The sequence below is a fragment of the Cynocephalus volans genome, chromosome 2, assembly GCF_027409185.1.
Source record: "Cynocephalus volans isolate mCynVol1 chromosome 2, mCynVol1.pri, whole genome shotgun sequence".
Lineage (NCBI taxonomy): Eukaryota > Metazoa > Chordata > Mammalia > Dermoptera > Cynocephalidae > Cynocephalus > Cynocephalus volans.
The window spans coordinates 93,227,893-93,299,981 of NC_084461.1; positions in this window are offsets into that span (position 1 = coordinate 93,227,893).

Sequence of the window (72,089 nt, forward strand, 5' to 3'; positions counted from 1 at the left end):
TCAAAATAATCAGTGACCCCATCTGCCTCCAGGACTAAATCTAAATTCCTTACAATGGCCTAAATTTACATATCTCCTATCATTTTCCTCATCAAGCAGCTTATTCAAGGAAAACTGTTTAATGCATTATTCCTGAAATATTCTTGCATGTGTAGTGACATTAGTCTTTACTCATGCTGTAGGTCTTTTCCAGAATTGCCCTTCATTCTTCTCCATGTTCAATATGCTTAATATGCTCTTTCTTCATAGTGCAGGTCTTTAAAGCCTTTCCTATAATCTCATCCCACGGGATTCTTTCCTCTTTTGATTTTCTCCAGCATTTATTAAGGTCATTAGCCTAGAACTAGCTCTAGGATAAGGAACTTGGAGAGATTATCTTTGGAGTGTGACATTTAGCACAGTGCGCTTTATAGGGTAGACATGCAATAACCATTTTATAAGTGTATTAGTCAGGGTTCTTCAGAGAAACAGAATCAATAGGAGATTTGTTATATATGGATAGATAGACAGATAGTTAGATAGATATCAAAATTTGTTCATGTAATTGTGGAGACCAGGAAGTCCTACCGTCTGCTGTCTACAAGCTGGAGAGCTAGGAAAGCCAGTGGTGTATTCCAGTCTGAATCTCAAGGCCTGAGAACCAGGCAGCTGATGGTGTAAATTTCAGTTTGAGTCTGAAGGCATGAGAATCAGGTTGAGCGGAGGGGTAAGTGCTGGTGTAACTCCTAGATCTGAAAGCCCCAGAACCGAGAGAAGAGCAGTGGAAGATGGATGTCCCAGCACAAGAAGAGAGAGAGAAATTGCCCTTCCTCAGCCTTTTTGTTCTATTCAGTTTCTTAATGGAATGGATGATGCCTGCCCATATTGGTGAGAGCAATCTTCTTTTACTCAGTCTACTGATTCAATGCTTATCTCTTCCAGAAACATCCTCACAGACACCCCCAGAAGTAATGTTTTACCAGCTATCTGCACAGTAAGTTTACACATAAAATTAACCATCACAGTAAGGATGTTGCTGTTGATGAATGAAATGTGATAAAATTTTATATCCAGATATAATACTTGCAGGACATTCTGCATGGAACTGTTATTTGATAAGCTTACAGAATCCTAAAGACAGACATATAAGAGTAATCTTTTCATAACTGTAAATTCTACTATAAGGATTGGGCTATGTTTCTTTAGAAGACTGAAAGATAATTTTAGTAATTAAATTGAACTTAATGTATCTATTTATAGAGCATCTAATGAGAGAGTGTCATGTTCTCAGCACTGAGGGAAAAAGCCAACAACTACAGAATATTCAACTATCCATCTATTTTTCTTCAAAATTTCTGTATCCTCATTTACTTTTGACCTATCCCATGTTAAAAACACTACAAATAGAGAATGAACAGATTGGAAGAATGCATTGTCAGATTAGAATTTCTGACAATACTTCAGGATATTTTCTCTAGTGGATGCAGCTGCCTTTACCTCTACATTTTTAAAATATATATTTTAAAAGGTTGCTAATTCTTACACATAAAATAAAAAGAAAAGAGGTGGAATAATCAGTATATTTTGTACTATATGTGAAATGCATACTTTCTCACAAAATCATTTATTTAATTAGGTTACCTGCAAAATAGTAGGCATGAAGTCATTAAATAAGAAGTGAGCTGGCTGCAGTGGGAGTAGAGGTAAATAAATGACGCAAAAGAAAATATTTAACAATGAAAAGTTCCTGGCATATATTTGTTTTTTAGCCAGCAGAAGGTGTCATTTTCAGATGCCAAGAAGAAAGTGACTCATTTAGAAAGACGAAGTTGTAAACCCTCCTCCTATCACTGAAGAAGGGGTGGTATTGATGTCAGCAGCGTAAAACAGCACACAAGTCAAGCAAAGCACCATGGACCAAGCAATAAATCTATGTGAACCCAAAAAGGGCTCCCCTACTTGGCCATACTGCAGTCATTCATATGGCTTCGAAAGCCAAATATTCAAAGTAAAAAACATAATCTGATTTACACAAAGTACATTCCACTCCCACAGAATGTCTTAAAAATACAGTAAGTAATTATGTTTTTGCAGTTAGGGTTATTACAAAAGGATGTGGCATCGAGACAATCCAAAGATTCCAGCTCAAATTTTTTTCAATGTTTAAATGGACACGTTTTAGGGCCGGCCCGTGGCTCACTCGGGAGAGTGTGGTGCTGATAAATGGACACATTTTAAATTAATTAAACTTCTGATGAACCAAATTATAAGTATGCTAATAAAATACTGTAAAGAAAAAGCATTTGTCATTACTATAAACTAGTAAAGTCACTGTAGTTAGCTTTAAGCAAAAGGGGTATTTTTACAATAATAGTAAGCAACTCATGAATCTTTGGAAAGGCAAGAAAATCAGGTTTAGAGGCTATGAAATGAGCAGGAAAACCCATATTATACCTACTTCCCCCACATAGCACACCTATGATGTAGGGCAATGTTTGCTGCATTTAGAGTCTGCCACCAACCCCTTTCTTCAGAGTACATACGTGAGTGCACATGCATGTATGTGTATAAAGAGATTTTTTTAGATCTGTGATTATAATAAGTTATCAAATTCATATAAGTCCTTAACCATGATGAGTTTTGGGCATATTCAATATACAGACTTTGATGTTTTCATGAAGTCCTGATTAAGAGAAAATTCTAGGCATTGTTTTACACATATATGATCAGAGTGGGTAAAAACAGAGAATAAGCAAGTTTATATGTGATTCATTACCTGTTACAATAACCTTTTTTTATATACTCACATTTCATCACACCCTGGCCTATAAATACAGTCATCCCTGTCCACGGGGTTTGGCAAAATCCCCGCAGACGCCAAAATCCACTGATGCTCAACTCACTGATATAAAATGGCATAGAATTTGCATATAACCTATGCACATCCTACCTATACTTTAAATCATCTCCAGATTCCTTATAATACTTAATACAATGCCTACTCAGCACATGGCAAATTCAAATTCTGCTTATTCGGACTTTAAAAGAAAATTATTTTCCTGAATGTTTTCCATCCATGGTTGGTTGAATCCATGGTTGCATAGCCCACAGATATGAGGGCCAACTGTGTTTAGATTGCAGTTGGAAGGAGCAGAGCTGGGCAGATTTAGGTATGCAGAGTTAGTGCAGGTGCGTGGGGTCTAAGGAGTCCTTTTTTCCCTCTTCATTCTTTCAACGTAGACGATAATCATTTTTCCACATGGAGAGGAATGTTGTTAATTGTTAAAAGGGTAAAAAACTGAATTAAGGATATAATGTGCAGGCAACCACAAAAATTTACCTAAGAGAAGTAAGAAACCCAGGAGAACTATCTTTAACATTCATGAAAAGTGCTCCAGAGATTAAACTCCGAATTCCGAGGAACAAAGCATTAACTAAATTCTAACTCAACAAAATATTTTCCTCTGATTTGAATTTAATTAATTACAGAAGAGCATTCTTGCTTTACACCCCAAAAAAGGTTTATTTATAGCCATTCTCTTTTGCAATAATGCAGTTGGGAGTGCTAGCAATTGTAAGTGATACTGTGACTTTCCCCATTCATATTCTTTTCTAGTACTGCTTTGTCTCCAGTAATTCTTCTTTCTTATGCTATAACTATTTCTTTAAAAAAAAAAAAAAAACAGACTTCAGAAAATTTTCTATGGTAGCAGATTGCTTTTTGTTGTTGTTTTTTTCTTATATTACCAAAGTTTATTTAAATTCACTATGTATTTTTAAGAAGAGAGATGATTGTAATATTTTTCAGATTCAAGTAGTTATCTCAGTATTGCACAGTATATTTGTTTAAAAATGTTTTTCAAAGAGTATAGTTTTAGAAGATGGAGATGAATATTTGGATCATTAAAAATATCTTACAAAAGAAATTATAATTAAAGATGTATATATGTAAATAACTTTTTGGCCTCAGTGTAATTTTCACTCTGATATAAAAAACTTCAAGCCATTTGACTTACTGATACTGATGAGGAAACAAAGAAACCCCTCAAAACACATATTGTTCATATGGATACTGATATACTTGAGAACAAAAGATCTGGTGACTTCCTCCTGATCTGGTCTGTCATAGCCAACACCACCACCTAGTAAGTACAAAGATAGAAATTGTCCCCCAGATAGGCTGACTCAGGTGATCTTTCCAGAATGAAATGTTAAGGTTATTTTTCTGTGATCTAGGCAGGAGAGGACTTGTTTATGTTCTAATGCTTGATTTTGACATTTTGTCTGAAAGCCTCAAGAGGGCTCTCTGAGTTACGAAGTAGTCTTGCAGACCTCTGAGTTGTGAGGGTGTTCTTCTGGGACTCTATTTTCCCTTCATTTGAACTCTGATGACAGGGCAACAGAGGTCAGCCATAACTGTGTAGAAAACTAGTCAATCAGTCCCCAACCAAAAGCAGGTTAAGGAAGTACTATAGAGAAGAATGTAATATTTTTAAAACAGCACAACACTTTTCTCTATAATTTTCAGTGTCAAAAATGTATTGGGAATCTTATTTTCAAAGAAATGATAAAATTGGTATCTGAGTGACAACCAGATACAAGTCAATAAACAATGATCAAGTTGCATATTAAACATAAATAATAGCCAATATAAATAATAGCAGAATGAATTACCTGAGACTCTCACAGTAAACAAGAACCAAAATTCTAAATGACCTGACGTAAAGGGGGCAAGTAGATTTCCAGCAAGATGACAAATCTCATATTTTACACTATATATATATATATATATATATGAGTAATATAGGAATATATAGAAACGTACATTAGAAAAACTTCCTATGATTGAGTTAGAGGATGTGACAGAGGGTAAGGTACATTTAAGATAAAAATCTTGAGCCAAAGAAATAGGATTAATTCCCCAAAGTTCCCTCAAGTACCAGGCTCCAAAACAATTCTGATGAAAGAATTACAATAGTAACATTTCCTAAATATTGAATGTAAGAAATGAAATATTTTTAGCAGATCATATGAACCTGGAAATTTTTAGTTACCCCCCCCCAAAAAAAGAAAAAGGAGCAACAAAAGAGGGTAGATAATACCCAGATGACCATCAAGGGTCTGAACCCATATATCTTAGGTATCTTTAAATGAATATTTGTCATTTCTTTGAAATATCACCAGTAAAAAATTCAGATCCACATACTTTCAAAAACATAATGTGTTATCAATTGTCTTTTCAAATGAAAGAGCTATTTCTCAGTGGTGTGTAATCTTAAGCTACATGCAGGTAGACATGTATATGCAGAAAATGCCCAGGGAAAAAGAAAAGACACTGCTCAGTGGTTGCAGCCAGAAGAAGAAAATATTAGACAGCAGCCAGAAAGTAAATGGCTTCTCCATAAGAGAATGATGTTGTGATTTGAATTATTGCGTCCCTCAGAAAGAAATGTTGAAGTCCTAACCCTTGGTGCCTGTTTATTTCTAAATAAGATATCATCGAGTTAAGATGGGGTCATACTCAGGGTGGCCACTAATCCAATATGACTGGTGTTCTTATAATGAAAGAGACGTTGACAAACGCACAGGGAGAAGGCCATGTGACAATGGAGGCAGAGAATGAAGTGATACATCTACAAGCCAAAGAACACCCAAGGTGGCTGGCAACTCCAGCAGCTGAGAGAAAGGCATGGAACAGATTCTCCCCTAGAGCCCTCAGAAAGGGCACAGCCTTGCTGACCCCTTCATTTCTGACATCTATTCTCCAGAACTGTGAGAGAATACATTTTTGTGCTTAAAGCCATCAGGTTTTTATCACCATTTTGTTACGGCAGCCCTACCAAACTAATACAGGGGGAAATCCCTACACTAATTCTCTCTGGAAATTACCCTTTGTTGAGAAAGGTCAGCAAGTTTCTGAAACTCTCCAACTGATGTAGAGGAAAATAAAATGTAGCACCTGTTAGTGGCACATACTAACATTGGAGAAAAGCCAACACCTAGCATGTCAACTTTACATATCAGAACAGAAATAGCTAGTGCAAAAGAAACAAGTGATAACCATAAAAATATTTTTAATTAACATATTTGATACAAACAAAAGAATATATGTATGTATAATAAAGCATAAAACTGTAACAAATGTGCACTAACCACCACTGAGCCCAAGAACCAGTGAACTCACCAATCACTTGCATTGCCATGTGGTCCTATCCTCTACCCTCCTCTAAACACCCCCACCCCGACACACCCATTTACAGGAAACCACTTGCCTGAATTTTGTATTTGTCACTTTCTTGGTTTTTTTTAAAATAGTTTTATCATTTTGCTAATAGTTTTATCATTTATGTATGTATACCTACAAGAACTTAATAACTGCCCTAAACAACAACAATGTGGATAAAAGCCAAGTATGTGAATAAAAGTCGGACTCAGAGGTGCCTCAGAGAAAGTCATACAAAGGAGATAACACCAAAAATCTGAACAAGAACCAACATGCTCTATGGAAAATTTGAAACCAAAATTATGCTGTAGAGAAGCCTGCTTTTAATTTTTGATCTGTATATTTATACTAATTGTACGCAGTGTATTTCACATTTTAGGGCCAGTTGTTCCTAAGTGATCACTTGCTTGTTATTATATGGTTCCAAGTTCAATGACTTTTTTCATGTATTATTATGGTAATGTACTAGACTCAGATAGAACCAATTATTATTTAGAATCACCAGCCTAGTACTCAGGCTGGGAAGACCAGGTAGGTAGAGCCACTTAGAAAGTCTGTAGCTATTTCTGTGTGGAATACCCGACATTACATCGTGCCTCTCTAGAGTTCAGCCAACTTGTTTTCATGGCAGCCCTGGTCTCGCCCCTCAATATAAACTCCATGAAGGCATAGATTTAGTCTGTTTTCTCCATTACTGAATTCTCAACACCTAGAAAAATACCTGACACATAGTAGGGGCTCAGGAAATATATATTGACCAAATAACTCAAGAGAAACAAATTTCTCCCCAAACCTAGTCTTATAGCATCTCTGGAGCCTCTTGTCTGACAAGATCTCTGACTGGGCCTGGTCATAGACTGTTTTGTTCCTGTATCTGTGCGTTTTCTGAACCTGCTCTGTGCGATTTCTGAACCTTTTGCCTATCCAAAAATCCTGACCATCCTCCAACTTCCACCTATACCATGTAGATATATGTGATTATTCCAGAAAGACTGAATTACTAAAGATTCATATTCAAAAATACATCTTGTGACTTACTGAGCTTTATTATTTTTATTGAAACATAATTGATCATATGTATTTGTGAGGTACAGAGTTGACTATCAATACCTTGTACAATATGCAACTGAGATTTATGTTTCTCAAATACACTGACATTGTCTCTGTTCTTCCACTCAAATATTTATTGACTGATAACCATTTGCTGGGCACTATTTTCAGGAATTTGGGGTATATCAGTGGAAAACAAAGAATCCTGATGTTTGACAGAGTAGAGAGACAATAAATAAGTAAATTATGTAGCATGTTACATGCAGTAAGTGTTTTGGGAGAAAAGAAAATTAGAATAGGGTAGAGAATAGAGTTGCTGGAGTGAGAGTCCAGGAAGTCACACTGTTAAATCAGCTTAATTTAGAAAGTGAGACCTGGGAAAGAAATAGAATATGTGCAGGATCTAGCCATGCAGATGGCTGGGATACGGCATTCCCCAAAGTGTAGTTGAAGTCTAAGAACATCCCTGGAGTATTCTAGGAAAACAACATGTCAAAGTGGCTAAAGCAGAGTGAGCAAAGGGAAGAGCAGTAGATGAGGACAGGGAGGGAACAGGAAGGCAGATTACACAGGACCTTGAAGCCCATGTTGGGGACAAGTCTTCCATTGAGTAAAAAGAGAAGCCATGCTAGCATTTGATCTACACTAGATTTTAAAATTGAACCATATGCAAGGACCATGACACAAACACCTATTGTATAAAAGCTCTGGTGCATTATTGTGCTTGCATGTTTATTGGCCAATGATATATGAGCACTTTCATGCATCACTGTTGACTCTACAGAAATCTCCAGAGAGAGAGCTGTAATATCTCTTAAGTATAATGTTGTATATAAAGGAAGGCATCATTATATACTGGCTAAGACCACAGGCTCTGGAATCAAGCTGCATAGGTTTGAAACCCTGCTTACCATTTACTAGTTCCAAAGCATCAGTTTCCTCATAGTTAAAATTGCAGTAATAATGAGCCCTACTCCCTAGGAGGGGGCAATTTGAAAATTAAATGTGAAATTATATGATAATCCCATAGTATCATGCTGGAACAGAATAAGAAGTCACTTGTATCCATGTGTATGACTCACAGTTCTCCAGAGAGATAGAGCCAATGTGATATGCATACAGATGTGTGAGAAGGGACTTATTAGGGAAATTGGCTCAAGTGATCACAAAGGCTGAGAATTCCCACCATAGACCATCTGCAAATTGGATGCCAGTAGCATGGCTCAGAGCGAGGAAAGCCTATGGTGTGATTCTCAGAACCAAGGAAGCTGAAGATGTGATTCTCAGTCAGGATTGAAAGGCCTGAGAGCTGGGGGTGCAGTTCGATAAGTCCAGGAACCCAAAGGCTGAAGAGTCTCAAGTTTGGATGTCCACAGACTGGAAAGAAGAGTGTATCTCAGCTTCAGCTGGTAGAGCAAGGGACTCACCTTGCAAGGGACTCACCTTTTCCTCCATTTTTGTTTTCTCTGGATCTCCAGTGAATTGGATGGTGCTGACCATATTGAGGGCAGATCTTTCCCACCCCATCCACTCAGGCTCACATTTCTAGCTAATCTCTTCTGGAAACATCCTCATAGACACATCCCAAAAATAATGCTTTACCAAGTTCCTATGTATTCCTACCCTAGTCAAGTTAACACCTACAATTAACCATCACACCATGTGATTTGCTATCATACAGTAGTTGGGAGGATTTAATGAGATGATACCAGTAAGCACTCTGTAACATACATACTTGCATATCACTATTATTGCTGTTAGCAGAACCAACTTTCAAAATACATTAAACATTATGCATTTTCAGGCAATAATTTAATAGACTCCACTATATTTAGTATGCAGAATGAAAATGACAATTACAACAATTACAATTACCATTTTAATCCAATGCGTTTTAACAAAAGATTAGATACTTGTATGAAGACTAATAATGTTTGCAGAAAATTCACAGGCATCTAGATACAATAGGGTCAGAGAAAGAACATAAAACAGAACCTTTCACAGTATTCATATTATTTCCTCTATAATGCATTTTAAAATCTTTCTTGTGGTTTAATGAACATTTTTCCTGCAACAAACTTTTTACATCATACATATATGAAGATACTTTACTAAGAGCATATAAAATGAAACAAAATTATCCTTTTGCCCCCTCATCCCTTCAATTCCACCCCAACATTACCCCATGCTCATCAGTCAAGGACATTCCAATGGGATATTATTAGCTATAGTCATTTTTAAGTCAATTAACAAATATTAAATAAGTTTCTTGAAAAAAAATATTCTAGGCATTATTGGAGTTTTTTTATTACATTATTGAAATTTCTCAGATAGATTGGTATCTTAGTAAATTGCAATTTCAATATGGATAATATTATCTTTCTCTCCTATCATCAGTTTGCAATGAGCCAACTGTTTTATGTTTACCTAGAAATTCTAGAAATTTTGACTCAACTTAATGTCTAGGTTTATTCCATTTTCTTTCCATAACTAATGACTATATTTGGTTCATTTTCAGTAAAACTTAATTACTGAATTAAAAGGGTTAATCATGTTTAAATAAAAATGAGGGTGATATTTCTTCCATATTTGTCTGTCTCCCAACATGCTTTCTGCTAACTTTGAATTACGCCTTCTGTGAAAATCATGCCCTCCTAAAACGAGTGTTGTTAAAAGGTCCATATGGGGCAAAATTGAGTTTTGGCACCCAAAATGTAAGAATATTTTTAAAGAAAACCTTTAGAACAAGTACTGTAGCCATTTAATTAACATTTTAGGTAGGGGTCATTGCTTTTTATTTGGATGAAGAGAAACTAAAAAGAAAACCCCAGGAGAAAATATAAATCATAACACTCCACTAAACTAAAAAATGGGCATGAGACGGTAACACGAGGTCTACACTGAATCCCACTGAATGCTGTAATTAGCCCGTGCTTCAGTATTTTGTACAATACAATGAAGCACTATTTTACCCAATATATCTTAATTAAAAGCAAAACACAATACAACACAAAGCTACCATCAAAGAGGCGTTATTGGCACTCACATAATACAGAAGATGGGAAAGGATTTTGTTTTCTTTGTTTGGCAAGAAAATTAGAACTAGGCATTCTATTTTCCACTCAGCTCTCAATATAGAAGCATTTGTGTACCAAAAATTGCATTTACACTGTAAATTATATGGATGAAAGCCACAGAGAAGAGATAGTTTGTTATTTTATAATTCAATAGTAGCAATGCTTTGATTTTTCTTCTATCTCTTTCACAAAGAAAATAATTTATTGAAGGCATGGTTTTTACCACAATGGGAGAGTTTGTTGAATATTCTAATGCTCATGTTTTATATTCCTGTTTCATTGGGATTCGTTGATTATGCAGTAAAATTAAAATATATACACAAAATAACTTTCTTGTCACCTTAATTTTGAATTTTGAATATCAAAGAAACCACAACAGTTCATTATGGTTTATTCTTTGTAATTTCCTAATATAAGGGAAGAAAAAGAGTGAAGAAAGTTCTAACCCATAGAAATTATAAACAAATTCTCTCTACAAAATCCAGTTATCTCTATAATAAATACAAGCAAGAGAAATGAAGGTAATTCAAATGGCATCAAAAATTCTCAATGTGACCATTCACAAAGACATTTTAGTCAACTTGAATGAGACAGCTGAAGAGTAAAAATGAAATCAGTGCTCTAAATCATTCGTATGGAAAAAGACTGCCTATTACTTAACACCAGAGTCAAGCACTAGACAAACCATAAGAAATGCCAGAGTTCTGACATCTTTTATTTTGCATCTGATATCTAAGATGTTATTTCTAGCAAATTTCTCAAGGAATTGTATAACAGTTCTCTATGCATTATCAACTGAGGAGCAAAATGGACAATGGTATAGCAGCCAACTCCTTCCACACAGCATGCTAAATTGACATAACCTTAAACTGCATGATGAGGATTGGCTTATTCTAATGGCTCTTGAAAAATGAGAAGAAGGAAAGGAGTCAGGAAAGTACAGGTTATCATTAATCTAGTCCAGATGCATTGATTATAGATGAAAAAGCATAGTGACAACTGAGTTTTTCCAAGTCATATAGGTAGTATCAACAAGAAGACAAGAGCCCAGAACATCTATTTCCCAAGGCCTTTTCTTTGGTACCAACTTTGCAAAGATGAGATGTTTTCTAGCATCAATATCTACAAAATATATGCCCAGTGATCAAAACAATTAGAGGGTTTGAAAGTATGTAGGACTCAGTTCTTTAGATCACCCCTCCATAGAAATATAGCCTTGTGAACCAGGACTCAGGGCCTATCCTGCTTCTGTGTATCACCCTTCCAAAAATTTATCCATGTATTGTTCCATCACAGAATGGAAGAAAAGATCCCAAAAATGTGCCAAGGAAGGAGAAAATAATGTTCTTCTGTGAGTAGATCATAACTGATTTTATCTCTGTCTATCAGAAGAATTATGGGAACAATGCTAAAACTAAGGAATGGGGGGCTATAACAAGATTGATAAGAAGTACCGATGAGTAATGAAAAACTCTGAAACTCTGCTCCAATGGGTCTGCCTGATATACAGTCAGATATATAGTCATGGTTTTGGCAATAATAGATTAAATTAACAAAGTATTGGAGCTGATAAATGTGGCCAAAATAAGAGGATAGATATTCACATAAAAATCAATTAGTACAACATATAGATATATCACAAATACCTAATCAGTGAGTATTAGATATGGTTGATGTTTGTATCACAATGTAGCTAATGCTTTTGTTAAAATATGCTCTTCATTAGATTAAGACATTGATGGATTAAAAACTATTCCAACCAAGGCAGTACCTATTAAAGGTCAGTATGAGAAATGGGTTGGGTACAGAAGTGAAAGGAGAAGCAACGATGAGGAGAGAAGTTAAAGACCAAAGTCTAAATAAGTAGATGGTACATAAACCATGACATAGTCCCCAGGACTACTGTCATTTTTTATTGAAACATAATTGATTGTACATATCTGTGGGGTACAGAGCTGAATATCAACACCCGTGTGCAATATGTGATGCTCAAATCAGGACAGTTAGTATATTCAACATTACACAACATAATCATTTTTTGTGGCCTTTCACCAATTTCTTGCTAACCCCTCCTTTCCCAAAATCTTCCCCAATCTACAAGAGGAAGAAAAAAAAGAAGGGACGTAGTGGTGAAAAGAGTAAGAGCCATGCTTCTCCACTCCTTCTAGGTTTACTCTGTGTTTTACACCTATTATTGAATCTGTCAGAACAAGATCATCTCTAGAAGCCGAAAAACCTAGTCACTTTGGAAAAGTCCCGCTCTAGTGACTTATACAGTTTCTTTACTGGTTTCTTAAGAGAAAAAAAATCTTCATGACATAATCTGTTTGTTTGAGTATGTAGTCAATAGTAATTGTAGTCTACTTCACATTAGTTTGTCAGTTAGGTGAAGTATCTTCTTTTCGATTTCATAACAGACAGTATGTTTAAAAAACTCAGTTGTGCAAACTACACATGAATGCATTTCATAGCAATATTATGGCTCTCTTAAATCCAATGTCCTATTTACCGAATCTCAGAGCTATTGGCCATTTTTTTAAATATAGAAAGGCGGGGAGGCCATATTTGTATTCTTTTTATGTCCAAAGCCTAACAAGAATACTGCTACATAGTAGGCACTTAAAATATATGATGACTACATAAGAAAACATGGAAAATAAATAAGCATGGGAAGTAAATCTGTGATGAAATTTAAAAGGGTTTTGATTTTACTATCAAGTGATTTTATTTTTATTATGTTATGATTTAAAAGCATGTAGTTCTTTTTGTATCATATAGTTTTTGTACTTTTTATTTACTATGGTATCTAGGATTGCTTAAAATAGTGATAATTGGCTTTATTATAAATTTTTTGATAGCTACAGAATTTACTCTGGAGGTTAAAAATCTGGACTTAATTATACCTGTCCTGAGTAATTTGCTTGCTTTTATATATATTTGGATGGATTTGGTAAGTAATAACTTCCTTCTCCAAAATTCTAGTTCAAAAAAACCACAGTCATTTTTCCTGGAAATGTATGCATGCATTTGGGTCTCCTTCAGATCTCAGCCACAGTAAAACAGACATTCTAGGAGATGACTTATAATTTAAATAACTAGAGGATTTAAATTCTGTAGAATAAAATTCAAAAGATTTCTTGTGAAATCTTCTGGACATTGTGCCTAATATTCCCTTTAATAACTTGATTTGATTCTAATTTAGGTTGCTGAGATCTCAAATAGGGCTTTTTTGTTTGCTTGCTTTTTTTCAACCATGGCATCTTTCTGTGTTCTAAGAACTTTGACAAATGAGTGCAGGATAGGGATTAAATACAGACTGAATACTGTCTTCAGAAAACCTCTGTGTGGATCTGGCACCACCAAGACTGCTAAAACATTCAAGTATTGAAGAAACGGTGAAGCACGTAAATGGGATAGTAAATAATTGTTCTGTCACCTAAGAATAGGTATATGTTTGAAATGGGTATGCTTTCTTAGTCTGCTTCAGCTTTCATAACAAAATACCATAGACTGAATGGGTTAAACAACAGAAATTTATTTTCTTACAATTCTGGAAGTTGGAAAGTCCAAGATCAGGATGCAAGTATGGTCAGTTTCCTGTGAGGGCTCTCTTCCTGCCTGGCAGAGTGCTGCTTTCTTCTTGTGTCCTCACATGGATAAAAGAGAGTGACCTCTGTCTCTTCGTCTTCTTGTAAAGCCACCAGTCCTCTCACCAGCCCCCCCCACCCTTATAATCTCATTTAATATTAATACTCTCTAAAAACCTTACCTCAAAATACAGTCGCATTGGGAGTTAGGGCTCCAATATGTGAATTTTGCGGGGGGGGGGGGCAACATAATCCATAGCACTTTCCCTTTGACTCACATCACTTGCAAAGATCATGTGGGAAAATGAATGAATACAGGCTATGCAAAAGACAAAGTCACAATCCATTTTGTAAGGTCTCTTAAATTGACATTTTGTTGCAGTTTGAGCTATTGTTTTTACAATAATATGGATCTGACAATGACAGACCAGACTCCGGGAAAATGTGACCTAGTAGATACATTTTGTTCCATACAAAATTGCTCAAATAAATCAAAAGGTATTTACCCTGATTTTAAGTTACTTTTATTTTAGTCTTCAAATTATCCCTTCTGGGAGATTCAGAGCATCTGAAAATAGCCATCATATTTTCTTCATTTTAATTTCCTCCTCCTACATCTGAGTGAACTCAAATCCCTTCCTTCAACCTGCTGATTGCTGCCACTAATGCTGCTGCACTATAACACTAATATGATGCTCACTTCAGTGAGAAGCTTTCTGCATGTCTTGCTTTCATTTCCTGTTCTATTTGCTATAAACATAGTTATTTCCATTCTGTTGCTTTTAGTCACATATGGCATTTTGAAACTGTTAAATAAAGAGATTATCAATATTAGATCTATCTCAGCTGTAAAACCTACATTTATGAAGAAGTATGATCTATTCAATTTCATTTCTGAAAGCCCAGCATCCTAGTGATGATCATAAATTCACATGATTACCCTAAGCATTAGATTTTGCATTTGGAACACTATTTAACCAGAAAAAGAAATCAAACATTCATGCAAGCAAGGAAACAGCTCCCTATTAATGACATGTGCAAAGAAACTGCAAACTGTAAATGATTCTGACGAAGATCATCAATAAAACTTGGCACTCAAACAAAATGACTCCAAAGAATCTCCTTTTGGGATAGAGAACATGAGAAGAATATTAATATTTTTCCAAATTCAACATTTTGCAGGAAATTTCTTTCTCCTCTAAGAATTTGTCAGGAAAACTGTGAAAATTAATAGTAAAAATATAATGTATGCTGTTATCTCTGAAAATACAAAATCACATTGACTAACACTTACTTGAAAGACTTCCTTAGAGAACTTCAAGAACACCAGTTATTTTAAATGTAACATTATTATAATCAAGTCTGATTTAGATCCTAAGGAATTATGTTCCTAAAACAGTCATCTAAATAAATAAAACTTTTTTTAAAAAACATAACTTTAATGACTATAGAAAAAAAGCTCATTTAAAATCTTCCTTCAGTGAAAAGACTGATGTTTGCATATCTGAAAAATACTAAAAGATATTAATACAAAATTTACTTTTTATTGTTATCTGGGGAAATTTTTTCAAAGATTATTTTTAAATGAAAAATTTATCTGCTTCATTTTTGTTCCTCCAGCTCTTCTCCTAACAATACTCCAACTTACCATGAAGGAAAAAAGGAAGTCATCAAAGGGGTCACTTTCCTGTAACTCAGACTAACTTCTCCATGATTATTTTGATATTATATCCCTTAGGAATGCTTGGGAACTAAAACATATAGATGTTATAATTGAAAGCCAAAAAGGGGCCAATGTCCACCACAGGGGATATAATCAGAAAAATAGTGTATTGGGCTACTGTGGTGAATGATAATCAAGTAGATCCCTATCATTTGATTACAAGCCTCATTCAGTACAGCCCATGTGTTGTTAGGCATGAAGTGATTAAACAGTATCACACTGAGCTGCTGCTGGGGGATGCCAGAGACAGGAGGGGTAGTAGGAGTTGTTTATTAGTATAGCAAGAAGAGTGTCATGGTGCTGAACAGGAGAAAAAAAAGAAAACTAAATAGGAGAACACGATTCAGAGAAACTCGGAGAGGACACCATAATGTCACATAGTCATTCCTGATATTAAGTAATAAAATAGGCAGCCAGCATTTTATAGATCATTTTCTTGTCATTGGAAGTGATTAATAGAATTGATAAAGACTAAACTTTAAGATAAGTCTGTCATTATCCTAACTACTAACTGTGCACGTTTTCAAAAGCATGCCCACTCCACTAATAATGAGAATCTCCTTGATTGGAGTCTTCCCATTGTTAAAATGCTTCCTAGTCAATTCTGATCCACCAGGTTTGAGAGCCCCAGTACAAGTAAACATCAACATCTTTGAGTAACCAGCACTGTCTTCTCTGAAGCAAAAATAGATATTTGAGCAAAACATCCTGGAATACAAGCAACCTGGGACACATAAAACAAGGTCCAGAGCAGATCAGACAAAAATAAACCATTTTGTTGGCTCACTCTTAAATTAGTCAGAAATTGATATTAAAACCCACTATATATTCTTTATAGTACATTTAAATGTTGGAAAACCTTCTGGCTCATAGATGTGAATGGAAGGAACCTCTTGAGGATTCTATTTCTGTTTTTGTCTAATGGGGAATTTCTTATAATTTATTTAAGGACTCTCACAGGGTTATATTGTCCAAAGGATTCTTCTGGTATGAGTTTGAGAACAAAATAAAAGACTTGAAAGTCTTTGGCAAAATTTCACCTGATATAAGACAAGAATCCTTTTGAAAGTTGTTCCAGCATATTCTAAATCTTTGGCTAATACTCTGAATCTTTTTTCTAATCACCGGTAGGGTAATTTAAGCTTATTTCCTTGTTTGCTCCAAGGAAATTTCATCTCTAGACAGGATGCCAATTTTGTGTGGGTGAACCTTAATCCATAGTATGCCTCCTGTGTGATAAGCACATTTGGTTCTGAAGGTTTGACACCATACTGTAGAGTAAGAAACCTACATGTAATAAGCTTTCACACATGCAAATGTTCATTTTTAAAAACCTCAGATCATTTTAAGATACATAATTAAATGCCTTAACCAGTCAATCGTTTGTAAATTAGGGAAATACATGTACTCTTTATGGTCACCAAGAATTTTATGAATAAATAGTATGAAAATGCAAGGCAACTTAACACTTAGGAAAATGATTTGGCCATCAATAGTTACAAAACTTAGCACATATTCAAGAAAATGAAACTTCCCAAAGCAGTGTATCCTATGGATACACATAAGAAAGAATTCTTTCTTTTAAGGAGCAAGCCTATGGGGTATTGTTTGACAGCACAGATCCTTTAGAAAATATGTTTCTCCTAGCATATGTTATGAATAAATGTGTTTCTATCAAATTAACTGTGCATTACATATCTCACATTGGACACTGAAAGTGATAATTCTCTAACTTATAATCATCCAAACTAATGTTTTCAAAAATAGCTGTCTATAGTTACATTTATTTAGCATGTCGTAGCTTATAATCATAACATGAATGGAAAATCACACAAAAAAATAAGAAAAATATTTACTGCAATTATATTTTAAAGGATGAAAGTCTGGATACCTTTCCTACTATTTTTGGACTTTTCTGAATCTAGATTTAAGTTTAAGGTTTTCAGTCTGCTCTATTTACCCTGATCAGAACGCCTAAGAAATATTTTCAAATAGTCACGTAGAAATATCTGATATCACTATGTATCTCTAGTATTGAATACCATTATTTTTAATTTATATCTCTTTGACACATTTTTGGTTACAAATGCATATTGTAATTGAAGCCCTTACAAAGTAACGGGTATGGTCAAGGGTAGAAAAGTGTTTTAGAATGTTCCTATCTGCACTCAAAGAGGAAACAAGCGCTATCTTCAGGCTGTGACCTACAGACCCAGTCACTGAAGCCTAACAGACATAGTCTTCCAAAATGATGACACCTTAAGCCCTCTGCTTTTAATACACTTTCCAACCACTGCAATAAGAGTAGAAATAAAATACAGAATTACACTACAAATTAAATTACTGTTGCCAAAAATGTTGTATGGAATTATATGTGTGACAATAAATATGTCTTTGAAAACCTTAAACTTACATGAATATAAATGCTGATGAATACAAAGGGCTATTAAACTAAGTCTCTCTACAAAATTTTCCCAGTATTTGTATCAAATTAGTTATTGAATTTTTGTTATAAATATGGCTACTTATATTAGTCAGGGGTTTCCAGAGAAACAGAACAAATAAGATGTACATACATACATAGAAAGAGAGAGAGATTTATTTTTTTTAATTGAAATATAATTGATTGTACATATCTGTGTGGTATGACCTTGAATATCAACATGTTTGTGCAATACATGATGCCCAAATCAGGATAATTAATATATTCAACATTATACAATGTAATCATATTTTGTGGCCCTTTACCAATTTCTCATTAACCCACCTTCCTCTCCCCTTTTCCTACCTCTGGTGGCCTCAGTTCCATTCTCTCCTTTTGAAAGTAAAATAAACTATTGTGATTTTTGTATCTTTCTTTCTTTTTTATTTATTTGTTTTTCTTTTTAGTTGCCACTTAGGAGTGAGGAAATGCAGTATTTCTCTTTCTGTGCCTGGCTTATTTCATTTAACATAATTTTCTCTAAAAGTTCATCCATGTCGCTGCAAATGGCAGAATTTCTTTCTGTTTCATGGCAGAGTAGTATTCTGTTGTGTATATACACCACATTTTCCTTATCCATTCATCCAACATTGGACATTTAGGTTGGTTCCAACTCTTGGCTATTATAAATAAAGCTGTGATAAACATGGGAGTGCAGGAAGGGAAGTTCCCCTTTCTCTGCATCTTCACCAGCACTTGTTATTCTGTGTTTTTTGAAAATGGCCAGTCTAACTGGCGTGAGATGATATCTCAGTGTGATTTGACTGCATTTTCATGATGCTTAGTGAGGTTGAGCATTTTTTCATGTGTCTGTTGGCCATTCATATATCTTCCTTTGAGAAATGCCTATTCAGCTCCTTTGCCCATTTCTTAATTGGTTTCTTTTTTTTTTTCACTGTTAAGTTGTTGAGTTCCTTATATATTCTGGATATTAATCAGATGCATAGTTTGAAAATATTTTCTCCCATTCTATAGGTTGTCTTTTTGCTCTGTTAATAGTTTCCTTTGCTGTGTAGAAGCTTTTTAGTTTGATATAATCCCATTTGTTTATTTTTCCTTTTGTTTCCTGTGCTTTTGTGGTCTCATTCATAAAGTATTTGACCAGTCCTACTCCCTGAAGTGTTTCCCCTATATTTTCTTTTATGATTTTTGTAGTTTTAATTTTTTTATGATTTTTGTAGACTTACATTTAAGTCTTTAACCCATTTTAATTTGATTTTGCTATATGGTGAGAGGTATGGGTGTAGTTTCATTCTTCTACATATTGATGTCTTGTTTTCCCAGCACCACTTATTGAAGAGTCAGTCTATTCCCCAATGTACGTTAGTTGTCCTTTTGTCAAAGATCAATTGGCTATAAGTATGTGGCTTGATTTCTTTGTTCTCTATTCTGTTCCACTGGTCTGAGTGTCTGTTTTTAAGCCAGTACCATCTTGTTTTGGTTACTACAGCTTTTTAGTATAATTTGAAGTCAGATAGTGTTATGCCTCTGGCTTTATTTATTTATTTATTTATTTATTAACGTTTAGGATTGCTTTGGTTATTCGGGATGTTTTGTTGCTACATATGAATGTTAGGATTGTTTTTTTCTATTTCTGTGAAGAACGTTGTTGGTATTTTGATGGCGATTTCATGAATGTATAGGTCATTTTCGGTAGTCTGAACATTTTCACAATGTTATTTGTTCTAACCCAAGAGCAAGGAATGTCTTTCCATCTTTTGTGTCCTCTTTAATTTCTTTCAGAAGTGATTTCTATTTCTTACTGTAGAGCTCTTTTACCTCCTTGGTTAAATCGATTCCTAGATATTTGAATTTTTTTGGTGACTATGGTAAATGGGCTTTCTTTCTTGATTTCTTTTTTGCTAGTTCATTATTAGAGTATAAATATGCTTCAGATTTTTGCAGAGAGAGATTTATTATTTTAAAGAATGGGCTCACATAAAGCCATATATGCCAAACCCACTGCCAATATCATCCTGAATGGGCAAAAGAAGAAAGCTTTTCCTTTAAGAACAGGAACTAGACAAGGATGCCCACTCTCACCACTCCTATTCAACATAGTGTTGGAAGTACTAGCCAGAGCAATCAGAGAAGAGAAGGAAGTAAAGGGCATCCAGATTGGAAAAGATGAAGTCAAACTGTCCCTGTTTGCAGATGACATGATCCTATATATCGAACAGCCTAAAACCTCTACAAAAAAACTGTTGGAATTGATAAATGATTTCAGCACAGTAGCAGGATACAAAATCAACACACAAAAATCAGTAGCATTTCTTTTCTCCAATAGTGAACATGCAGAATGAGAAATCAAGAAAGCCTGCCCATTTACAATAGCCACCAAAAAAATTAAATACTTAGGAATTGAGTTAACCAAGGATGTGAAAAATCTCTATAATGAGAACTACAAACCACTGCTGAGAGAAATTAGAGAGGATACAAGAAGATGGAAAGATATCCCATGCTCTTGGATTGGAAGAATCAACATAGTGAAAATGTCCACACTACCCAAAGTGATATACAAATTTAATGCAATCCCCATCAAAATTCCACTGACATTTTTCTCAGAAATGGAAAAAACTATCCAGTCATTTATATGGAACAATAAAAGACCACGCATAGCCAAAGCAATGCTGAGCAAAAAAATTAAGCTGGAGGCATAACACTACCTGACTTTAAGCTATACTACAAAGCTATAATAACCAAAACAGTATGGTACTGGCATAAAAACAGACACACTGACCAATGGAATAGAATAGAGAATCCAGAAATCACCCCACACACTTACTTCCATCTGATCTTTGACAAAGGCACCAAGCCTATTCACTGGGGAAGGGACTGCCTCTTCAGCAAATGGTGCTGGGAGAACTGGATATCCATATGCAGGAGAATGAAACTAGATCCATACCTCTCACCATATACTAAAATCAACTCAAAATGGATTAAGGATTTAAATATACACCCTGAAACAATAAAACTTCTTAAAGAAAACATAGGAGAAACACTTCAGGAAATAGGACTGGACACAGACTTCATGAACATGACCCCAAAAGCACGGGCAACCAAAGGAAAAATAAACAAATGGGATTATATCAAACTAAAAAGCTTCTGCACAGCAAAAGAAACAATTAACAGAGTTAAAAGACAACCAACAGAGTGGGAGAAAATATTTGCAAAATATACATCTGACAAAGGATTAATATCCAGAATATATAAGGAACTCAAACAACTTTACAAGAAGAAAACAAGCAACCCAATTAAAAAATGGGCAAAAGAGCTAATTAGGCATTTCTCTAAGGAAGATATCCAAATGGCCAACAGACATATGAAAAAATGTTCAACATCACTCAGCATCCGGGAAATGCAAATCAAAACCACACTGAGATACCATCTAACCCCAGTTAGGATGGCTAAAATCCAAAAGACTATGAACGATAAATGCTGGCGAGGTTGCGGAGTAAAAGGTACTCTCATACATTGTTGGTGGGACTGCAAAATGGTGCAGCCTCTATGGAAAATGGTATGGAGGTTCCTCAAACAATTGCAGATAGATCTGCCATACGACCCAGCTATCCCACTGTTGGGAATATACCCAGAGGAATGGAAATCATCAAGTCGAAGGTATACCTGTTCCCCAGTGTTCATCGCAGCACTCTTTACAATAGCCAAGAGTTGGAACCAGCCCAAATGTCCATCATCAGATGAGTGGATATGGACAATGTGGTACATCTACACAATGGAATACTACTCAGCTATAAAAACGAATGAAATACTGCCATTTGCAACAACATGGATGGACCTCGAGAGAATTATATTAAGTAAAACAAGTCAGGCACATAAAGAGAAATACCAAATGTTCTCACTTATTGGTGGGAGCTAAAAATTAATATATAAATTCACACACACACACAGACACACACACACACACACACACACACACACAAAACCGGGGGGGTGAAGAAGATATAACAACCACAATTATTTGAAGTTGATACGACAAGCAAACAGAAAGGACAATGTTGGGGGGGAGGGGGGGAGGGAGAAGGGAGGGAGGTTTTGGTGATGGGGAGCAATAATCAGCCACAATGTATATCGACAAAATAAAATTTAAAAAAATAATAATAATAAAATAAAGAATGGGCTCACATAATTGGGGGGCTGGCAAGTTCAAAATTTGCAGGGCAGTCTAGCAAGCAAGAAATTCCAGCAGGAGTTAACATTGCAAGTACTGAATCCAAAGATGGATGCAGAATTTCTTTCTTATCAAGAGACCTCAGTCTTTTCTCTTAAGACCTTCAACTGCTTGTATGAGGCCCAACCACATTATAGAGGGTAATCTATTTTTTCAAAGTCTACTGATTTAACTGTTAATCATATCTAAAAAACACTGTCACAGCAACATCTATAGACTAGTGTTTGACCAAACAACTGGGCACCATAGCCTAGTAAACATATAAAAATTAGCCACCACATCATCTAAATCAGTATCTTTCCCTTTTTCTTCCCCCAAATCATACCAAAGCAACACAGTAAGAACGATACCCTGTAACCTCAATATTTTAGGGAAACTAGGAGGTAGACATTATAAGCTGCTTTCATGGTGCATGTGAGAGCTGCCCAAAGGAGCTGAGATAGACAGAAGCCATGCAGGAAGAATTGAAGATAAGAAGGCAGATGGTCCAAGAGGGCCCAGCATGGACTATTTTCAGACAGCATCAGCAAAGGTGAGGGGCTCACTCAAAAATGTATAAGCTACATCCCTGGATCAAGAGAGAGCACATCTTTTGCACCAGGCTTAATCAAGAGGAAGAGAAGATGTGAAATGTTATACAACTACACTAAGACACATAAAGGAGCCACATTTGTAGGAAGTAGTTTGTCTCTGTAGTAGCAGGAGGAGAGCTTCTATGTCGTGTAAGACTAGAATGCTACCTGGGATCCTCTCAGTTTCATAGAGACCATCTACAAATTCCTACTTTAGGAAAATCCAACTTCTTCAGTGATATGCAATCAAAAAGGATATGGCACAATATCAACATGTAAATATTGTAAAAAATGGAGTAAAGATCACCAAATTTACCAAAAGATGAAAAATATTCAGATTCTTTAAACTTCTATGTCATATACTCTAGGGCTCTCTCCATTTCACTCAAGCAAAAGCTAAACTTTTAAAAGGCCTACAAGGCCTTACATTATATTGCTTCCCATTGCTTCTTTCTCCCAAACCCCTCTGTCCCCTGTCCTTCTTTCTTTTCCAAGAACATTCCAGGCATAGTGTTCCTCAAAGCCTTTTTTCTTACTCTTTCCTCTGCCTGGAATACTCTTCCCCAGATATCAGTATGGCTCCATCTCTTAGCTCCTTCAAGTTTTAATTAAATATCACCTCCTGAGAGTGATTGCCACAGGTCACACAATTTAAAATTGTGACCAACATTCCAACCTTCCTTATTCCTCTTCTCTGAATTTTATTTCCCTGTATAGCACTTTTTACAATCTGACAAATTATATACATACTCACATTTTTAAAATTTTTTTCTGTTTTATTCACTGTCATATTTTCAGTGCCAGCTGCCATGTAGGCATTCAAAATATATTTGTCAAATGAATGAATGAATGAATGAAAGAATTTACACTTTTCAGAAAATGTTTCCACCAAACAGATAAAGAGTATGGCCAAGCATATCGCTAAGAATTAAGAAAACTGATTTAAACCATCATGTCTATGAAGGAAATTCAAAATAAACAAATGCAAAAATTCTGGGAAGAGACAGGGAGACAGGAGGAAAAAAGTACAATAAGGTCTGGTAGAAGACAGGAATAATTAGGAAGAAAATAAATACACAGAAAATAAGCAAAAATGAAAATTTAAAAAAAATGAAATTTAAAGAAATGCCAAAGGAAAGAAAAACCTCAGAAAACCTAATAAGGAACATATGAGATAAAAATGAGTGAAACAAGCAAAAAGTAATGAAAATGATCTGATTGCACAAATTTTACACAGATTAGAATAAACAAATTGTGGTATATCCATACAGGGAAATATCATTCAACAATAAAAATTTTAAAAGTATATGCACAATACAGATGGAAGAAGCCAGTTATAAAGCCTATATACTGTATGATTTCATGTGTATAAAATTGTAGAAAAGGTAAAACTACAGTAACAACAAAATAATCAGAGGTTGCCTGGGTCCAGAAGTGGGGGCAGGAATTGATAGCAAAGCAGCACAAAGAAAGTTTGGGGTTCATGGAAGTGTTCTAAAATTTGACTGCAGTGGTTGTTGCATAACTGTGTTCATTTACCAAAACTCATAGAAACTATGCACTTACACTAAAGAATATACCTCCATAATGCTTTTCTGTTTGTTTGTTTGTTTAAGATTAAGAGGGAAAATGATAGATTTAGAAGGGAGATGAAGGGCACCTGACATACACAAAATTGAAATTCTCTGAGAAGAAAACTGAAATAACATTTAATGTCATTAACCCAGAACACTTTTCCGAAAGAAAGAAGTTTATTTTTGTTCACTTATTAATTTACTAAAGAAACTATGATTTACTATATACCAAGCACAGTGCAAAGCATTTTTAAAATATTAACTCAATCTCATAATAACCCATCAAGTCAAATCCAATTATTTTATACAGAAGAGGAGCCGAAGTGCAGAGAAGTTTAATTTTAGTAGGTCTCAGATAGTCTCGAGTAGTAAATGATAATGCCGTTTGTATTTACATATCAAAAGGATGCATTATATTCCTATGTTAAAAGAAACTGAGCACCATACTCAGCAGCCAGACTTATGTTAGCAAAGTCAGTGGCGTTCAAATATAAAGCAGTCAGGGAAAAATAACAAGATATTTTTAAGGGTAAAAATATGGCTGGCTCAGATATATACCCAGCAACACTCAATGCCAGAAGATTATAGAACAATATTTATAGGATAATAAAAAGGCAATAAATAGCATAATAAAAAAAGAAAAAAGAAAAGCCATCTACAAATTTTATAATAAGTGCATGTGTCATGAAGGGTTGAGAAATAAATCTTTAAACATGCATAAATTCAAAATATGCTGTTCATAAGATCTCCTCTTAGAACTACAAAATTCAGTCAACAAAATGACTAGGAAATTTAAACTAAAATGCTGGGTGGTAGAGGCAATAATTCTCTGATAATAATACAGTAAAATTAGAAACTAACAAAATAATGTAACTATATATAATTCTGGATATAAAAAAACATTCTCTCAACTCTTGGATTAAAAGCTAATCAAAATCATAAAACTCCTAGAAAACAAAGGTAATAATAAGTACTCCATATTTGAACATGTCTGCCAAAGATAAGTAGAGTTCAGAGCAAATACACAGCCTTAAATACTTTTATGAGTCAAAAAAAAGAATGGATTAAGTAATTGACTCAAACAGTTAAAAGTACAGAAAATATAAATGAAAAGCAACCATAGAAAAGACTTGAAAAAAAAGAATGAATAAAAATAAAAGTAGAATGTAATAAAATCAAAATATATAAATAACAAAAAAACAATAAATTTGAAAAATGCCCCTTTTAATAACAAAAGTAAAGCAATAAAGCATACAAATCAGTAGTTAAGCTAGTCAAAATCAGAAGAAAGCATACAATAGGTAGTGATAGGAAGTAATAATGTAGGAAGAGTCACAGAAATAGAAAAATCAGGTTACTAATAAATGCTATAAGAACAGTATGAAAATAAATTTGAAGCCTAAATAACATATTTAAAAAAAAATAATAATTTCCCAAAACTGAGGGTGAAAGCCTGACAATTAGAAAGGTTAATTTCCATAAAACAAGAAAGAAAAATATGGCCAACAAACAATTGTCCTAAACAGCACTAGAATGAAAGGGCTTCACAAGAGAATTCCTAAAATATTTAACAATCAAACTACAGAAATGTTATTAAACTTCCTCAGGCATAAAAAAGAAACAAGTTTGTAATATAAATATGACATTCATACTGAAGCCTGGTTAAGATTGTACTTAGAAAACAAACTATAGAAAAATCTCATTTGTAAAGATTGTTGCAAAAATCCTACATAAAATATTGAAAGGAATATAAAGGAAAATTAAAAGATAATTTACCATGACAATTTTATTACAAGAATGTATAATTCAATGTTAGGAAATCTATTAATATAAGTAATATAAAAATACCAATGATGATAAAATGCATGTGAAAAAAATTTAACAACCACCCTGATAAACATTCAGTCAAATCAAATGAAATGTCATTTTTGTCAGTGTGAAAAAAAAATCAAATACTAGCAATTTATTATTATTCAAACTAATAGCATTAAATAAAATAGAAGTAGGTAGATACATAATAAAAATACATTTATCTCAGCTCACAGGCCAATGCCTTTTTCAAGGAGCAAAATATTGGCGTTATAACATTTTGGAAGGGAGATGTAAGTTTATCACTATTTGCTGAGATATGATTGCCTACCTGTGGAACCCAAGAGAATCAACTGAAAGTTATTACCAAAAATTCTCTATGCTAAAGGAATATTAAATTAATATTTGGAAGTCAATAGCGTTCATATTTGCAAATAACATCCAGTTAAGAAAATATAATACAAGAAAAAAACTCTATTTACAATGGCAAGGTTAAATAGGAAAGAGTAATCATTACAAAGATGTAAAAGATCTTTTTGAAGAAAACTTTAAAATAGCATTGAAGGAAAAGACTAAGACATGAAAAAATGTAATGACATACTATGTTATTGGATAGGGATGCCAAATATCATAAAGATTTTAATTCTTTATAAATTTACTTTATAAATTTGACAAAATCTATATTAAAATAACTGCTAAACAAACAAATCAAAAAACAAACAAAAAAGAATTTCCAGTGAAATTCTGAAAAAGAATAGGGTAGACAATAAGGAGGACTAGCCTTATGAAATCTTTCATTTATGGTATAATTATAATAAGTATTGGTAAAGATTTAAAATTAAAACAGTACGATATTGACTTATAAACAAATAGATCAATGGCCTAGAATAGAGCATCTAGAAATCTAAACAAATTCATATAAAAAAATTTTTAGTGATAAAGTTAGCATATTAAGTTATCAGGGACAATATAAACTATTCAATAAATGGCACTAGGAATAGTAAGTTGTATCCATACCTCACACCAGATGCCAAGATAAACTCCCAGCAGATCAGGGAATTCTAGTATACATAAATGTACTAGAAGAAAATCGGGAGAATTACTTTATGAAACTGGAGAGAAAAAAGCCTTCTAAACCTTAACTCAAAGTCTAGACATCATTAAAGAAAACACGGGTAGATTAAAGTACAGAAACATAAAGAACTTCTGCAAGACAAAAAATTTACAAATCTAGTCAAAGGGCAAAAAAAAAAATGAAGAAATATTTACTAAATCAGGACAGAAAAGTCTCAACTCTAAAATAAAAAGTTTCCTAAATATTAACATTAAGGACTATAAGTAAGGAATAATAAGAAAAAGACTAATAAAACAATAGAACTTTGGCAAAAGGCTATAATAATACAGTTCACAGGAAAGTTAATGTTCTTTAAAATATGAAAAACAAAGCATTAACTCAATGAATAAAAAATGTAAATTAATAATACAAAAATGTCACTTTTTTAGCTTCTCAACTTGGAAAAAATAATAAAGTTTCATTATACCCTATTGGTAATGCTGTATGAAAGCCAGTTCCATATATTTCTGGAGTATAAATTCACAGCTTTTATGACAAACAATTCAATATATCTATGAAAATTATAAACACATATACATTTGACCCAGTAATTTCACTTCTAGAAAATTTTCCCATTGATATCCCTGTGTTTTAAAAGGCATAAATTCCACATTATTTATTACATAAAACAATTTTTAAAAAACACAAATTTTCATCAATAGGGATCAATTTGAATTATGATGCATCCATATAATGCAATACTATGAAACTGTCAAAAATGAAAAATACTTGATGTGTGGATATAAAAAGATTTACAGTTAAGAGAAAAGGATCAAGGTCTGGAATAGCATGTATGGAATGTTATATTTTTGGTGAAAATAGGAAAATGAGAATATGTATTCATATTTGCTTGAGTATGCATTAAAAAAATTGACAATAATGGCTCTCTGTGGGGCAGAGGTGAGATCTGGATAGATGGGAGTAAAAAAGTTCTTTTGTCTTGCAGAAGTTCTTAGAACAAGGGAAAGACCTTGTTCTCTATAACTTACATTTAATATATTGTATAAAGTTTTGGCCAGATAGAAATATTATCTAGTGAAATAATTAAATGTTTTAAAATATATTACAAATTTTAGTGCTTAATATTGTGTAAATATGTCTGAAACTTAGCTTCCTGTTAAATATATGGTAAGGGACTTAAAGCTGTGCTTTCATTTTGTTTTTAAGTAGTGGCTTATCAATAGATGCTGCCTGGGCATCGATGAGAGGCTCAAATATCATGGCTGCAGGCATCAGTGATACTTAGAAACATGCAAATGTGTTTACTAGATTTATGATATTTAAAATTAATTTTAATTTTAGATTAGAAATAACGATATTATTGAAGAGTGAAAGGGTGGAGGGGAAGAATAAGCACAATAGGTTTTCAGATGCACTAGAGTTATTTTTCTAAACCCAAAACATCCTGTTATTTTCCCGCTCTATCAATGACTTCCTGCCACCAAATGAAAGAAAAGTCCAAACTCTCTAACTTGGGATTTGGGAACATCAGAGAGCACTGGAATTGGAGGTGAAAGGGGTTGTGTCCTAATCCTGATTTAGACAACGCACAAAAGCCTTGTGGAGGCATTTGAATTCTCTGAACCTCAATTTATTTTACTTTCTGTAAAAATGCAACTATGATATCTATTGTTGAGAGGGATACATAAACTAGTTTGCAATTTGAAAATGGCAAAGCGATTGTACAGATACCATGTAAACACAATCACCCAAGACTTCCCAGGACTGGGGATACTGTCTTTGCAGTCCCACCTCCTCCTGTTACTTTTCTATTCATATTTTGTGCAGGAGTCTACTGGTCTATTCATCCCTTTCCTTATACATCCCATGGTTTCCTGTCAACCAAAGTCTGCCTGCTGTTCTTTTATCTGGGATAACTCTATTCTTGTATTTAGCACTCTGCACAAGTTTCCCTTCCGCAAGAAAGTCTTCATTAACAATAACAGCAGCAACAAAAAAGCCTGAATTGTAGCAGTTACGGATTTTTTGTGGTATAAATACACCTAACCACAGCTAATTTCAAGCCACTAACAGTTTGACAACCAGCTTGAAAACGTTCTACAATCCACTCTCTCCAGCCAGTCCGAGCAGCTCCAGTGCACCACTGCCTCCACAGCTGTAGCGCGGTGCCTGGCTGTCAATACTCACTACTGAAAAAATGAAGGCACGAGTGAATGGCCATGACGGCAACGCTTAGGCTGTCTGTGTGGACCGGTTCTTAGATATTTTGACTTTGTGAGTTCTTCTGAACTGAGAACTCAGAGGCAAGAATATAAAAGCTACCAGATGTCCCTCAGTCCCTGACTAGATTTTGTCTTTTAAGTATATACATGAGAAAAGGGGCGATACATGGCCATGATCATAACATGAGAGTGTATGCCCTGGAGTCATCAGGGTCAAATTTGGCCCCACCATCTAGTAGCAAAGTGAATGAGGATGTGACAATGGCTCCCAGATTTTTCCCTCAGCTCTACAATTGACATATAATAGCACCCAATTTATAGCTTTGTTCTGAGGATTAAGTAACTGTTTTGAAACAACGTACAGAATACTTAATAAATGTAAAAAAGCAAACAGAAAGGACATTGTTGGGGGGGAGGGGGGAGGGAGAAGGGAGGGAGGTTTTGGTGATGGGGAGCAATAATCAGCCACAATGTATATCGACAAAATAAAATTAAAAAAAAAAAATTGTTTCCTCCAACCCTTACTGTATATGGTAACTTGCAAGCTCTCTCCTCAGTCTTTCACCCATATCTCTCTTATGACATACCAATAAGAATTGCATTTGTTTAATTATAAGTTCATTTCTCCCACTACACTACACAATATTAAGCCCTCTGAAAGCTGATATAGCAGTACCCCTTATCCCCAGGAGATACGTTCCAAGACCCCCAGTGGATGCCTAAAACCAGGGAGAGTAACAAACCCTATATATAAATACACTATATTTTATCCATCTGATAACCAAGACAGCTACTACGTAACTAACAGTTGAATAGCATATGCAGCGTGGATATGCTGGACAAAGAGATGATTCAAGCATAAGATTACCCAGGCAAACATTTCCCAAATTCCTAACCCCCCAAATTTTGAAATATAATAAAATGTTTCCTATTTTTAGATACAAAGATTTGGGGGTAGTTTTTCTTACATAGCAATATACAACTGGAACAATAAATAGAGGAAAATGGTTAACTAAATTGAAGATACATTTAATATATTTTTTAAATTTAGTTTTGATTTTCTTTCCTTAAACAAAGCAGAAGAACCCTTTCCTAACAAAGTGCTATTTTTACTAAGGTCAATTCTGAACCCTCTATGAGTGTTTTCTGTCTATTCTACCTACACACAATTAGGCTACTATGTGTCACAACCATTAAATAGTGTATTTTTATAATGTGAAAAAAGATAAGAAATTTTTAAAAATTTAAAAACTATTTCCCCGGTGTTTGAATAGTTTTTCGTTTCATCACAATATTAAAGATTCACAATGAGCATATTTTATTAGATGACAACTACCTCAATAATAATGATAATATTTTTCAATTATTCTAGTCCTTTTTCATTTTTCAGCCTGTAAATCCAATATTCCTGAGACCGAAGATGTGGCAGGCCTCTGGAGGCCTGACTAGGCTCCTTTAATAACTTCTGTTTGCTAAGAACAGCAATGCTGACAAGGGCCTGCCTAGAGAAGGCCTGCTTAATATTAGCTTTCTATCTCCGTCCAGTGGTGTGACTGAGACTCTGAGCTACATTGCTTTAGGCCTGCTGGCAAGAGAAAACTTGTTTAATTACCTGCCCCAGCTGTACTTACTAAGTGGAATGATTATTAAATCTGTCTCCCTATTTCACAGTTTCAGTAGACAATTCAAATCTATGCCAAGACGAATGGAGAACATACATTCTGTAGGAGTAGGCAGGATTAAAAATCATCATAGCTACAGGTGTCCTAAGAGCATTGGTGCCTAAGGCTCAGTCAACACTCTGTCCTCTAATATAAAAATGGAAGGTTCTTAGATGCTTTGCCAACTTTGTAACTAAACACAACCTGTCATTATTTAGCCACATTATTGTTCAGTTCATGTTCAAAGGAGGGTAATGATACACGGCCTTTCCCCCTTATTACCTACTGACAGATAATTTGAGTTATTTACTCTGAAGTCCAAAAACAAGATAAAATCACAAACTTATTGTAATGGTTTATATTATGTATCAACTTCTCTGGGCCAGTGGAGAGCCCAGATACTTGGAAGAACATTATTCTGGATATCTATGAGGGTGTTTCTAAATGAGATTAGCATTTGAATAGGTAAATTGAGTTAAGCAGACAGCGCTCCCCAGTTTGGGCAGTAGGCCTCATCAAATCAGTTGAAATCCTGAACAGAACAAAAGGCTGAGTGAAGGAGAATTTGCTCTGCCTGACTGTCTCCAAGTTGTGATATCAGTCTTCTCCTGCCTTTAGACTTGATCTCAGACTAGAACTTACACCATCAGCTCTCCTGGTTCTCTGGCCTCTGAACTTGGACTGGAACTATGTCATCAGCTTTCCTGGATCTTCAGCTTGCCAACTGCAGATCTTGGGATTTCTCAGTCTCCATAATCACATAAGCCAATTCTTTATAATGAATGAATTAATTAAATCCTATTTGTTCTGTTTCTCTGGAGAACTCGAGCAATACAGTTGTATTGCTCCAATTTGCAAACTCCATCTTTCTCTCAGAGCTTATCACTATCATAACCGCAATGTCAGAATACCAATGTGTATCGTTGGGAAAGACTAAAGTGACCTGCTTTCATTATATCACTACTTTATCGTATAGTTGCTTAAATTATTAGACATTTTGATTAAAACGGATTCTGCAGGAAGATGAAATGTGCTTATTTGATAGTTTGCCCTATACCTTTAAATACTCCCAGCACACTTCTTAGGGGTAAGCATCAAGATTTGGAAAGTATGTTTTAACTTTCATTCACGCTTTACTAAAAAAAGTTTTGTCACTCATAAAAGTCCTTTGTTGTCTAATTCCATAGCTTTTCTCTCTTTCTTTGGTATTACTTATCTCTTTTATAAGTCACAGGTGAATTAAATCTCATTCTGAACTATAGACTTTTAACACAATACTTGCTAAATTCTGCAACAAGAAAGTAAACTAACTTTAACATTAACTTCATTTGTATCAGTTATTATGTATGTCAACCAAAGTGCCAGTTTAGTAATACAGTTAATCTTTTTTGGACTTTTAGTAATTAAAATTAATTTTTGTCTTGCAATTTTTGTTCTGAATTTTAAAGGAGAAAGTTAGTGCTCCAAGGTGGCAATTCTTACACTAAATGAATAATGAAGTAGGCTCTGAGAATTGGCCAGAGGTGCGCTGTATTTCCCTCCTCTCATGTATGCTAGCCAGAATTTGATGTGACAAATAGTGGTAAATATCACTCCAAATCATAAAGACAGAGTTCATCAGTGAGCACTTATGGGGTTAATAAGGGAAAGTCTACCCCCTTTCCTCACCCCACCAAACCATAAAGTTTTCAGTACTGGTAGAATACAGATAATAAACAATACAAATTAATGTATTATCATTTGGAGTATTTATAAAACCTGCATAGTCAGTCATGACCTCTTCAGCAAACCACAATAGATTATATAAATTTTGAACACGATATCACAATTTAAGCATGTCTTTATGCTCACTTTTTACTAAGAGAATTATAGCAATAATTTGACCCTGCTGTATGAAATGCCACCAAGTCTTTGTATAATCTTTGGGATCCGAATCACAGAACAAAGGAATAGTGTGATGTAGGAAAAAACACACTGGACCTGGAGTCTATTCTGAGTTTGATTCTAAATTCTGCAACTCATTTTTATGTTAATTTAGACTCATCATTTCACTATTCTTGACATCAGTTTCTTCATTTGCAAATAAAGCGTTTGTCCTAGAATGATCATTTGAAAGTCTTCCAAGTTTATAATTCTAAAAGTCTCTTAAGTTTCCATATTATTGGATGGTTGTGAGGATTAAATAACTGATTTTTTTAAATCTATGCAAGTTTAGCACAGGACCTAGCACAGAGCAAGTTGCCACAAAGTGAGCAGTCTGGATGTTTTCCTATGGCCAAGCTTAGCCAGTCTTATGCTACACAACTTCACACCATAACAAGTTAGTATTAACTTCAGATATCACTATAAGGTTTTTCTTTCCCTCTGGTCATGCAAAAGATTACATTTATTAGGCTTCTGTGTCAGCCATGAGTTGTATGGGAACATGTGACTAGCTCTGACCAAAGAAGTGTGAGCAGAAGAAACATGTATCACTTCTTGGCTGAGGTGAGAAAGGTCCCTGGACCATTCTGCAGGCTCTCCTCTCCTGGTGCTGGAGTGTTTCTCAGTTGCCGTAGGTAAACATTGGTGGCACCTGCGGCAGCCTGTGTCCCTGAGTGCCTATGTGGGGCAGAGATCCCTCACAATTCATATGGGATGTATACCATGAGTGAGAAATAAACTTGCTGTGAAACCACTGAAAGTTTGGGTTGTTTTCACTGCGGCAGAGCAATCTAGCTTGCGTAACATGCTGTGCACCCTTAAAATGAACTCACACACTGCCTGAGGGGTATATTTAGCTCTGCCTTTCTCAATGTCACTCAGATACAGTCATTTATTTCCTTCCTCTCAATCCCATCGCTAAACCACAAACCAGTTCAGTTAATAATTAATATCTATACCTCCCACATATGCCCCTTCCTCTCCAGTCACCATTATTTCCCTCATCCAGGCCATCACTTGTTCTCACCAGGTTATTGCTGTAGCTTCCTGACTGCTATATCTGACTCCAGATTACCCCACTCAGCTCTCTTGTCACTTTACCTTGTGGCTAAATCTAAAATGCAACTTTGTCTTATGTCTCCTTTAAAAAAACTTTTGCAGTGTCAGGAGTCAAAACCCTGTAGTGTGACATGCGAGTCCTAATGTGACTTGACCTGATAATCTCTTCAATTTCATTTCCCACTACTAAGCCTGTTGTTATTCTATTATAACAAAATGTGTCTCTTTTACTGACTAGATCCAGAGCACCTAAAGGCAAAGCTTTGCCTGCCCTGTACCTTTGTATTTCTCATCCACACCACAATGCCTGCTCACGCTATGTAAATGTTAGGTGAACAGTCCTAGTCCTGAGAATCACTGTTCCTAGTGTCCTGAACTCCCATGCTGTCCCCACTTCCCCCTCTTCAGGCTTTATTTGCCCCCACTTTGGCCATCACGTTGCCCCCTCAACAGCAGTCCTTCTGATTGCACTTCTGTTTCAGGTTTCTTGCTGAGACAGAAGCCCTGCCATAGCCAAGCCCCCTCCACATGGGCTAGGCCTGCTTTGTTCTTGACATTTCCCTGTTTGGGGGGACTAAAGTCTGTTCCACAAGCATCCTGCTAAGAGAAGGAATCTGGCTGTGAAAAAACGGATCACTTGTGATTCGTGATGCAGCCTTCTTTCTGATGTCAAGCATCACCATTTTCTTATATCCTTCCTGCCCTACTCCACTTATTGGATTAAACTTTTCATATCTAGCTATAACCGCTGTCAGGCCTAAATGACCACATTTCTATCGTCTCCTTTTCAAAGTGATTTAACCTACTGCAGCAGAGACAAATATTTTGAGCATCTCCTTTTCACTCAGCACTTGATAAAATACTTTAGCAGGTTGAAGGCCCATTTCTCAAATATCTTTCCATCTTTTTTGGAGGGAGAGCAGAAAAGAAAATTCCTATATATGCAAAAGAGCTAAAGAAAAAAAATGGCAGATATGGTGATACTGTCCAGATCAAAAGGAAAGTAGTCTGAAGCAATAAGACACCAGTGCATAGAGAAACTGAGATAAATTTCAGTAGCACCTGCATCGTATCTTTTCAAATTAAAGTCTTTTTTAATCTGAACAATGTCACTATTTTTAGTTATTTCACACTAAACATTTTATAAAAAGGAAATGTAAATTTTATAATCAATTCTTCCTTAGCTATTTCCTCAACCCTTCCAAAACTCCTCAGAGTTGTGTAAAAGCTACACAAAAAGAAAAATGAAATATGTGATCCAGGAAACATAGCCTTTCTCAATACAATGCATGTCAAATTGTGTGCTTCAGAGAAGATTTAATTAGGAAAAAACACAATTTCTAAAGTCAAAGTTTCCTCCTGCTTGGAAAACCTATAGATTAAAAAAGTAAACAATCATCTTGACAGCAGTTAATGTGCTCTCCTTCCTTTGTAATCCAATTGGAAGGAGTGTTGTTAAAACTTTAGTTATTACTGCAGTATAAAATTATTTTCTTTCTAGTTCATCAAACTACAACCCAGTTAAGAATTGTCACATTGTAAAGAGCTATACTCTGTTTACAATTAATTCATTGAGACTTCCTTTTAGTAGTCTTGATCAGAATAATTCCATTTGTTTTTCATGAAGATTGACATAAATGCTCCACAGCACTTTACCACTAAAGGACACTTAAACTGAACGACAACATTTACTTCTCTCCTTTTCTAGGCAATTCTTTATTTCATGTATTATTTGAAGAGGATTGTTATGATCAGCAGACAGGAGCTAGTGAAAACATAATTTGAAGTCTCGAATGATGATCATTTTCAGTATTTTAAAGACTGCTAGCCTTAGTTAATTTTTCTCCAGTACGAACTGAACTGTTATGTCTGAAGAGAAGCTTCCTTGCATCTTTCTTACACTCTGAGGATCTAAGCATGATTAATAACTTGCTTCAGTGACTAACACTACTAACCCATTCATTCATTCGTACAGCCACTTACTCAAAAACTACTAGCTAGGTATCTGCTTTGTGCAAATCACTGCCCTTAGATCACAGGAGACATGAAGGTAGGTTAAAAACAGACGTGATCCTTAACCTAGAGCATAAAGTCTAGTAGAGATTGCATTAAATAAAGCAATCATAAAAATAAAGGCAAATAGCATCTGTGGCGAATACATGAAAGAGAGGTACTCAGTGCTAGGAAACATAAGGAAGAAGTCAGATGGTTTCTAAAATAGCATATGAGTGAAGCTCAACATTTTAAATTCTAGATGTAAAACACTTTTATAAATTAGTAAAATAAAGGCAAAATGACACCATCTAACACTGGGTAAAATAGTTGAATAGGCAGTTCATAAAAATAAAATTAGTCAGTAAAAATATGAAAAATATCCAACTTCATCAGTGATCAGGGAAATGCAAATAAAAACATATAGCATGTGCTGACATAACCAAGTTTTAGGAGCTCCCATTATGGGCGGGGAGGGTGAATTGGTAAAACTGCAAGAGAAAGCAATTTGACAAAACCTTGTAAAAGTGACATTGTTCAAGCCCTCTACCCAGTGATTGTACTCATAAGTATATATACTAAAAAAAAAAAAAAAAAAAAAAAAAAAAAAAAAATCTCACACATGGGCATAAATAAAATATAGAAGAATGTATTAAAGCATTACTTATAACACAGAGAAAGATAATGAGATAATGCATAATTAAAGTATGGCATAATCATATAACAATAAATAGCCATTAAAGAGAATAAACTAGGTCAATATGGATGTCTACAAAAAACCCCATAATTTTATTAAAGTAACAAAAATTATGCAAAACGTATGAATCTATTCTATGAATTTCAAAAATTGCAAAAATTATACACTAACATACACACACATTCAAAGATTCCTCACTATCCAAACTCTTGCTATTCAAACTTAAGAACTAATGAATTCAGGTACATTTTTGTATAAATCTCTCAGCCTAAACTCTCATTACTTGGTATTTGAAATTCAGAAACCAAATAGATTCAGATAACATGGTATTCTCTGCTCCATAACCCTCATTCCAAACTCTTATTATTCAAATCCAGATAGAGATTATAATTATTCAGAAAGTGGAATTTTAGTATAAAATCATTGTTGGAAATGTGCCAGATTCAAAAACGGTTGATTTGGGGTTAGGAGGGTAGACAATGCAATAACAGCTAAGGGACTTTCAACGTTTCCATAATACAATCTATGTTTAAAAAATTCTGAAATAAATTTGACAAAATATTTAATTTGATAAATAATGTATAAATGAAGTCTGTTATGTTATTATATATATATGTATTTCTTTATGTTTAAAATAATTTAGAATTTTAAAAACTATAAAGAAACCATTAGGATGTGGAATAGCATATGCAAAGACTTGCAGTGCGATGAAACACAACACATCCAAGAAACTTAACCGAGGCCTGTGTTCTAGAGCGGGGGGACCAAAGAGGGCAGGAATGTGAAAGGACCGTGCAGGACTTCTAGGGCCTGTTAGAATCTGATAACTTATTCTAAGAAAGAAGAAAAGCCAATTGAGGGTCTCAGATATGTGCCTGTGGGGGTTAGGATAGTAATAAGACTGACATTTTAAAAGGGTCTAATTTAGTTGCAGTATGAGCAATGAATTGGAATGGAGCCTGTGGATGTGAGTGACCATTTGGAATACACTGCAGTACTTCAAGTGACTTAAAAAAAGTAATGATTAAGAAATCTTACTTTAGCAGAAAAAAACTGAGTAAGATATAAATATCAAGCTCGATGCACACACTAATATAATTACTAGAAGATGGAGAGGACTACACAAAAAATAAATGGGTCTGATCCATAGATTCAATGATTCTTGCATCTAAAGTTGAAAATCATTACCAAGAATAGCCTCTGGAGCACATTTTCATTCCCTTAAGCGCAAAGAGAAAGATATGGTATAAGGTAGGGCTTCCACATACAGGATTTAAACCAGAAAATATCAGCTGATAGTTATAATACTGTTTTATTTAGATCTCCATAAACCCAAATAAAGAAATATCTGATCTTTACAGTTCTTGAATCTCATTATTCAGGTCTCAAATCAAATATTGCCTCTCTTAAGAGATTTCTTTGACCACTCCCCATGTCACATCCATTTCAGAGCAATTACTCTACGACATCTCCCATGAATTAACCTTGTTGATTACCTCCCTCCAGTATACTGTAAGTTCTATAAGAGCAGAAACATGGTCTTTTAAGTGCTCTGCCTCAACACTTAGAGCAGAGTAGATGCTCAGTACATAGCTGTCAAATGTATGAGTGAACAATTTCATAGACACAAGATAAGAGAACACAATGAAGAAAAGGTCCTTACTTCTCTATGTCCCCAAATGTTGAGAAAAACAAAACAAAAAACAAGGAGAAAAAGGCTAAGTAATGTATTTCAATATATTTACAGATTTTTTCCTCAAAAAAGCTCACAGTCATTTTCAGAGATGTCAGCTTCATTATCCATTACACATCAATGTGTACATTGGTATTCAGTATGGAAATTCCATATGTGTGTAGTCCATCTCATAAATTTTGTTGTCATGCTTAGCAATTAATAAATATTTACTACCACCATTGTCTACTTCAAATGCTGAGGAGCACATTTAAGGCTCCTCGGGAGACATAAATATTTCATGTTAAGCATTCTATGTGACAAGTACAAAATATAACAACAAAATTCAACGGGTGGAGCACATTTCACATAATCAATCATGTCCTAAGACAAGTGTTACAAATAAAATAGATGAGTTCAACATTTCTGGGTCAAATATAAGTGCCATTGTGCACTAACATATTTGGTAACAGTGCCGTGAATATAAACATTAGATATAAAATCTATTTTAAATAAATACAATGATGCATGTGAACAGAAAATCATTAAATTATCATAGTATGTATATTGAGAAGTAATTTTTTTTTAAAGCAGGCTCAATCAAAATAGTATCAATAATTAAGTATAGGCATACATTGATAAATTTTCTACTAGTAAATAAAGAGCCCCAAATTGGCAATTTTCTTGATTTGTTTGTTAGAAGGGACTATTTTGTAATAATGAATAACCCCAAAATCTCAGTGGTTTAATACAACAAAAGTCTATTCCTCGTCCATGGTTAGTCCATACGGGTCCAGGCTACTTCCCAGGATGTCTGTGCTCCATGCATCCATTGACTCAGGGATCCAGGATGCTACAATTCTGTCGACTGACATCTCAGCACATGCTGTCCACAACTACGAGGGACCAGGAAAAATAGACACTAGCTAATCACTAAAAGCTTTTAACTTTATTAGCCCTGACACTGGCATATATCACTTGAACACTTTTCATTGACCAGAACTAAGTACATGGTCCCACCTAACTGTAAGGTGCTGGAATGTGTAATTTTTTGTGTGCCCAGGAAGATGTGAGAACCACAAACTAATTTTTAAAACTTTAAAACTGTTCATAATTCACATGATAACATATTATAAGTCCATCACAGATTAAACCAAATAGATTCTGACTTTTAAAAATATATTCTATATAATCAAGGAAAATTATCATTCAGGAGTTTACAGAATACAGATGGTAAGAAACAGTCCTAACATCTAATTTGATGTATGATAGAATGTAGTTGGCAGATGTGGGAATTACTTTCTAAAAGAACATTCGGTCAGCAACAAATCATAACCAAATAAACAAGCTTTTACTTTGTGGCACAACTAATTAAATCTCCACCAAAATTTTTTATGTCACTCATTGAGATCGAGAGGAAACTACTCATAAGATATGAAAAGGTTCGTTTAATTCGGAAGTAGAGCTCAAACTGTCATATCATTACTATAAGATTCTAGAGATTAGGCATATCTCTGTTTTCAGTGTTATTCTCTCCTCTTAAAATGTTTTTCTCTCCTAAAAAATCTATTGAAAATTTTGAAAAATAGTTAATTCTTCATTCTTTATCACAAAAACAATACATCCTCACCAAATATTTAACAACTTCTGAGCAGAAAATTAAAATTGTAGAAATATATCCAGAAAATGATTCAAGAATTTGACTTTTGCATTTTAATTTGAACTTTTGATATCAATGAATTCTAAATACACATACCATTTTTATTACTTCTCACTTAAGAATTATTTTTACAGCAAAATATTAAAAATATTTAAAATATTTAAAATAATATTAAGAATATTATTAATATTGCGGTTTTCCATTTTGAATACATTTTTATTTTTATAATTCTTTCAAAATATTGCCTTTCCTGCACATTTAAAACAGTCGAATTCATCTCATTCATGTTCTAATGTTAATGGTATTACTTACAATTCATTATGGCATCCCAACCTTTTCCAACAATTATTGTCCTAGCTTTGCTTTCTGTTACATTTGCAGTAGATATAAGAGAATAAACTATGTTCTCTTAGAAATAGGTGACTTGAATAACATTGCTTTAAAAAAGATACTTATCATACAATAAAAATTTGAGATAAAAAGCACATGTAGTGGTTTTTAACTCACATAATCAGTCAAATAAAGAAGACAAAATACACAGAAAAATACACAAAATCAAATGAAATAATATAAACAAGAAAGTTTAATTGAAAATATGTGTATATATAATCCTATAAACAAAGAATACACAACTTTTCAGTAGTGCAAAGCAATTTTTAGGATTTGTGAATTTTTGATCCCAAAGAAAAAACTCAGTGAAATCAAATAGAAATCATGTGACCACATTTTAATAGCATAGTGCAGTAGGTCCAGAAGTTAATAACATAAATATAATGAACTATAAGAAAATAAAATTATAAAATCACATTTAATTCATATAAGCAATTAGTAATATAATGAAGGTAATATATCCATATGCTATTGATAAATGTAATAATTTCTAACATCTTTTTTAAAGAACATTAAAATAACAATTGGAGAAGATTTTTTAAATTCTGAATTTTTAGTGTCTGTGAGATTATGCTAATATATTTTATATCCTAATCTAATGGATTTTCTGGAAAAAATTAAATTTCCCATAATTGTTTTAAGAATTAGAAAACCAAATCAGACCAATGCAAAGAAGAACTAGAAAACCTGAGAGATCTATCTCTAAAACAATATTTTGGTCCATACAACTCTACTAGTAAATTCACACAAATATTAAACATTGGATAATTCCCATTTTTTACAGTCTCTTTCAGAATATATAGGTGGATTAAATGTTATGTATTACTCATGATACAAAAACAGACAAAGATAGTATAAAAAATTACAGAATAATTAGGGCTTCTACCAGAAATGCAAAAAGTACCTTTGTATAAATCATAACACTAATAGGACCAAGACAAGAAGCCATATGATCATTTCAAAGGATGCCCAAAAGTTACTTGATGAAACTTAATCATCATGACAGGAAAAATTCTTAGCAAAATAGCAATAGGTCAGCACTCCCTTAAAAATGCTAGAGCATGTCTGTCTTAAATGAACAAACAGCTACACATTAATGAACAAGCATTACAGGCATTTTCAATAATATTCTTTTTAAGGTATCATGATAAGAATGCCTGCTGTGTTATTTAATATTTAACCTCATTCTGTCCAATGCAATAAGATAAGAAACAGAAATAAAACATACAAATTTTCTAAAGTCAAAATTATCATTATGTTTAAGATCGAAGGTAAATCTAGAAAACCTAAGAAATATACTAATATACAATTAGATTTTAAAAGCAAGTTTATTAGGGTAATGAACATAAAAACTACATGACACATCCAAAGTACGTCTAATAAACTAGCAATAACAATTCACAAAGTACAATTAAGAAGACAAGTAAGATTAGAATAGAAAATAAACCAAAAAATGTTAATAATGGATAGAGAAAAGTATCAAATTTTGCTAAGAAATATAAAGCCAGTTTTAAGTATTATAAAGAGATATAGAAAATGCTGGATAGAAATAAAGATTGTTATGAATATGGTAATTTCCTCTAATTTAACATAATTCCAATTAAAAAGCTCATTAAATCAGTTTGAGCTTGATAAATTTACATTTTAAAAATGAGTATGTAAAGCAGAAGAATTTTGAAAAGAAAAGTCAAAAAAGGAAATAAGAATCAAATTACATTCCCTCAAATTTATCCACATATCTCATAAAAAGATGTAGTTAAATCTTGTAATTAAAACAGACCTGGCAAGCAGACCAAAAAATATTCTAGATATTCTTTCAATTCATCCACTTTGTAGCAACTTAGGTACTTCTGGGAAATGTTAGTTGTTTAAAGAGAAACATCAACAAAATAGCATGCAATGACGAGAAACAGGTTTACAATTACATTAATGCATAAAGAGATTTTAAGAACCTACCCACAGAAATGTAAATTCAAACCAAGCATAACAATTTTAAAATAAGAGAAATTTTATATTTCTTTACCAAGAAAAGAAAATATTTCTTTTTCCCTCTGGAAATGTGATTCTTTTTAAAGACAATTGCTTAATGGTTTGTCTTCAGTTAAACCTTTTTCTATCATTTGAAATAAACTTAACATAAACTTTTATGAAATGTTCATAATTTTAATTATTTTCTTTTATATAGTCTATATATTTATTTATAATGAGCACAAATGAGAAAAAAGTTTACAAAGTTGATCTACTCAGAGGGAAAGAGGATGGCATGGATTTTAAAACTCTCTGGAAAATATACATTATCGTATTCAATGCCCTCCTGTCTTTCTCCCTTCATCAGAGAAATAATTATCTCATAGACATGGTTTTAAATTAATATTTACATTAATCAAATACATACTTGTAATATGAAACAATAAAATAGTACTTATAAACTTGTGCTTAAATAATTGGAGTTCCCTGCTCTACCCTCACAAATTCCAGTCCTTCTTAGGAGAGGCAGCTACTGTCAAATCTTAACTATCCGCTGTAATGATGAGATGAAGCTAATACAATCTTCAAGTATATTTGCACTTTTTGAATTTTGTGTATTTGTAATCCTTAAATTCTTTTTGTTTTATCTTTAACCACTACACTGTTTCATATGTACTTACATCTATAATATCTTCCTCATTTGTACTTTTAATATGTATATTTCCCCCTGTAATCCTCTTTGAAGCTTTTAATTGTAAATCCCATCTTGCTGTTCAATAACTTTTTAAAATTTTGTTTTGGTTTTAAATGCCTGGTCATTTTTTATCCATCCATTTGTATTCCACTATTATTATTATCATTATTATTATTATGGTGTATTTCTTAGAAACAGTATATATTTGGGCTTTGTTTTCTATTTCAATTTCTGTCTCTCTTTTGTTGGATGATTTCAGTCTATTCATATTTTGTATAATTAACAATATCTTCAATTTTATTTATTCCAACTTGCCCTGTTTTTTAATCACTTTAGATTTTACTTTCTTTTCTCCTTAGCCCATTTTTTCGCCAATTATTTTATTGATTTCCATTCTGGGTTTCTCCCAATTAGACTGAAGATTCGATATTTTATTCTTTCTGTAGTTTTCATCCTTCTTGTTACTTGGTTAAACACATACACACACAATTCTATTATTATTCTATTATACCAGACATTAACTATGCCCTTACCAAAACCCACTGCCTTTCTCATCATGATGTTCTAATCTCTATATTTTTCTTTATTCCTTCCTTTCATTGAATAAAACCTTTAAAATAGGTTCCTGTCCCTCCACTTTTTCCCTCCGCATGATGAGTGAGACCTTTGGAACATTTTTATCTCCTTCCTCCCCAACCTCCTACTGGTGGGTTTTGCAGGGGTAGTGTGTAATGAGAATATGTCACAGAATGTCTCTTCTGTTTCAAGCAATCTTACTTAGCACTTGTGTTACATATTCCCAGGCTGCCTATTCTTAATCATTATATTTCTATCTCTATATTGATGTCTATATTTACATCTTTAGGTCACTATCCATCATTCACTAATATTTTCTATTTTAGGTTTCTGTTCATTTGCTTTTTAGTTAGAATCTTTTCTCTGACCTCAAATGTTGATGGCAACTTTCATTAGTTCCCCCATGAAACATTTTTCCTTTCTTTCAGACACATGGCAGGATCTACACTTCCTGCCGCTTTGCAGTTCAGCAGGATCCTAATTCTGGTGAAGCCAATGAGCTGTAAGCAGAAGTGAGCGTCACTTGTTTCTGCTCTGATTTCCTCCAGCACGCTCCTGTCAAGAACACTCATATGAGTCTCAGCAATGATTACATACTGAGTTGACTTATTTTAATTTTTTTTAAAATCAGAAATCATGTTTATAAGTTCCAGAAAGTTTCACTTGTGGTGCATTGTATTTTCTTAAATAAATATATTATTTCAGGAATCCAGATATCTCCTTAGGCATTCTGTTTCACTGGGTTTGTATTTAGGTGTTTCAAACTGATTTTTGTCTCTCTGCTACACCCCTCAGATAGGTGGCTAATTTTCCATGTCAACTCAATTGGTTTGAGATCTCATTATTGGAATATCCTAAATTATGGGACTCCTATAGGACTATAAGTGATGAAAGGCAAAGTGTCATTCACAAACCCTCCTCCACCTCAAAGCCACAAGCATCTGTAAGAAATGACCTGTTCTCCAGTCTCCCCTCACTTTCATAGTTTCTTGGGTGGGGGAGGCACAGCCCTCTGACTCAACTCTCCACCAACTCTCTGGGAATCTGAAATATCTGGTACACTTACATAGCCCAATGTCATACTGGTCCCGGGTCCACAACTGGCTTAAGCACAGCTTTTCCTGTGATCCTCTGCCCTCAGGGACTCATGCCTGGTCTCCAACCCCACTGTCCAAGTCACTGTTTGGCTCAAAGAAAAAAGAGCACCAAACCAGAGCAATATAAGACCTCAACAAAGCCAGAGACCTTCTGCACAGTGACCTCATGCGTAGGGAGTTGCCTACTGGTCTCAGGAAGTCAAGTAGCTCGGAGATCAGGATAGAAAGGAAAGAGAAGGGGAGAAGGGAGCCAATTCCAGACTATTAATTCTGGAATTCTCACCCCTAATGGCTTTCAGTTCTATTAGCTGTTTCTTTTGGCACTCATCATTTTTCTACATAAAATAAAATTTGTACATCTCTATCAATTTTTGGAAGAATCTGTTGACTTTCTGTTTTAGTAATTGAGATTTAAATTCTTTTATGCCACCATCATCACTCCTGAATTCCGCTCTCATAGAATTCCAATATTGTAATGTTGTAAACTTTGGTTAATTGTTAGTGAATTTCTATATACTTATGGTCTTGTAAAGCTTGTTTATAGTAGTCTCCCTTTATTTGTGATTTCACTGTTCACGGTTTCAGTTACCCACAGTACAGCACAATGAGATATTTCGAGAAAAAGAGACCATATTCACATAACTTTTATTACAGTATATTGTTATAATTGTTCTATTTTATTACTAGTTATTGTTATTAGTTTCTTGCTGTGCCTAATTTATAAATTAAACTTTAGCAAAGGTATGTATGGATAGGAAAAAACATAGTGTGTGTGTGTGTGTGTGTGTGTGTGTGTGTGTGTGTGTGTGTGTGTGTATAGGGTTCACTGCTATCCGTTGTTTCATGGATCCACTGGGGGTCTTGAAATGTATTCCCCACTAATAAGGGGGGACTACTGTATTTACTGCTATGCCAAGCAGTTTATGTTTTCTTCTCAGTACAACTTTTCTTTTTCCTTAGAGTATATCTCTGCATTTTTAAATGTTCTTTGTGTCCTATTTATCTATTATTAGTATTTGTCCAAATGTTTCCTCAAAGCTGTGAAATGTCTGGTAATAATTTTCAAAAATACTCAAATACTTTAGAAAACTACTGGAAATTCTTCCACACAGCCTGCTAATCACCTTCTCTAATATAAAGAATTACTTCTTTCTGGACACACAGCTGTCACACTGCAATTTTGCTTCCCTATACTCCTGTATTGGATAGACTTTCTCCTTGATAGTATGCCTTTTTTTTTAATGTGTGTGTTTATCTTTTTTTTTTTTTTGTAGGTACATTCCCTAGAACCTTCCTAAAGCAGATTGCATTAGAGCTAAATTATTGAGCCCTTACATATTTGAGATTATGTTTATTCTCCTCTCACAATTGCCTGACTATATAGAATTACAGGATGAAAACCATCTTTTCTTAAATCATTAGAGGCATGTTTCAAGGACATCCAGGATATAAGTTAGCAATGAGAGACAAATAACATTCTGATTTCCTATCATTTGTAACAGACCTCTTTCCCCTCTCACACAAACTTTTGAATTTTTTAGAAATGACTCTTTAGTTCTAGTGTGCTGAAATTAACAATGATGTGCCTTGTTGTAAGTTCATTTTTTTGTTTTCTTCATTTTACTAACATTCAGTGGAAATGTGATCTGAAATCTGGTATCTTTCAGATCTGAGGAATTTTTTGTATTATTTATTTAATAGTGTTTCCTTATTTTTACTGTTCTTTTTTCACTATAACTTCTATTATTTGCAAGTATGTACACTTTTTCCCCACTTCTCAGAATATTAAACAGTCAATTTGGTGAATGTTAGAGATTTAAGCTACAGAATCAATCACTTTGGTTATAGGAAAAGATTTTGGCTGGAAAGTCTGAGAAAACAATCAAAGCATAAAATTATTAAGCCATGGATAGAACTTAAGGTAACTGTACCAATGCTAATTAATTAACCTTAGAATTTAGAGCTAGAATAACATAAATAAAAATAAACATATTATGCATACATATTATTATAATTAGGCCACAAAAACACATGAAATGGGAAAGACAATTAATAATAGCAGTTAGCATATGGGACATTTATTATGTCCAGGTACTACGCTAAATTTATATGTATCATTTATTTGAATTCATATAGCCATTTTAAAGATGAGAATACTAGAAAAGAAAGAGTTTGGAGATCAGCTGTGTGTGCACACCGAGTAAGCAATGAAGCAGGGACTGTTGCCTAGATCTTATGGAATCAAAGGCCCATGCCACACACACCCCTGCCTCTCAGATTTCCCTGTTTGTTTGAGTTCAGTAGTTTGTCATCTGGGGATGGCCTTATGAATAACGTAATACTTCATATGTCACTACATGACAGAAAAACAACAGTCTGGTGATATTTTAAGCTTACTCTAGTGATGAAATATAGTGTAAAAAGAAGTACACTTTCAAAATGAGATGATTAAAGGAATTAATTTGAATAGCTGGGTGCCTCCCCACCAGCCTGAACCTTCAGATGGGAAAGGTTTTTCTTCTTTCCTCTCTTCCTTCCTTCTAACACATTTTCTTGAAATGCATATTCTATGCATTATGGGGATGTAAAATGAATTGGATAATGAATTCTTCCCTCAAAGAACTTAAAAGGCTATAAAGTATCAACTCTCATTATGAGGGTTCAGAGAAGGTGAAATGACTCCTGGCTGAGATTAGTTTCAGAAAGTCTGTAGAGCTAGGCATGGGGAAGAGCGAGCAACTCCTCCAGCATGGCAGAAGCACATAGAGCGTGAAGGAAGAGTAAAGGAGAATTATGATCAAAAAACATGGGGCCAGATGAAAAGCACAGAATTGGACCTCATTCTACGAGTCATGAGCCTACAAACTTTTCTGACCAGACACCCTCAATCAGTAAAATAAAATAATTAATTAATTAATTAATTTAATTTTAAAAATTAAATTAGAGCAAAATCAGTAGCAAAATAAAATCTTAGAAGCCATGAGAAAATAGTATGTGTGTAGTATGTATAGTGATAGATAAGTTATAGCTATAACTATCATTAGTTAATATCTATAGGCAAATATCTACTTAGGGAGAGGGTCATGACTAAAAAAAGTAGATATAAATGTATATTCCAAATCTTCTTGATCATTTTAAAAATAACTGGCATATTTTATTATGTCATATTGGAACACACTTGTTTTTATCTTGTAACAAGGACAAAATACTCATGAAAAAAATCGAAAGCATCACCACCACTATTTTTACCTGAATTTACATTATTTATGATTCTTTCAAACTGCAATTTCTAGGAGTATTTTAATTCCTTCACACAATTTGTGAAAGTCCATGTAGTTAAAACTAGATAATATAATTGATGACTCCACTTAGTCTGGCATAAATAATCTGTACCTATAACAATGCTCTGACAATGAAAAAAATAAAACAGGGAGGCTCTTCTGTCCCCCTCTGTCCAATGTGTCACTTTCGTTCTTTCTTCAATGTAGCTCTCAAATTTTGTATGATATGTGACCTACCAACCTACCAATAGATGAACCACATTTGTACACCAGTATGTTATATTGCTAGTAAAGATTTCTTTCCTATTTTTAGATAAAAAGTATAATAAGAAGTTTGAATGCTTCTCCCTGTGCCTCAGTGTATCTTCTTGAAAATGTATGGACAGCACATGTTCCCACTTTGAAGCAGATTTCTATAGGCAGAGAGGAACCAGAAGACACAGGTCAAGCTATGGTTGAAGTAAAGTGATCTGACAACAGAGTATCCAAAGATCCTTAGGAAGAACAGGAGCAATACTGGGAAGTAGAAGACTACAGTTAGACTTTAATTCAGGCTTTTCCAGGGGCCACAATTTAAGAACCAATAGCCTAAATTAACAAGAATTCTGGAGATAGGTGGTTTTAGCATTGATTAAATCAGCAACAAAATGACTTCTTCAGTGTCCCATGTGCTGTCTATCTTTCCTGTGCTCCATTTTCATGGCTTTTCCCTTATTTCCACACGACAACTGCTGTAGCTCCAATGCATGACGCGTTCGTCCAACCATTGTCCAAAGGCAGGCTATGTGGATGAGTTTCTCCTCCTGTTATCATCAAAGAAAAGTTTTCCTCATAGTCCTCAACAGTCCTTTCTCCTCAGCTGTCATTAACCAGGATGTGATAAATGTTATTGCTCAGCTTTGAGGGAGGCTGGTGAAGGAATATCTGGTATTTTGAATCTTCTATTTAAAGACTGATCTTCGTAGTATAATTTGAAGTCAAGTAGTGTTATGCCTCCAGCTTTATTTTTTTGGCTCAGGATTGCTTTGGATATTTGGATATTGCTTTTGTTATTCCATATGAAAGTTAAGATTGTTTTTTCCATTTCTGTGAAGAACGTCATTGGTATTTTGATTAGGATTGCATTGAATCTGTAGATTGTTTTGGGTAGTATAGACATTTTCACAATGTTAATTATTCCAATCCAAAAGCATGGAATATCTTTCCATCTTTTTGTGCCTTCTTTAATTTCTTTCAGAAGTGGTTTGTAGTTCTCATTGCAGAGATCTTTCACCTCCTTGGTTAAATTGATCCTTAGGTATTTTATTTTTTCATGACAACATAAGTAAGCTTACTTTCTTTATTTCTCTTTTTGTTAGTTCATTATTTGAGTATATAAATGCAATTGATTTGGGGTCATTTATTTTTTATTCTGCAATGTTCCTAAGTTATTAACCAGCTCTAGGATTTTTAGATTGGGTCTTTAGTTTTTTCTATGTATAGTATCATGCATCTGCAAATAGAGACAGTTTGACTTCATCTTTTCCAATCTGGGTTCCCTTTATTTCTTTCTGTTGCCTGATTGCTCTGTCTAGTAAATCCAGTACTATGTTACACAGAAGTGGTGAGAGTGGGCATCCTTGTCTTGTTCTTGTTCTTAAGAGAAAGGCCCTCACTTTTTCCCCATACAGAGGGCTTCTCAGAAATGACTTATTGCGCTGAGATACTTTCCTTCTATACCTAATTTGTTGAGAGTCTTTATCATTAAGGGATGTTGAATTTTGTCAAATGCTTTTCAGCATGTATTGAGATAATCATATGTTCTTTCTCCTTAAGTTTGTTGATGTGGTGTACCACTTTTATTGACTTTCATATGTTGAACCATCCTTGCATCCCTGGGATGAAACCCACTTGATCGTAGTGTAGAATTTTTTTAATGTGTTGCTGTACTCTGATTGCTAATATTTTGTTGAAGATTTTCCATCTATGTTCATCAAGGATATTGGCCTGTAATTTTCTTTTTATGTTGTGTCTTTATCTGGTTTTGCTATTAGAGTTATGTTGGCCTCATAGAATGAGTTTGGGAGAGTAGCTTCTGTTTCAATTTTTTGGAATAGTTTGAGGAGAATTGTTATTAACTGCTCTTTAAAAGTTTGATAGAATTCAGTTGTAAAGCCTTCCAGACCTGGACTTTTTTTTGCTGGAAGATTGCTGATTACTGATTCAATCTCATTGCTTGTTATTGGTCTGTTCAGGTTTTCTATCTCTTCTTGGTTCAGTCTGCATAGTGTGTATGCATCTAGAAACTTATGCATATCTTCCAGATTTTCATATCTGTTGTCATACTACAAAGCTATTGTAACCAAATCAGCATGGTACTGGCATAAAAATACACCCTTAGACCAGTGGAGCAGAATTGAGAACCCAGAAATCACCCCTCAGGCTTATAGCCATCTGATATTGGACAAAAGCAACAAAAATCTACACTGGGGAAAAGACTGCCTCTTCAGTAAGTGGTGCTGGGAAAACTGGATATCCGTAGGCAGAAGAATGAAACTAGATATGCATCTCTCACCATATACTAAAGTCAACTCAAAATGGATTATAGACTTAAGTATAAGACCTGGCACTTTAAAATTACTAAGGGAAAATATAGGTGAAACACTTCAGGAACTAGGTTTGGGCACAGACTTTATGAACATGAGCCTGAAAGCACAAGCAGTAAAAGAAAAAATAAACAAATGGGACTACATCAAACTAAAAAGCTTCTGCACAGCAAAGGAAGCAATCAATAGAGTCAAACAACAACCTACAGAGTGGGAGAAAATGTTTGCTAACTATGCATCTGACAAGGGAATAATATCCATAATATACAAGGAACTCAAGCAATTACACAGTAAAAAAACAAATAACCCAATTAAAAAATGGGCAAAGGAGTTGAATAGACATTTTTCAAAGGAAGACATACAAACGGCCAACAGGTGCATGAAAAAATGCTCAACATCACTAGTCATCAGGGAAATGAAAATTAAAACTACATTGAGATACCACGTCACCCCAGTTAGACTGGCTATAATCAAAAAGACATTGAATAACAAATGCTGGCGAGGATGTGGAGAGAAGGGAACACTCCTGCACTGTTGGTAGGAATGTAAATTAGTACAACCACTATGGAAAACAGTTTGGAGGTTTCTCAAACTACTACAGATAGATCTTCCATACAATCCAGCAATCTCACTTCTGGGTATACACCTAGAGGAATGGAAATCGTCATGTTGAAGGGATACCTGCACTCCCATGTTCATTGTAGCTCTGTTTACAATAACCAAGACAGGGAACCAATCCTAATGTCCATTGATGGATGATTGGATAAGGAAACTGTGGTATATATACACCGTGGAATACTACACTGCCATAAAAAAGAATGAAATTCTCCCATTTGCAGTAACATGGATCAGCCTGGAGAAACTTATGTTGAGTGAAATAAGCAAAGCACAGAGGGATTAATACCTCATGTACTCACTCATTAGTGGGAGCTAAAAGAGAAAGAAAGAAGGAAAGAAAGTCCACAGTTGTGTGTTGGACTTGCAGAGGGAGAGAACTTACCTTGGGCTACAAAGTGGACTGCGGGTAATTGGGGGAGGGGGAGGGAAGTTGGGGATAATTGGGTGGGGGACATGGGGTACAAATGTAATTTGTGGTAATGGGCATGTTGCCAGTATGAATCTGGCCTTCACATCTTGGGCACAAGGGGTGACAATCAGCTTTGTATCTCATGAATATTCATAACCAATAAAAAAATTTGTTTTCAATAAATAAAGACTGACCTTCTCAGGCTAAAGTCATGGAGATGGGTAGGAACAGCTATCTTCCAAAAGGTTACTCCAGCCTTGCCTACCCAAGCCTCCTTCATATTGACTCCAAAGGAACTCTCAGCTTTTAAAAAATAAAATAAAATAAAATAAAATACCAAAGTTTAAGGTAGTCCATGCTAAGTTAGCAGATACCCTCGCACCCATCATTCTGAAAATCATTTTTCTGGAAAAACCATAGGGCATACTCATAAAATGGGGAAAAAATAGGAATCTTTCTAATGAAATATTTACCTCAAGCCTTAGCAGCCCTAGTGTCTGAAAACACAAGGGCTACATGATATGAGAATCATTACTGCTATGAAGTGGCTTTGTACAATATTTGGTACATTGGTTCACACCTCAAAATAGGCCTATGAAATTTGACTGTACCAAAACTCTATCTCTTGACTAAATTTAAGAGAATGAAGTGCTGATATCCAGGATTGGCTACATAATTTGCAGAGTCCAGTGCAATGTAAAAGTGCAGGTCCCTTCTTTAAAAGTCACTGAGGATTTTAAAATGGCAAGAGTAGAACACTGAGCACGGGGCCCTTCTTAATTCAGGCCCCGTGCTGCCACACAAGTCAGCTACCTACAAACTGGCCTTGCTGCTATCCCCTCTCTTAGTTCCTGAGCTGCCTTTGAAAACTCCAGATTCTTCTCATTTTCTTACGCACTTTCTTTTTTATTTGTGTCATCCAAGTTAGGGAAGGGAGAACCATGCTACTTTTCTAAACAAAGAATCTTCTCTCAATTATAAATGATCCTACTATGTAGGATGTGAAAGCAAATGCAGGTGACTTTGGTTTAAATAGCAATTTTTTTCATCCCACTGCATATGGACATATGGATGAATAAATAGTTGGATGGAGTGAGTGACTCAGCAAATAGGAAGATTTTGTTTTTGATAACAGAGTATGTGTGTATAGAAGATGAAGATTTTGGACCTAGAATCAAAGAAAAAAAAACACTGAGATTTATCTACATTTGAAGTGTGAATATCAATGAGGGTCATCAGCTATTCTGAAAGTTACAGAGCAGACTTTTAAAAGTTAAAGCATTCCACCTACGTGTCAAGTTCAATGCAGGAGCAAATTTTATCAGTCTGGCGTCCTTGTGGCATCAAAGGATTATCTGTCTGTTCTCCCTTGAAGCACCCAGGAATGGGGCACATTTGGGCTTTGTAGGGAAGATGAAATGCTGGCCTGATAAATCACCTGCCAATTGAATCAATGTAGACGGCTAGTGTAGCCAAGTTGAAAGGGGAGGACCTGCAAGGGAAAGTGGTAAAAAAAGAGGGATTTGGCAACTACACAAATAATGCTATCTTACTAACTCACTCTTTGCTTTAGAAAAAGGATGTAGCCGTGAGCTCTCTAAAGTGTTTTCTCTTCCTCCCACGTCTTGTTTGAACTACATCTCTTGAGGTATCTTTTGCATAAATTACAATTTGCATATTAATGGACTTACTTAAAATGAGGTAGCTTCTATAAACCACACCAGCTTTCCACTGTCTGTCTATATTTGAAGAATTAATGAGACCACCCTATTTTGGTGCATCTGTTACCCCACAGTACTGAACCAAATGTTGATTATACCATCTGAAAAGTTGTGATGTTCCTGAAGTGAATTATGATGAAATTAATTAAATAACTTGTAAAATATAATTCCATTGTAAAAAATATATAGATTTCCAATCATCATGACTGAGTGGATGGTCTTTCATTTCAAATATAGCTAATTGCATCTGTTAAAGTTTCTCTGGAGGAGTTGGGTTGCTGTGTGCAGTTCCAAATTGGCATCAATTGAATGAAAACAGAAGTCATTAAATTTGCTATGTAGGAAAGTCAACACTCCCAGGGAAACTGAAAAGGCTGTCAGCTGATCATTCTGACCAGGATTAACATCTGCAAACAACCATTTGGACTTGCTTTTTCTGTCCCTGGTGATAAGGAAACATGAGGTTTAAAAACAGATTGTTTTTCCTATACAAGCTTGTGACAATATTCTATAATTGTGAATGAGTACCAAAACCACTATTTCTAAAACTCATTTTAACATTTGACATTATAGCTTTTTTGGGTAACCCTATCATGTTCAAGGTGGAAAAATCCAGAATATCTTAAGATGGCTGCAATCTTACAAATGTGAAATTGGAAAAGATGTTAAGATAGATTATGATTTAATATGTTTACTCAAGCACAGAGTTTAATGCCAGTACATAGAGTGATCTTTGGGATTAATGCTATGGCATATTCTGTGGAAAAAACATAAGCTTTTCTGTATCACAGAAACCCCTTCTTTCCCATATTTGTCTAGAAAATTCTTTCAAGCCTAGAATCAATCATTGCCTCCTTTTGCAGGCCTTCCCAACTCCCAGAGGCCAGTAAGTGATCCTACATTATGACCCCACAATTCTAATACAACTTCTAAGAGGTAGTGGTTTGCGAATGTTTAATATTGGAAGGTAGGTCTAGAAAACTAGATTGAACAAATTACTGAGTTTAGTTTCTATCCTGTAACCAATAGTACAAGAAGGAGAATAATTATGTTTTGATTTTTGTTTGGAGTGGAGATTTTGGAAGACATCATTCAGTGGTTTGAAAAATATTTTTTTGAACAGATGTCATTCAAGAAACATTTATTGAATATCTACTACGTGCAATAAAGTCATATTAATTGTGTAGAGAAGAATAATTAATTGTGTAGAAAAATTAATTCATGTTCTTAAAAAACTTATGATCTAGCTGGGAATGGAAACATAGAAAAAAGAATACTCAACTTTAAAGTTACCTGAATTATGCAAACTGACAAATGCTTCTAGACTGGGACTAAATAGAAAAAAACTATAAAGAATGTACTAAAATCTTCTTTAGCTTCAGAACAAATATCAAAAGTAGAAAAATAAGATAGAAACAATTCTCTCTGAAAAAAATAAACCTACAAAATTTGAAAAACAAGACCAAAGATGATTTAGAGAAATATAAACTACGTACAGGGAAAACCTTATTGTAGTTAAAATATGAATCCATAGGCTTAAGCTATTTACAGAAAGTCAAGCGAAATGAATGAGTTAACCAATTTGTATGATGGTTTCCAAATTTCCAAATCAAAAAAAGGAAGGAAAAAAAATACATATATACATATTATGGGCATTTACATCATAAACTAATTTCCAGCCAAATTAAGACGTCTTTAAAGAATCTGTCTTACACATGTACTTGTAAGTGCTTGCAGTATATAATGGTCTTAAGAAAATCACACCCTTTAGAATCTTACAGGCTTTTCTTTATACTAACCCTCTTGACTTCTCTGAACTTTATGAAAGGACCAATGTGTCTGTTGAGAGAATTGCTTGTTTCTTATTCTGTAGACTTAAATTGGATTTAATCATCACTTCATATATAACACATCCCTTTCTCCTTCATCCCTCCACCACACGCACACTCTAAATTTAATTAAAATAACTGAAATGAAACTAGAGATAATTTGTTTTTTAAATAGACTGCCACATGCTCCATTTACATAAAATCCATTAGTTTGCATTAAATACAAATTAGCTGCTGATATGAATTAAATCACGTATAAATAGTTCAGAATAGCCGCAGAACCAGGCATTTTAATTAATATAACTGTTAACCAGATTTATTTGTAAGGTAATCAAGACTCTTACTCATTTATTCTTCAGTACAATAGGCCAGGCAACAGTGACTATTCTAGAACAGGCCATCGTTTCTATATAAATACAAATCCAGGAGGACGATTGATTAGATTCTCTGACTTCAAAGTGTGCATATGACCAAAGTTTGCAGTTTAGAAATGATGGTGTCCTGGAGGATAAGTGAAGAATCCCCTCAAATAATTAACACATATTTATACAGTTTATTGATTACCTGAAATATCCAGCCTTTTTTCTCCTTCACTACTTAGTCACGGTTTAATTTAAAGCAAGATTTTTAAAAGTATGAAATAATTTTTCTTGTTTGCTATTCTTATTTTGACTATTTTGTGTATCAATAATAAATATTTCACAATTAATAATATCTTTCTAGACTAATTAGAATTTAGAGTTTACCAAAAGTGTCTCTATTACTCCAGACTTTTTTTGTTACAAGTAACTGAACCTCAAAGTGACTTAATACACATAGATTCACACATATAGGTACATAGACATGAAAAACCACATGCTGACTTCAAGCGCAGCTGGATCCAAGGCTCTAATTAGAATGTCACAAGAATGGCTATGGCTCATACCATGTCTGAGGACTGCTTTGCTATGTAGCTTCCATTCTCTGGTAGGCTCTGATATCATGATGGAAAGACAGCTGCTAGCAGCTCTAGGCTTAATACAATCTCTCAGCAACCCCAACTCTTTCCCAATAGTAATGAATGTCCCTCAAAATGAGTTGTATTTGCCTAGATCATTTATGTCTCTGCCTATGAAAATCACTATGTAAAAGAGAACAGAATGCTCTGATTGACCTGAGTTACAAGCTCACCCTGCAGCTGGAGAGGAACGGGCCAGCACCATCTGAACCATAAGAATTAAGAGTAGGGATGGAATGTTCTGATAAAACTAAAAGTTGATTGCTTTTCTAGATAAAGAATGGAGGAATGGGTATTGACAGGGTGAATGCAAACAAGAAACAGATATCTATTACAGTATTGTAATCCTTGCTTTGATGCTAAACTGTCAGCTTTCTTCAGTCACCTCATTTAGGTACTGATTTATCAATCAGTAAAAAAATCAAAGATACGCAATCAATATTCACCTGCAAAAATCCCTGATGCCAGCAACCACAGGACTTGTAAATGGCAGCCATGGATATCCAGCAAATAACATACCTCTACGGAAAAGCCTTCATCAGCCTTAAATCATACTGTTGCATGTACAATGTTAAAATATGAATGCAACATTATGTGTGCATTCTGACTGAAGGTTAGAGAGGATTAATGAGACAGGTTTAATTGACTGTAACAAAAAATCCTGGGCATTTATAAAAGAAAAATACCACTTAAGTCATAATATTAAAAATCTGACACTAAAAAAAAGCAGCATCTCATTTTAGATGATGAACTAGGAAATTGCTTATATTTCCTACACATTTCAATAACAATATTTCATTCCATTGTATGCTATTCCTCACAGTCTTAAGTTTTACCTAATGTGTAACAGATATTGAGAAACCAAAGAGCAGACAATGTTAACCTTTCAGGTGCCATGAATCCCTTTGGTAATTTGATGAAGCCTATGGACACCATAGAACCCTTCTAAAAATGTTTTAAATTTAAAAGAAAATAAATTTTATAGAATACAAAGGAAACCAATTATACTGAAATAAAATTACCCAAAATTATTTCAAATTGTAATATAGTAACATATGTGCTTCTGTATTAGCAAATTGAATAAAAAGCAATACCTCTGGAGTATAATAGCTGATATTTTGAGAGTCTATAACTCTAATATGATATGAAAATATCTAATATTTCAATCGAGTAAAATGTCACAAGAACTACTAATACTAATGTGGTTTGTGGATATATATTCACAATTGAAGGAAATGTAAATTTCAGTTCAAGGTTACTGAAAATAAAGATATAAATTTTCCCATCCTTATACATGGACTTCTGCCAAAGGACATTTGGTCATGACTTGAGGGGGGGGAAAACCCTGCAAATCACTGTAATAGGCATGCTATCCATCAGCTCTTGGACCTTACTGCAATTTTCTTATTCATCTCTAGATGATTCCCTGCCATATTTTCACAGGAGCAATTCCAAACTTTATTACCCATTTCTATCCTAATCTTTTCTCTATATGGTTAACTTTGCCTCCTGCATTACTCAAAGAATGAAAGCAAGCTGTCATTACTTTCCTTCCTCTATACCCTAAAATGTTTTGGAATATTCATCATTTCACCATTTTTCTTAGTCTTAACGATTGCAGAAAACGTATTCCTACCAGTTATTTGGCACTTAATGAGGGAAACCAAGGAACAAAAGAAAAGAAGAAACCATTGTAGCAGTCCTGCAGCCAGGCCTCACGAAGAAAGAAAGATGTGATTAAGAATGAAATAGGAGCTCTGGTGCTCTATCCCTTGCTTGAAACCCTGGTCCTGAGTATGTGGGGCCTCACATACTCATACTCACGAAAGCTGAGGGTTAGGGCTAATATGGAACTGGGACAAGTCATTAATTTAAAGATAGAAGATGAGAAATGTGGTATAATCCAACTCTATTAGACACCACACAGGATGAAAAGAAGCCAAGTGATTGGATGGTATACAGTGGGGCTCCATAAAGGAAACTGGCCTCTCCTTCCCAACATCCTGCTTCTCTGAGGTGTGCCACCATAGGGCACAGTAGATCCCAGGAGTATCTCTTCCTGCCTGATTTGTTTCTGAAGAACTCTGTTCCCATGATCAAGTTTATTTTTTCTTATTTTTTTTAAACAAAGTATTGATTTTATCTTGAAAATGAATGGGTTTGCTTTATAGCCATTTTTGCTGAGATATATGTACTCCACAAGCAAAAAGCCTAGGGACCTTTGGGACTTTTCTTTCCCCTATACAAAGAAAGAAATCTAATGAGATGATTCCAAATTCAGAATTATGATTAACACATGACCACTTGGGTTCTTTGTTAACCTAGTTCTCTGGTCCTAAAGACAGGGGCACTCATAAAGTGATTAAGTTTTGTAAACATGAGTGCACAAATTATCCTGATTTCATCACCACATATTGTACACATGTATTGATATTCTATTTTGTACCCCACAGATATATATAATTGATTAAAAATAAAAATGAATAAAAATAAATAGATTTTTTTTAAAAAGACAGGGACATTTAAGAAATCCCGACAATTTATCAAAGCTCTTGCCAAAGATTATTTCCACGAACAGAAGTGTTGCTGAGGTAATCAATTGTAAAGAAAAGTCTAGCCTATTTAACTACCTGAGGTCTTTGTTCTCTTGTGGAAACACTGAGTAGGGTACTTCTTAATCTGAGTTTTCACCAACTGCTTAGCTGATGGATTCCTGAGGTTTTAGCCCCTTCAGAAGTAGACGTTCATTGCTCACTACAGAGTTCCACAGTTAACATGACTCAGCTATTCTGTCTTTGCTTCTACTGCTTCTACCTCTACCCAATAACCTTAGTCTAACTTCCTTTTCTCTATTTTATGCCTCTCACTTTACTTGAGTTGGGAGCTCTGCCACCTCCCAGATTTTCTGCCTCCTGTCTTCTACTCACAGGGACTCCACTGGCTTGTGTTTCAGCATTCTGCCTTCTTTGAATATGACTCTCAACTTCAGTATCACTTTATTCTTGCTGCTGTTGCCTCTATCTTTATATATCTCACATTTGAACACTCTCAAGGGCAATGGTGTGTTGAGTTAGTCAGTCACACTCAGTTTAGGGAGTGCTTGCTTGTTGGAGCTCTAGCACCAGGATATCGCATGATCTTCGGAGGTGGATTTAGAGTGTAATTACTGATCCGGTCACCTGTTGCTAGAGTGATGGGGTGATGTGGCACAAAACATAGCAACCAGAACACAAGAAGTGCCAGGAATGAATAAGGGGTAGGACAGGCACTGGATGTGTAATGTTGGGGCTCAGAAAATGACACCCCAAAGCGAAGGCCTCAGAAGCAAAATTTCTCTCTGACTTTCCCCTCTTTCTCAGCCTCATTCTTCTCCAAAGCAAGCCACAGAAACTAGAACCCCTCTTCTCCAAGGTGGATCATAGAAAGCGGAAACCCATTTTTCCCAAAGCCAGCCATAAAACCTAAAAATTATTACTCTGACTTTCCTCCCCCTTACTGTGCAAAATCTGACTATAAAGAAATTCTCTAACCTACCTTGTTTGATTGTAGGTCACGAGACCCCCATTTTAGAGGGGGTCCTGATCCATACCCAGAAGGAAGGAATGCTGCACAGAGAGGGCAAAAGAATTTGAACAGTCAGACCTTCCTGGGTTTCCTGCCTTCAGTCTACTACTATTAGATCACACCCTCTCTGTCCAATAACAGTTCTTCACATTGTCCCCGCTTCACTGAATCTAAGCATAAAATTAGATAACCTCTTCTGTATCTTTGAGTCAGTCAATCTGAAGACTTCCGTGTAACATAATACTTTGATTATATAAATCTGTTATGTTTTTCTCTTGTTAGCCTGTTTTTTTTTTTTTATTTCAGGGGTGTCTGCCATGACTCTTATAATGGGTGAGAAAAAGTATCAAGCCTTTCTGCCCCCCACAGTATACCTTCATACTATTTCAGGGAAGAAAGTATACTCTGTCCTTTCCAAGATTTGCAGTTTTCCATGCCCACATTTAAGGAGTTTACGTCTTCCCAAGCATTTGTTTTCTGTTGAAATTAGAAAGATTTATTTTCCAAATAAGTTCCTTACACGGCCGCTTCTAGGGACTCACATCGTTTGCTCTGTTATTTTTACCTCAGTTCTTTCAATATTAATATTGAGCCACCTATTTTTTTTTTTAAAAAGGAGCTTTAAAAAATAAGTAGATTAAGTATTAAACTGGCATTTTGTTTTCATTGTTTATTCATTTGTGGGTTGCTGGTTTTTTTTTTTTATTTCAGAACAATTACTCTTATCTCTCATTCAAGTTTTTATTTAACTTAAATTATTTAATTTCAATGAGAGTTTTTATCTCTCATTTAAGCTTTATTTAAACATTTCACCCTGGTGCTGTGCTGCTCTGTGTTCAGACCACCTGAAAATGCTGAAAGTCATTAGAACCAGAGACCATCTCTTATTCATCATTTTTATCTCCATTGTCTAGTATCATGTCTGATACATGGAAAATGCACAATAAATATTCTATGAATGGAAATAAGCCTACTGAATGAATTATGATGGAAATCTGTTGGCAGAAAAGTAACAAACCCAGATATAAATCAGTTGATTGTAGTTTAGTTTTTGTCCACCTAAAATACATCCACTTAGTTGCATGTTCTCTGTTTTGTCAGAGATAGAATTGTATATCCACCTACGCAGACATGTCTATATATATAAATAACATGTAAATATATGTCTATGTCTGGGTATATTTCAGTGCAAATATCAGTACTTGAACGACGCTTTTTCCATCTGTATTATCTATGTGGAGTACATTGGAAATATATCTGATATGACACAGAAATATTCTTTTTTTTAACTAGCTGAAATAAACTCTACCTGTGAGTAAGATAATCTTATTTTTTACATAGAAATGAGGAAAATTTGATTATATATGTGTATGTATATGTATATACATACACATGCATACAACAAAAAAGGAAATGATTAGTAGAAAAGAACATGAATATAAGATTACATTTTGTAATGATGAATATGCTAATTATCCTAATTTGATCATCACATACCATACATAAGTAGTGATAGTCAAATCTGTACCCAACAAATATATATAATCAATTATGTTTCAATAAATAAAAAGAACATGAATATACAATAGATTCAGGAAAATAAATTACTTTCCTCTTTTCTATGCTTACATAACGTACTATGTAATGCTACAGTAACATGTTTAGCACTGTGTGTAAGCATTAGGTTGCAGGGCACTGTATCAATAAAGAGATACATGCAAGAGGCAGTGCCTAGAAAACTCTATCCATTCCCTGCCAACTGACCTTGTGAGTCAGAAAGAAATCGGTCCAGTTACATAAAACATTGGCAGAGCACGTAATAACTGAAGTGGCACTAATAGTGAAATATAGCAAATGCTCCGAGTCTGTTTAATATCAAAAAGAGGTCAAGCTTCCAGATGTTTCCACTGATTCATGAATAATTGACTACTGTTACAGTTACACTGCACTGTAATGAAGTAAGACCATGTGGCTAATATGAGCTTGAGTAGTATAAAATAGTTCAACCAATATTTAAGAAAAACTTAAAGTCAGCTTAAAAATCACTTATTAATAATGTTTATAACATCCTTTTTATATCAATTTATTTTTCTGGACAATGTAGTATCTAGGTAGCAAAGTTTTTCAGGTAATAAAGTTATTAAATAAGTGCAAAATTTCAAGTCATTTTTGATCACAAAGATTGTTTCTGAACATTGTAATTCATGTTGAAAATGTTAATCCTGTTAGCAATATTCTTAAACATTACATATAATATCTCCCTCCTCTCCCTGAGGTCCACGTTTATCTACTGAGTGTCTTCTCTTTTTTAATCTAGTTGTTGTCCAAAGGTCTGTGGAGACAATGAGCATGTTTTCAATAAACTCCCTGCTATTGACTTCTTTTTATCTGTGCCCCACTGAACAGTCCTGCACTAGCATTTATCTGTCACACCTCTGACTACATCCTTCTCCAGTCAAGGCTTAATTAGCATTTTGATACTTCACCACTGATATTCACTAAAGATTGACAGCAGGTGCCTGAATGACTATTTTATATTGAGTGGTCAGGAAAACCCTCATTAAGTTGGAGACATTTAAGTTGATATTTGGATGATTAGAAGAAGCCATGCAAGAGTAAGGAGAAAGCAAGTAGAGGAAGCAAGTAAGAAGTCAGCAAGAGTAAGTTTGGCGTGGTCAAGGAACAGACAGAAAGCCAGCGTGGCTGAAGGATACTGGGCAAGTGTCATAGTGGAGGGAAATTGGGACAGGTCATGAGCTAGTTAACTATGAAAGTCAAGGTAAGACATTCAAAATGCACTTTACATGTGGTGAGAAAACATTGTGAATTTGATACAGAGAAATGACATGAAATAATTTATATTTTTAAAAGAGAATTTGGCTAAGATAATAAGAGAACAGACGTGATGTTAATGGGGTGGGGGAAGGGAGAGAGGGAGGAGAGAAAGGGAAGAATTGGTAAAGGGCCACAGAAATCAACTACACTATATAACAATAAATAAAATAAAATAAAATAAAAGAGCATGTGATTGCTGATCGGAGAATGAATTGATTAAGAATAGAAGTAGGGATGACTAGGTAGCAGATTACTGTAGAAACTCAAGTCATAGATGGAGGTGCTTAGACTAAAAGGGTGAAAATAGAGAGAAGTAGATGGATTCAGGATATAATATAGGTGATGGAATCAGCCAAGCTTGCTATGGATTAAATGTAGGAGCAAGGGAGAGAGAAACAAAGGATAGCAATATGCAATATTTGGTTTGAGCAACTGAGAATGTGATGCATTTATCCAATACAGGAGAAGCGGGTATAACAGCAAAAGCATAGAGTTCAGAGTCAGAACTTGGTCCAGTGCCTAAGTCACAATATGCCATTTTATGTGAGTGGGAGCGAGGCCAATAATTGGTAGAGAACCTGAATTCAAGCAGGCTACCAGTATTGTTGAACTGAACTAAAGTTTTCTGAAAATTATTTTTCTCATTTGAAAAACGTGAAGATAATTATTGAACTTGCATTACAGTATGGATGGAAAGATTGAATAAGATAACAAATACCAAATTTGTTATAAACTGTAAAATCCATGTGAAAGCTGATTAAGCATAATCCTAGGCAGCCCAAATGTAGTAGCTCTGAATCTCAATAAGCAAATAGGTCACCCCAACTATTCTTTTAAAATTTAAGCAATAAGTCTGCACCTATTAGAGTTATACCCCCTCATCCTCATTCTCAGCAAATAACCTTACATCTTACTTCACTGAATATATCAACACAATTGGAAAAGTATTCCTGTATTTTTTCTATACTAAACCTACCAGGTTAACTGCTATTCCAGAGAAATAGAACCAACAGGATATGCATGTGTGATTTATTATGAGAAATTGGCTCATGTGATTATGGAGGCTGAGAAGTCCAAGATCTGCAGTCAGCAAGCTGGGGAACTAGGAGAGCCAGTGATGTAGTTCTAGTCTGAGTATGAAAGCTTGAGAACCAGGACAAGAAATGGTGTAGTTCTTGTTTGACAGCCTGTAGGCTTGAGACCCAGGAATAGCCAGTTTCAGTTTGAGTCCAAAAAACCAGCGTTCATGTCAAGGCAGTCAGTCAAGAGAAATTCCTTCTTGTTCACGGGAGGGTTAGACTTTTTGTTCCATTCAGGCCTTCAACAAATTGGATGGGGCTCACCCAGATTAGGGAAAGCAATCTGCTTTCAGTACTCATTCAAATTTTAATTTTATCCAGAAACACCCTCACAGACACACCCAGAATAATGTTTAACAGGCTGACACATAAAATTAATCATCACAATGTCTATCTATTTCTCATGTCTTTTCTCCTGTTATCATGGATTCACTGCAGATGCTTCTTTCTAATGTCATCCATTCTACAGATGTACAGGGTCTTATCCCAGTCTCCTACTCAAGGTCAGCTCTTCTGTAAAGAAACAGTAAATATTTCATCAACCCTCCATAGCATATACACTCTCCTGGTTATTTTCCCAGTAACTATATGCACGGGGTTGATGAGAATAGCCAGAACTTTCAGGACAATCAGATACATGATCTGAGATAACATTGGTATTAGGGGACCTAAAATGCCACCAAGTTCTTCTGATTAAATGGGAGATTTGTGGAAGTCAGGTCATAAATGTAGTTTAGACCCTAGTCTATTTAGAATGGTTCCATTCTATGGTTATTTTTACTGTTTTCAATCTGTGATTATTTATAGTGGTTCCACCCAATGGTTCTTTACCTGGTCCCTTGAGTATGTATATAATCAGGGTAAATATATTTTGTAACTGGCAGAACTCTCGCATTACCCCTTTGATTGATGGAGTACGGATCATTACAGAAGAAGGGCCACATGGGAGTTTTTGAAACTGCCCTCTGCACACACTTTGCCTTAGCCAAAACTGTAAATTGGAAGCAATAGAGCATCCCAGGAGAAATAGTGTCGCAGAGATCAGTGCCACCATCAAAACCATATTGGAGTTAGGGATGATATGTCCCATAATCCCATTCAGTTCACCTCTCTAGACCTTAAAAATAGATGCAATGTGGCAAATGACAGTAAACTAATGTAAACTCCACCAGATAGTAGTCTCAATCACAGCTGCCATGCTAAATATGTCCTTAGTAGAGCAGATTCACAGACTCTATGTTTTTGTATGTGACTATTGATCCTGTAGCAAATGTTTTATTTTTATCCAAAACAAGGGGGAGGAAAAAAGCAATTTGCATTCACATAGCAGGCATAGCAGTTCACATTCAATGTATTGCCCCAGAGCTATTTTATCCGTCCTAATTTTTATAGAAGCACAGTCATAGGGACAAAATCATCTTGACATTCTACAGAATGTCAACTAGTCCACTACATTGATAACATCAAACAAATTAGATCTGGCAAAAAGGAAGTGGAAAATACTCTGGATACCTTAATAAAACACTTTTGTGTCAGTAAGACAGAGATAAACCTCCAAAAGTTCCAGGGGCCTGCTACATCAAAGATTTTGGGTTCTTGTGGCTGGTGGCATGTTGAGATATCCCCTATCTCAAAAGACAAGTTGTCTCATTTTGTCCCTCATACTACTAAGAAAGAGAAACAGTGCTTGGTGGGCCCTTAGGGTTTTGAAAACAAAATATACTATATTGGAGGGAATGCTTATGCCCTCAATTGAAGGAAGCAAACTATCAGATTATTACTAGTAGATTCTAGAATCCTTGTCAGAATGTTGAATCCCAAGTTATGGGTTAATGCTCTAGTGTCGATAAATTCTCCATTATCTAGCTCTATATTCTGAATTCTTCTGGTTAACATGCTCATTTCCATCCCTACATGTGTTCCCCCCATCCTTGCTGCTGCATATTAGCCAAATTCTGAACTTCCTTAAGAAATTAGACTATTTCCATCAGGGAGAATGACTGCACTTCTCAGTGCACTTCAGGCTCCTAGCCTGAAGACAATGAGGGGTGGTAGAAGCAAATTCTGTGGAGAAAAAGCATCATCTTGTGGGGCATCTGCCTGAGGTTATTGCATTGTATCCTGGGGAAAATGGTCTGCTTCTGTAAGGAAGCAAGAGGGAAAGAGTTGCTTTTGCCAGCCCAGACGGTTCATGGGAATCAAGGGACTCAAGAATCCCAGTCTTGCCCCATCAAATAACATCACAAAAGGTCTTAGAGTCCCTGTCTTTTTCTAGTAGAGACCTGATTTGAATGTAGGAGACATGTTCAGGCTGTACATTCAGTGCAGTCTGCTATATGGCTAAAGAACAAGAGAGTTTCTTTACAAGCTGTGATAGAGGCCCTTGGGCTTCAATAGACATTTGGTTTTTCTTTAGCCAATCATTTTTTTTCTATCAAAGATTCCAGTGCCATTAATAATAGCCAGCTCAGCTGCAATTCTTATAATTATCTTACCCCATACCATTAAAAAGAAATTGCCATTGTAAAACCCAGCATCTCACCTTCTATACCCTTAACCTATTTGACTGCAGACTAAATCTTTTGTAATTTTCATGCCAATTTATGCATGAGATATCATTACCCAATACCATCAGTAAATGAATCCTTATCACCAGTGGACCCATGAGTTTTGTCTTCAAGGGCCATATCTGATACCAGTTTTAATCTGGGTTCCCCAGACAGCAGAGCCTGAAGCTTTGAACTTTTATGAAGAGTTCAATCTCAGGGAAAGGGAGTGGGAGAAATGAGAAGTGAGGCAGAAAGAAGGCATACCAATAAAAGGATGTATTATTTAGCCAGCCACTGCATTGTAGAAACTGATCAATTGATCGATTGATCAATTGATTTCATTGAGACTCTCTTCTAAGAGGCCATAAAAACAATGGCTTCTCAGTATGGTATATGCTCAGAAGAAGGAAGAAAATGTATCAGTCAGCCCCTGTATTTCATAGGTTACTCCACAGGCCTCCTGTCTCTCATTGGTTCAACCTACAGGGTTTATCTCACACACCTCTAGCTTGTGCATGTGTGGGGGCATTGTGACACTGAGGGGGCCTTGAGCTATCTCATGCATTAGTGTGAACCAAGAAGATCCAGGCATAAGACACGCAAGGAGGCCATCTCAGCTTGTACCATAGTGAAGTTGGGTGGAGCTCATGCAGAGCTGGGTTGTCTCAGTAGCAACGAGGAGATGAGAGCCTAAGAGGATATGAAGGAAAATATATTATATGATTCTGATATATAGACCAAAATTATGTACTGGAGAACATATTGGGGGTTAAGAATAAGACTATCCAGTACAATTTGGACATTCTTATTTGTGTAGATATAACATATTTATTTATCCTGCTGTTTTTATTTGGATTTTCTATTTCTGTCCATATAGAAATATCTTCATAGTGGTACAAAATTTTCTATTTTAAATCTGCCTATCAGGAAGAAAACTTAATAAAAATAAAGCTTGTGTTGTTCTATCTGTGGTTATCCATATGCAATCACACACACACACACACACACACACACACACACACACACACACCACACACGAGGAGGTAACTACTATCTTCACTAAGAAATGAAAAAGGGCAAGTATCTAAAAAATAAATAAGATGTGAACTATGAGCTATTTATATTTTTCTACAGACTTCATCCTGTAGAATATCATGGGTGCATAGACTATAGAGGAAAATAAAGTTTACTTTATCTAAGGAATTTTTAATTGCAGAAACATCCAAAAACATATAAATACAGAGACATTGAGCTAGATACAATCAAAGGGGTGTGTTTGTGTGCATATGTCTGGGTGTACACATATGCATATGTGTGTATATTTCTTTAATAGACCTTAGCTATTCTCCCACCTTCATGTCTGAAACACCTCTAATAATTTAGATGCAGGTCTCGATCAATCCTGATAATCTATAGGGAACTGTCAATGGTATCTATAAGAAAAGATAACTATTGATTTTTGCATAAATAAAAATTGATGGCATAAATACTATGCATGAATGTAGAATAATACCTTCCAGTCCAAAGTACAGTATATGTTGAAAGTATATTATTTGTTTATGTGTGTGTGCATGTTGGATTTGTGTTGTATTGGATAGTAAAATACTAAGTCTACATCTTTTACAAGGAAATATATCAAGAAAAGAATAGATGATATGTACGTGGGAACAACAGTTGGAAAAATAGACTACCAAATGGTAATGAATTACTTGAAAAAGCAGCAAAAACTGAAAATGTGACATCTAAAATATCTTTAGCCCATATAACTCTGCATGAATATATGCCTATATAAGTGGGGACACTGAATTCATTATTTTTGTACAGTCACAATTCTGTACAATACCATATTTTTAATATATTTACAGGTAACTAAAAATAGAATGCTGATTAAATATTCCACATGAATGATCAGAGACTCAAGCCCACCTTTGGCACCAGATCACACTGAGTTCTTTTTTTCTGGGGTGTTGTGCCTGATTCATGTGGTAGTTCAGCACTTTGCTGGTGTGACTCTTTTTCATCATATTCTATTTTATGGGAACCTATAATTTCCTCACAGTTCTATATTTTTAGATAAATTGGAGTCAGCAAAATTCTTCTTTGAAGGTAAATATGAAAACCCCTGCAACAAGTTTAAACAAAACTTGAGTTTATTACAGCCAAGAAAATCAGATCCAAATGTTTAATAATTAGTACTCCCAGCTATTAATCAGTGATGTTCATCTTCAGAAAGAGCCCATCCCTGTCAATAAGATCACCAACCTTGACAATATTTCATTACACCCAAATTTCTTACCCCTTGGCGTTAACTAGAAAGATACTACTTTTTCAACTGGGTGTGCCCTACAGCCTGTTGCTAAATTACTGTATGACATAGTCGGGCACCAGCAATAATACATGTCAGAAACTGGGATAAAAAGGAATATAGTTTAAAAGAGAAATATCATTCGAGATTTCCTTTCTTCTTTCTTTTGTTTTGTTTTGTTTTGTTTTTCATTTGCTTAATATTTCAGAACTGCAGTGGCACAATTATATAGAAGTGATTTCTCTCCATGTCACCTGCATATAGTACACCAAGCCTCACAATATATGTTTGAGCTAATTTTTATAGGGTAATATTTGAATTGATGAAAAATATCTTAAAATGGAGGCGTTCAAATGAAGAAAATAATAGGTAGACACAATCACAGTATAAAAATATTATCAACTGACTTTGATCAAGTGACTTTCTTTCTAGCTAATATTTCTGATTCCCTGCAAGAATTCTAATTCAATTGACCTATCACCACTCACTATTAAATATATTATCTGCAAACCATACTGTTATAAACACTGGAATATTGCCCATTTCCTGCAGTTCCTCTTTTTTAAAAATCCTATCTCCTACTCTGGGTCATACAATAATTTATTATTTACAGTTTCTAATTATTTTTCTTCAGCAGCATTTCTTGGGGAAAAAATTCAATAAATAGCAGAAGAACCAGAAGTGGTACAAAAAACCTCTAGCACTCTTAAGCAACAGATGTTCACTATCTTGTGCACATTTTCACTCCAAGTTGCTTCATTATTTCTAGTATTTACTCCTCCTTAAGATCCAGCTGAAATTTTTGCCCCCAGTTCTCCTAAATATGGATGACGCTCCTTCTGTGCAATATCCCACCTTATGAATCAAACTTAGACCCTTCCCTTCCTTCCTGTAAGTTTTTCAGCTTCTTAATATAATGCTGATTAATTTTCATTCTTTCCTATTGCAGTTTAATACTTTTCCTCCCTACTTACATGCATATTTTTAAAGTATTTTAATTTATTTAATCTTAATTCAAGTAAAAAGATTACTGAAAGGTCCATTTCCTACTCCTGAAAGATGGAAAGAATGAAGACAGCATGCTTTCCTGAAAGATTGAAAGAGCCCTTACTATAGACCAGGCACTAAATTAGGCATCTTTGCACATATAGTATCTCATTTGATCCTAGCATCACAAAAATAGGAGGAGGCATCATTACAAATATGTGGTAATTTCAGACAGGATAAGTACCTTGCCCAGGATGAAAGTAGAATGAAGACTTGAACTTAGTCTTTCAATTAAATCCTATGCTTTTGTATTAACAACTGAGCTGCTTAGTACTCAAAGTAGTTCCAGACAGATAAAGCATGTTAATTACATTTCAAAGACTTTCACTGAGTTTCTCCTATAAATGGAAACCTCAGAATGTCATCATGGTTTTATGTGGATAGAATTTAAAGCAATGGCAACTTTGTCACCACACTTTTAGTTACTTCACTCCCACATTAGCATTATCAAAGTACCCTTATGAGCAAATCTGGCTCCATAAAAATGACATTGTAGTTACACTTGCTTGGTTGTTGAACAGCAGTTACAGTGTAATTAGTGCCACTTAATGGAAAGCGTTACTGAAGTGCATATCGTTATTAATCAAACTCCAATATAAAGCTGGCTTCAGTAATAATGAGTGCAATTATGGGCTGATGAACTGTTAAACTTGAAAACTGACCCTAACCAAATTTTCTTTCTTCAGAAAGTAATAAAACTCAAAGGGCTGAAAATCACTTTATTTCTCTGGGCTCTCTCACCACAAAAACAACCTAGGAGATATTTTCTCATGCTCCTTGTTTTATAATTTCATGCACACTGAAGCTTGTAAAGTGGTGTGAGGATTGGAAAATGTGACCCTAAAGATCGGGTCAACTCTAATCTGAACCTGACAAGATTTGATCCAGCCCAGACTCATTACCTACCAGACAATGTGGAATTTTATCCAACTACTTTCCAGAGTTCACACACACCAAAATCAAACATTAAAAAATGTCCATTGAGCCAGAATTAGCCAGCAGACAAATTTAGATTCATGATAAAATACTTGTTCCTTTAAAAGTATTTGACAAAATCCCTGCAGACTTATGTAAGATGAGAGTCTGGTCCCAAGTTGGTCTTCTCTAAATCTTGCAATGGCTATTTGACAAACCTTTAATGACATCTGCATTTCTTAGCATTAGAAACCATGTTTAGAGTTTATATAATGCTTGACATGTTTAAAGCATGGTTTATTATGTTGCCTTATTTCAGCTTCACGAATCTTTTTACTTATATTCCTTTATAAATGAAATGGCCTTGCCTTTGCCCAGTAATGATTAAAATATCTTCTCATTCTTAAGACTTCCTGAACATTTTTTGCAGCTGTGTGAGCTAGACTGCACATCATCTGATCATTGAGAAGGAAAAGTTTCTGCTCTGAACCATGGGTTGTATTTTATATATGCTGTCAGGATTGAAAATCCTATCAAGTTAATTAATACCAGTAAAGAGAATTGGAACAACATGCTAATTTTGCTAAATCGGACACCCCAGAGGTATGTTCAGCAATATGTACCCTGGCAGATGTGAACTGAGTTTGAAATACCTTAAAAATAAAGAAAGGTAAGGAACAAAGAAAAAAGAGAATTAAAGCCTAAAAATACCTGCACAATCTATTGAGGTTTAGGGATGAAAACTACCCTAAAATGGAAACAGAAGTATAGAAAAGAAGCCTTGAAAGATCTGTTACAGTTACTCCCACTAATAGCTAAAGAATTAAGCCAAACTCTGCAAATGCACTCATACGGCCTTCTGTGATTTGGCACTATCCTCATGTTCCAGTCCTTTTACCCACATCACTGCAAGTGCATATTATCGGATTGATAAATATGCCTTACGTTATGCTTTTCTTGCCTCATTATCACACATTATTATAAATGTCTTTTCAGCAACATTCTTGAATTGGGTGCTTTCCTGTTATCTTAAAGGTTCTGAAAGGGGAGGTAGGATGGTTAGGGGCGGAAAGGGCAGAACCACCAAGGGAGAGAATTCAGCTCCATTGCCCTGATTCAGTCTCCTTTTAATGACTCTCACATTATAATGTGATAATGCCTCAGCATAATCAATAATTCCAAGTGTATTCACCAATAATTTTCTCTATCTAGTAGGCCCAAATGGGCACCATTTCTTTACCAGATAAAGAAATAGATGAAAAGCCTTTTAAAGACAAAATTATTAGTTAAACTGACACTATTATAATGTAGTTATTATTGTCATACTTGAAAATATGTTTTTCACTTTATGTATTAAGTTACTTTCATGCTGATGTTATTTCCCAACAAAAACTTTCCGTTCAT